General features: G+C 38.2%; 3 protein-coding genes across 5 annotated transcripts; 1 reads left to right on the top strand and 2 right to left on the bottom strand.

The window, feature by feature from the left end:
- Positions 1-38,775: 38,775 nt before the first annotated feature.
- LOC145626693 (protein ECERIFERUM 2-like) lies at positions 38,776-42,274 on the top strand. The gene is made up of 2 exons (XM_081679155.1): positions 38,776-39,282; positions 41,203-42,274. The coding sequence occupies exons 1-2, from the start codon at positions 38,857-38,859 to the stop codon at positions 42,172-42,174; spliced, it is 1,398 nt and encodes a 465-aa protein (XP_081535281.1). The 5' UTR covers positions 38,776-38,856; the 3' UTR covers positions 42,175-42,274.
- Positions 42,275-42,361: 87 nt separating this feature from the next.
- Positions 42,362-44,647, bottom strand: LOC145626694 (putative aldo-keto reductase 1). The gene is made up of 7 exons (XM_081679156.1): positions 44,391-44,647; positions 43,941-44,108; positions 43,437-43,640; positions 43,176-43,348; positions 42,967-43,063; positions 42,722-42,875; positions 42,362-42,585 (listed from the first exon to the last, which is right to left on the bottom strand). Exons 1-7 carry the CDS (start codon positions 44,451-44,453, stop codon positions 42,395-42,397), a joined length of 1,050 nt encoding a protein of 349 aa, XP_081535282.1. The 5' UTR covers positions 44,454-44,647; the 3' UTR covers positions 42,362-42,394.
- A 412-nt stretch (positions 44,648-45,059) lies between these two features.
- Positions 45,060-54,583, bottom strand: LOC145628917 (putative aldo-keto reductase 1). 3 transcript variants are annotated; one of them, XM_081681349.1, is made up of 9 exons: positions 54,451-54,571; positions 51,917-53,001; positions 51,474-51,596; positions 48,108-48,275; positions 47,285-47,497; positions 46,946-47,118; positions 46,524-46,620; positions 46,246-46,399; positions 45,061-45,534 (listed from the first exon to the last, which is right to left on the bottom strand). In XM_081681349.1, exons 4-9 carry the CDS (start codon positions 48,249-48,251, stop codon positions 45,344-45,346), a joined length of 972 nt encoding a protein of 323 aa, XP_081537475.1. In that variant the 5' UTR covers positions 48,252-48,275; positions 51,474-51,596; positions 51,917-53,001; positions 54,451-54,571; the 3' UTR covers positions 45,061-45,343. The 3 variants fall into 3 exon arrangements, with proteins under 3 accessions (XP_081537473.1, XP_081537475.1, XP_081537474.1); XM_081681348.1 differs by having other exon boundaries at positions 51,474-53,001; XM_081681347.1 differs by lacking the exons at positions 51,474-51,596; positions 51,917-53,001 and having other exon boundaries at positions 45,060-45,534; positions 54,451-54,583.
- Between the last annotated feature and the right edge of the window lie 17,506 nt (positions 54,584-72,089).

Below are 72,089 nucleotides of genomic sequence, written 5' to 3'. Positions count from 1 at the left end.
CAACCCTGTATTCTGTAGATCTCTAGTAAGTTTCCTCCAATTGATGCCCCACATCTTCTTATTTTCCAAGCACCAGTTCTGAAGTTTTGTCCTTACCAATTGTAACTTTCTAGAGAGTTGAAACATATGAGATCCACGAACCTCTTCCTTCCATACTCCTTCCACCATTATTTTAACTTCCGGAAAATTGAGACACCAATTTTCGATTTGATACGGCCTGTTAGACTTCGGAGAATTGGCCATAGAGCTATAGGTAATAGCTGCATGGTCTGAGCACACAATCGGTTCATGAGTAACTCTGCCATCTGGCGAATGAATGAACCATTACTTTGTAATGTAAGCATGATCAAGCCTTTCCATAATAAGGCCATTTCCATCTCTTTTGTTGCTTCAAGTAAACCTTGGTCCTGAGAAAGGTACCTCTGTAATATTACTACTAAACCTCCAATTTAGGAAGGCATTGATTCCCCTGATTTGAGCCGAGCCTCCTAGTTTATCCGTGCCACTCTCAACTTGATTGAAATCCCCTATGACTAGCACATTTTTGAATTCATTCAAGAACCATTGTAGTTGTTCCCATACTAATCTTCTATTTTCTACTTGAGGTTCGCCATAAAGAAAGAGCACATACTTAAAACATCCATTAGATTCATAAATCTTACAAAGGATAAAGTTTTTTGAAGAATACAAACATTCTACTACATCACTACACCATCCTAACACAAGGAGACCTCCACTACTTCTGTTTCGGGGGTTTTTGTCCCTCGGGAGAGTTACAACACTGAAACTGGATTCAACTGAGGATGCCTGTACCTGCAAAGCAAACGGACCGCCGGATGGTCGGTGGTCCGCCTCCGAAGATTAAGTCAGTAAATATTCGGAGATAAAACGTGCGGAAGTAAAGTTATCTGCTTGGATTCCAAGCTCAGGTAAAGTGCTGTGTGTTCCTTGAAAACGACAGCTCTGTGGTAAGTGACGTATTGTCTCGTATTGTGTGTCAAAAATTCTCTCTTTTTTCGTGTGTCTTCATAAATGACGTAATGTCCCTATTTATAGGGAAAAATGTGCCCTCCTAGGATCTGGTGACCTAGGAGTTAGGTCACGCCGTTTTTGCGGCGCCTCGGGATTTGGGCCTTAGAAGGCCGCCATCCCAGGGCCAATACCTGAGTGACACGTGTCACTGTGCCCAAAAGGATTCTGAAGCACCTTTTGGGTGACACGTGTCGCCGACTGAATGGTCCCTGCTGGACCTTCAGTCCACGTAGGACGGAGAAGAATCCACCCTCCACGTGTCATCACTCCATAGGTCCAAATGGCACCTATATGGAGGACACGTGGCGCTTTCTGGTTGGGCCACCTGGCCGGGTATAAAAATACCCAAATCATTTGCCCCTCACAGGGGACACGTGCATTGCACGCGACTCCTGTGACAGGTGTCAGTATCTGAGTGGTCAGATTCAAAAATTACTGGAGGGAAAAATTAGGGTTTTTACCCCCCTATAAATAGTAAGGTTTGACCCCCCTCTTGGATTCACACCTTGGCGAATCTCTGGAGAATCTTGGACTTTTTGACTTAAAGAATCTCAAAATTCCCTAAGCGTTTTTCAAGCATCCGACACTCGGCTACCAGTTCGACTGTTCTTTAGTCAACCAGGCGTCTTTCTCCCTTCTTCTAAAGGTAACGCCTGTATTTTCTTTTTACTCTTCATTTTTTCTTTGTTTTCGAAAAAATGGTTCCCCAATTGCATGCGGCACGGCGTAGGATAGTGATCAGCCGGTCACCGGGGACGGCTGAGTCTAGAACTAGCAGTGCCGAATGCTTGGCCAAAGACCCTGCTTTGCGAACTTCTCCGAATCCGACCGTTTCCGTGTCTGTGCAGGACACTATGGCCAGAATCAAAAGAACAGCAAGGCAGTGTAGCTCCGATGGAGTTTTCTACCATTCGGATGGGTCGAAGTGAGCTGTCGGAACACCCTGACAGCCCTTCCTATCTTCCTCCTACCCCCACTTATTACCATTCGCCCACATCTAGTGGAACTCCCAGTGATGGAATCCTGGGGGAGGCGGATGAAGAATATCAACCCGGTCCTTCTGGACAGGCGCCGGAAGAGAGTCTAGGGGAGGACCCCGCTGGCACCAGTCGGCGGTCCCCTAGCTCTGATGAGAGCTCTGATGACGAGTCGGCCTCGTCATCTTCTTCAGAGAATGCCTCCGTAGCTTCAGAGGAGGCTAGATCAAACATAGATTCTGCCAGAGAGTCCCTGGCAGTGGATAGAGGGGAAAGCTGGGCCGAGCCGAGTGCTTCCAGGCGCTTGGAGAGAGCCCCCTACTATCAGCATGTTCCGCCAGGCAGGCGGAGTGCCATGGCATCCGGCCTTGCCAATTTTAGGCGCAAGGTCGTCCTAGGCTATGGCTACACTTTGTCGGTCCCTAACGAGGGCGACACCATAACCTGGCCGAGCCTGGCCAGCTATCAAGACAAAGCATTCGGCTGCTATGAAGCGGCCTTCCAGGCTGGCCTCCGCTTCCCTCTCCATCCGGCCGTGGAGAGGATCTTGGACGGATACCAACTGGGTATCTGGCAACTTGTACCCAACTCCTGGATCAATATTCTGGGGTACGTTGCCGCCTGTGAGATGCTGCAGGTGGAGGCGAGCTTTGAAGCGTTCGCCCATATGCACTATCTGAGCAGGGCGCCTGCTAGGGGCGGTGAAGGCTGGTACACCTTGACCACTTGCAAGGGGTACATGATGGCTGTTGGCAAAGAGAACAAGTGGAAAGACTGGAGGACTAAGTTTTATATAGTCAAGTCTACCGACAGCCGCCTGAACCAAAAGTATAATAGGTGGAACAAGGATCCACCTCTCCTAGCAGGCAGGAGCGCATTGCCGCCTATTCCCAGGCGGGCAAAGGAGGAGATCATGGACGCGGGGTTGTTTACCGTGTGCGTGTGGACGAACGATGAGGGGGACAAGGAGGTCACCCCTCAATGCTATCTCCCTTTGTACAAGTGGTTTGAAGAAGGGACATTCTTAGCCGCCTGTGGGCTAAGTTCTGAGATGCCGAGAGGTAGTCGGCCGTCTGTTTTATATGTAATTTACTTCTGCTTTTCAGTACTTGATTAAGGAAGCTAATCACTTGTTCATTTTTGCGTTTATCTTGTGTTGATGTAGGGTGCGCCTTCCAAATCACCTTCAAAACCATCCGACCCTAAAATCCAAAAGACTAGGGCGGGTGATGTGAGCGCATCCGGCAAGGGCGGCCGGAAGCACGTTGCTCATAAGCCCAAGAAGGGCCCAGACGCCTCTTCTCTCGAAGATGAAAAGGAGATCAGCAAACCGGATGCCCAAAGGGCATCGAAGGGTGGCTTTAAGCAACCCACCACTGTTGTCGGCTCAGCAGGAGAGAAGAGAAGCCTGGGGAGAGAGGAGGAATAGAAGGACGACGGTAAAATTCATTCGCCCCTCTTGTTCTTCCATTTAGATGTACCTTAGTTATTTTCTCTAACTTTCTCTCCTTCTCAGTTCCGGTGCAGAGGCCGACTGTAGTCCAGATGGCCAAGTCCATGCTGAGGGCGGTCGATCCTGACGACAAGGCGTCTGTCAGAGGAGTCGGCACCCTTGACTTGGATGGCATCTTGGGGAACCTCTGCGAGGTATGAGTTAGCTCAAGCAACTCCCTTTTTTTTTTTTTTTTAAACACTATTTCTTTTTCCGCTTGGTTTTAACCATTCGGATCTTTTGCAGGCCATGCTGCGCGTCCAAGGGCTCAGGCAACCCCTCAAGGAGAAATCCAAAGAGGTAACAGTCGCTAAAGCTCAGGCCGAGTCCGCCTTGGATCGAGCTCAATTTGATATTGCTCAGAATGAGTATCTGACGCTTGATATGATGTATTCGCAGGCGGAAGCCAATATGCAGGTGAAGAAGGACCTGGACTCGGCCCGCCTGCGCATCACTTCCCTTAAGAAAGAGATTACAACTCTTAAGGAGAAGCTCGAGCCTCTTCAAGATGCCAAAGAAGAGGCCGAGAGAGCCAAGCAGAAGGTGGGCCGCCTGGAGCAGCGCCTCAGCAACCAGGAGCATCAGCTGAAGTCCAAGTTTGAGTCCGTGGCTGATCAAGAAAGAGAGGCTCTTGTTAAGCAAATGATGAGCGATTATGAAGCCATCATGCGGGACACTTGGGCGGCTGTTCAGCCGGACTCGGACTATCAGATTTGGAAATCCAAATTTGACGAAACCAGCAAAGCATTCGACGCTCGCCTTATTGAAGAGGCTGAGAATGCTGAGGCCGAGGAAAGTTCTGGGTCCGACTCTTCTGGGGAGTCGTCCTCTGGTGGCGAGGAGGAGGATCAGGCGGAGGAGCCAGAGAAAAAGGAGGAAGAGCAGCCGAAGGACGACAAGCCGGCTGCCACTGAAGAGGCTCTCCCCTGATCACTTAAGCTTTTATGCTTTTCTGCGGCCGAATGGCCATGTACTTTTCTTTTCCGGCCTGTGTGCCAAGTATTTGTATCTTTACCGACCGAGGGGTCGGGTAATTTGACAATCTTTCTGGCTTTGCCAGATAACAATCTTAACCAATCGTCTGGTGACGATTGGTCTTTAATTTAAATCCTTCGGCTATTTGGCTGAAGTTATCCATATTGTTGTTGTCCTTTGCATTTTGAATTTTTCATTGCATGTTTTTGGCTAAGTATTATAACCTGTATACCATGCGAATGTTCTTGCCCCTGGACGGATGTCGGGTGGTTTCGGTTTATTGGATTGATTGACTTAGAAATTTTTGATACTTAGAAGAGTATGCATGGTTTCTAAGTCAATCAATCACTATGGTGATTGCCCCAAACCACGCGGCAGACGTCCATCCAGAATTGGCAAACATAAGTGTTCATTCGGCCATTGGCTCGAACTAACTCAAATTTCCAACTTAGCTAATTTGCTAAGGGTAAACCTCCGCTTGTTCTGCCCCATAAGCAAAAAACAAGCGCCTCCGGCCATAAGCCTCTTTGAGATAAAATGCTAAGTTTGTAACTTAACCAATTTTCTTTTAAAAATAATTGTCCGCCTGTCTTGCCCCATAGGCAAGGATCAGACGTCATCCGGCCAATAGCCTCAATAATTGCTAAGTAGTTAACTTAACTTGTATAAAATATTCCGCCTGTTTTGCCCCTGAGCAATAACAGGCGCATCCGGCTTTATGCCTCAATTAGCCTCTACTCATGAAACAGTGACGACTGCGTTAAATAGAAAATTCAGGTCTTTTAGATTTCACTTTCGATTAAAACAAACGACTGCGAATGCTGCCTTAGCATTCGGTAGGGCCGCTTGATATATTCGTAGAGCAATGTGCCACCCAAATGGGAGATGCTTCTCCTCGACGAATTCGCCCAAATGGACGTCGCCGGTTATCTGACTCATGTTGGAGCAGACGGTCATGCTCATGTTGGAGCAGACTGTGACCATTCGGTCTCTTTTTGTTTATTAACATCCGGCCATGGGCCTCATCATGATTTTATCTGGCCTTAGGCCTCTTAAATGATCAAGTAAATATTCATCAAGTGTTGGTGTAAACTTGATGAATTTTGTAGGGACGACTGTTCTAAAACAATCGGCTCCTTCAGAGGGATTGGGGCGTCTGCTGTTGGGACAGACGCTTTCCAAACATATTGGCCGTCTGTATTTGGTACAGGCGGCACTTAAAAAACTTAAATAAAAAGATAAGTTGGGAAATGAAGGCATATTCTCATTAACTATACGTGAGATTTACAAAATTGAGGTCTTTACATTCGTACTTAGAAGTAGTACTTTTTCAAGTTGTCTACATTCCAAGTTCTGGGCAGCTGCCTGCCGTCTGGTTCTTCCAGGCGGTAGGTGCCGTCTCTTATCTCCTCATAAATTTTGTAGGGGCCTTCCCAATTTGGGGTTAGCTTTCCCTGTTCATTCGTCCTACCGACTGCCTCCATTTTCCGTAGCACAAAGTCCCCCACTTTGAGAGGACGCTTGTGTACTCTTTTGTTATAAGCCCGAGTCATTCTCAGACGGTATATCTCATGACGCAAGGCAGCATTGCCCCTGCGTTCTGGAAGTGAGTCCAATGCTAGGCGCATGGCCTCCCAATTTGCCTCTTCATCATACAACATGATTCGAAGGGTAGGCTCATAGTGCTCGATGGGCAGAACAGCTTCTGCACCATACACCATTAGGAACGGGATTTCTCCCGTTGCCCCTTTAGCAGTCGTTCTGATGGACCAAAGGACGTGTGGTAATTCATCCGCCCAAAGGCCACCAGCCCGCTCAATCTTCTTTTTAATTCCGTCTGAGATTAACTTGTTGAAGGCTTCGACCTGGCCGTTTGCTTGTGGCCGGCCGACTGATGCGAAGAAGCTTGAGACCCCCTGGTCTCCCAGCCAAGTCTTGAGTTGAGGCGTTTCAAATTGAGGACCATTGTCAAAAACCATAGACATGGGCACCTCGAAACGAGTGATTATGTTCCTCCAGATAAAGGAAATGACGTCTTTAGTCTTGATGTTTTTGACTGCCTCAGCCTCTACCCACTTAGTAAAGTAATCCACAGCCACCAATATATAGCGCTTGCCGCCTGGTGCAGTTGTATATGGCCCCAGAATGTCCATGCCCCATTTGGCAAAGGGTATTGGGCTGTGGATGGCCGTCAGGTCTGTAGCCGGACGATGGATGAGCTTGCCAAACTTTTGGCACTTGTCACATTTTTTCACCATTTCCATGGCATCCGACTCCAGAGTCGGCCAAAAGTAAAGCCGCCTGGCCTTGGCCGCGAGGGATCTGCCGCCTATATGGGAGGCGCAGAATCCCGAATGCAACTCTTCGAGAACTTCCTTCCCCTTTTCAGGGGTAACACACTTCAACAGGGGTTTCAAAAAGCCAGCCCTGAAGAGCTCTCCTTGCCGTAACTCGAAGTTAGCTGCTCGTTTTTTCAGAACAGCCGCCTCCCGTGGTGAGTCAGGGAGTGTGCCGTCTGCAAGATAGGTCCGGATGCTGTCCATCCAGGTTGAGCTTCGGTCAAGAATTCCAATGGGGTCTTCCTCTAATATACTTCTTTTTTCCATGACCTCCCAGAAGACTGACCGAGGCGTTTCACAGGAGGCGGATGATGCCAACTTGGACAGAGCATCCGCCTGATTGTTTGAAGACCTAGGCACCTGAGTTAGATGAAATTCTTCAAGTGACCCAACTTCACTCTTGACCGCCTGCAAATACTTTATCATGGCCGGATGAGTGGCCTCGTACGTTCCATTAACCTGGAGTACGACCAGTTGAGAATCAGAGCAGGCGGATACCTTCTTCGCCCCTGCCGCCTTGCAATACCGGATGCCGGCCAGCAGGGCCTCATACTCGGCCTCATTATTAGAGACCTGAAACTTGAACCGTAGTGCGTATTCGTACTTATCTCCTTCAGGAGATTGACAGATAATCCCCGCACCACAGCCGTTCACAGTGGAGCTCCCATCCACATATACTTTCCAGACCTGGTCCGTATTGTCCGGAACAACCGGCCTTGTCATTTCGACAATAAAGTCAGCGAATGCTTGTCCCTTTATTGCCTTCCTTGATTCATAAGTGATTTCTAATCCTTGTATTTCGATTGCCCATTTGAGCATTCGTCCAGAAGACTCCAAGGTGGTGAGTGGCCGTTTGATCGGTTGGTCAGTATAGACCTCTACCGGATGCGCCAAGAAGTAAGGTTTAAGCTTCTTGATGGCCATGTAAAGGGCAAGGCCGAATTTCTCAACCATGGGGTACCGAAGCTCCGCATTTCTCAAAACATGGCTTATGAAATACACCGGGAGCTGGATGCCGTCTCTTTCAGCTAAGAGGACAACACTGAGGGCATGATCAGAGACGACTAAGTACATGAAGAGCTTCTCTTTAGGAAAAGGGCTGACAAGCCTCGGCAAAGAGTGTAGATGAGTTTTTAGCCTTTGAAAGGCCGCTTCTGCATCATCCCCCCATTCAAAATTTGTCTTCTTTTTGATTGCCTGGAAAAAGTAGAGACACTTGTCGCCTGAACGGCTGAGGAATCTCCCCAGGGCCGCCAGACAACCTGTTAGTTTTTCCACTTCCTTCACAGTACGGGGCGACTGCATGTCGATTACCGCCTGTATTTTCTCAGGGTTGGCCTCTATTCCTCTTTGGTCAATCAAAAATCCGAGAAACTTCCCAGACTCAACACCAAAGACACACTTTTTTGGGTTAAGCATGACCTTGTGCCGCCTGAGTGTGGCGAATGTTTCTCGGAGATCAGCAAGGTGATCCGCCTGCTGTTTGGATTTGACTATCATATCATCAATGTACGCCTCTACATTCCTTCCGATTTGATTAATGAAGACCGTATTAATCATTCGTTGGAAGGTAGCAGGCGCATTCTTCAAACCAAACGACATCACAGTATAACAGAACAACCCCTGATCAGTGACGAATGCCGTCTTTTCTTGATCTTTTTTCCACAGGGGGATCTGATGGAAACCTGAATAGGCGTCCATGAAACTCATCAGGGCATGTCCGGCTGTTGAGTCGACCAGACTGTCGATCTTAGGCAGTGGATAACTATCCTTTGGACATGCCTTGTTGAGGTCTGTGTAATCAACACACATCCGCCAAGTTCCATTCGGCTTTTTTACTAACACAACGTTAGCCACCCACTCAGGGAAGTTGCACGGCCGAATGAACTTCGCATCTAACAGCTTTTTTACTTCGGCAGCTGCCGCCTGACTTCTTTCTTCGCCGTGGTTTCTTTTCTTTTGCCGGATGGGCTTCTTTATAGGATCCACGGCGAGTTTGTGGACGGCGAGATCCGGGCTGATGCCTGGCATTTCTTCCACTTCAAAGGCAAAGATGTCTTTGAATTCCTTGAGCAGCTGGTGAAGGTTTTCACCCAACTTTGCAAAGGCAATCGTCCCCACCTTAACAGTCCGCTCTGGACGGCTATCATCCAGAGGGATATCAATGTGCTCTCCAGTAGGCTGGGGACGAAGATCATCCGACCTTTCCCCGGTCAGTGATTGCTATTGCTTTTCTTTTTTGACCACCACCAGCTGATCAGTCTTTCTTTTCTTTCCGGATGGTGGGGCCGATTGTTCTTCCTCGACATCGTCGAGGTCAATCATTTGCTTGCCCCGGCCGGATGCTGCGGCCGCAGGCTTGACGTCCGAGAGATAACACTCTCGAGCCGTCTTTTGGTCCCCATTAAGGGAACCAACTGTTCCATCATCCTTCTCATACTTGAGTGGCATGAGAGCAGGGATGATGACGGCCTTACACTCATTAAGAGTGGGTCGGCCAAAGATGAGGTTGTAAGCCGTGAGCTCTTCAACCACTAGGAGACGGATGGTCATGTTTCGACCGTCTCCCCTGCTTCCCAGGCGGACAGGTAGGTCGATTCGTCCGACTGGGTGCACAAGTCCTCCTCCAAACCCAACTAAGGTGTGGGTGACCTCCATCATGCTATCCGGTTTGTACTTGAGATTGGACAAGCATTTGAGGCTGATGAGGTCAGAGGAACTTCCTGTGTCAATCAGAATTCGGCCAACCAGCTGGTTGGCGACTTTACATTCAATGACAACAGGGTCATCATGCGGCCGACGGACTTTGCCTCTGTCCTGTTCGGTGATGACAACTTTAGGGAAGGTGGATGTGCTAGATGTATCCCCCTCCTCAACAGAATTGACCATCTTTCTTAGATGGTCCTTGGTACCCCGAATGGTCGGGCCACCACCGGCAAATCCGCCTGCTATGGTGTACACCGGTTCTTCATCAGTTTCGGCACTCACAGCAGGCTGGGGAGTCTTTTTCTTGGACTGCCCCGGATTTGCTTTTGAAGTCACTTTGGACTTCACATAGGACTTCAGCTGTCCTTTGTCGACCAGACGGTCGAGCTCCCGCTTGAGACTAAAGCAGTCGTTCGTGTCATGGCCAACATCCTCATGGAAATGGCAATGCTTGTTTTTGTTCCTATTTTCAGCGGAACCTTTCATAGCAGTCGGCTTTTCAAGAGTTAGCCGATCCTTAATTTCCAAAAGGATGGAGCAGCAGTCCTTGTGGAATTCGTACCTTGGGACGTACGGTTTCCACTCTTTTTTCTTCTTCTAGGCCGGTTGATCAGAGTTATCAATGGCCCAGACTTGCTTTTTCTTTTTGCTCTCTTCTGGCTTAGGAGCCGGTTGAGCAGACCGAGTCTCTTTCTGCCGGTCGGACTTCTTATGGTCCGACTGCTTATTGGAGGAGCAGAGTTCGGTTGCCTATATGTAGGCTTCCGCCTCTCGCAAGGCTCCTTGCAGAGTAAAGATTTGTTTGCGGACGAGTTCGTACTTAAAAGTAGACCCGTCCTTCAGACCCTTAAAGAAGTCTGTGAAGGCGACCTCATCAGACAGCCCATGAATCTGGATTCGGACCAGATTGAACCGCCTGACGTAGGATCGCAAACCTTCTCTATCTCCCTGTTGTACATTGCCCAAGTCAAGACTTGTCTTTTTGGCAGGGATGTTCATAGAGAAGTTTGATGCAAACAAGAACGCAAGCGTCTTGAAGCTATTTATGCAGCCAGCCGGCAGATTGCCAAACCACTGCTGGGCTATGCCCTTCAGGGTGGCTGGAAAGCAACGACACCATGCGGCATCATCCAACCCCTGTAAATACATGAGGTGGGTGTATGCTAGCAGGTGGTCTTCTGGGTTGGAGGTCCCGTCATAGGCTCCAACCAGAACGTTTTTAACTTTGGCCGGCTGTACGGCTTCAGTTATTTCCCTAGAGAAAGCAGTGGGTTGATCTCCAAGGTGTTGCAGCCTAAGCTGCCAGTCCATCGGCTGATAGCCGTATGCCGCCTGTCCTCCATAGAGGGTAGGTTGCATGTAAGGTACAACTGGCGCCTGGTACAATGGCTGTGCCATGTATTGAGCGGACTGAATCACATGTGGCCCAGACTGAACCCTTTGGCTGCTTGCTGGGGTCTCATGTACAGACTGGGAACACCTCACAGAGGTATTCCGAAAGCTATCATGATAAGTCGACGTTGAAGCCGACTCTGATTGCTGAGTTCTCCTCTCCTCAATGTATTGCCGAGCGTCAGAGAACGTTTTCTTGCTACCATCCGGCTGTATGTGCCGGATGGGTTTTCTTGCGCCCATTTCTGGGAAACGGAGCCGATTAAGGTCAAACTGGGACCTGGCCTTCTCCTTAGGAGCAGGATGAGGAGTCGGCTGACGGTCCCTGACCGACTTCTGTTTGCCAGCTTGGGCTGGCTTCTTGGCCGACTGCTCCTTTCTAGGAGTAGGCGACTTCTTTGAGGCGAGCTGCTTGATTTCACCCCTGAGGCTGCTCAGGAGTGACATTAGCTCATCCCGAGTGACGGGAGCTGATCCTGCCGCCTGGGAAGGATCAACCGGCCGCCCCGAGGGCTTCTTTGGCTGACCAGCAGTTTTGCTTGGTCCTGCCTGAACATGGGGACGCTCTCGCCGTTCCTTACTGCGGATGCGTTTAGAGATGAGGGATCCATTTGGATCCACATAGGTTTCGACATCAGCGTCGTCACCTGAGTCATGGTCCGTTTGGACCAGTACATCATTTGGAGGCCGAATGGTCTCCGGATTTGGTACAAGCTCTTGTGAAGCCATTTCAGAGGTACTCTCCCCACAGACGGCGCCAAATGTTTCGGGGGTTTTTGTCCCTCGGGAGAGTTACAACACTGAAACTGGATTCAACTGAGGATGCCTGTACCTGCAAAGCAAACGGACCGCCGGATGGTCGGTGGTCCGCCTCCGAAGATTAAGTCAGTAAATATTCGGAGACAAAACGTGCGGAAGTAAAGTTATCTGCTTGGATTCCAAGCTCAGGTAAAGTGCTGTGTGTTCCTTGAAAACGACAGCTCTGTGGTAAGTGACGTATTGTCTCGTATTGTGTGTCAAAAATTCTCTCTTTTTTCGTGTGTCTTCATAAATGACGTAATGTCCCTATTTATAGGGAAAAGTGTGCCCTCCTAGGATCTGGTGACCTAGGAGTTAGGTCACGCCGTTTTTGCGGCGCCTCGGGATTTGGGCCTTAGAAGGCCGCCATCCCAGGGCCAATACCTGAGTGACACGTGTCACTGTGCCCAAAAGGATTCTGAAGCACCTTTTGGGTGACACGTGTCGCCGACTGAATGGTCCCTGCTGGACCTTTAGTCCACGTAGGACGGAGAAGAATCCACCCTCCACGTGTCATCACTCCATAGGTCCAAATGGCACCTATATGGAGGACACGTGGCGCTTTCTGGTTGGGCCACCTGGCCGGGTATAAAAATACCCAAATCAACTTCCATCCGCATCCCAACCAAAAGCGGAAGTAGGAGCCAAAATACCCAACTTAGAAGCCGCACTAGAAAAGTTCATCTTAGTTTCTGAAATAAACATAAACAAAGGAAGCTTAGAACGATAGAGCCACACTAAGTAGGGAATTGCAAGAGAGTGTGGATCATTTAGACCCCTGCAATTCCACGCCACAACCTTCATAAGGCTTTCGGGGGCTGATCAGGTTCAGCCACCTTACCCCTCGAAGAGATCCTTACCGACTCCAGAATAGATACTTGCATATCAATGTCCATGTCATCCCTGATTTCCCGAAGGGCCGAGGTCACCTCCTCACTTTTTTGCCTTTTGTAAGACCCAGAAGAAGAAGACGATGACTTTTGGTGCCTTTTGTTCTTCCCCTTCTTGCGAATATCCTCATCAATTTCAACACCTAATTCCCGAGCCATGTCCGGATCAGAAACTGCTTTCGAAGCCAACCTACCAACCCCCTTTCTATCCTTGAGCCAAATGTTGAACCCGCCCTTTTCGGACCACCTATGGAGCCTCTTAAGGCGTTTGCGCTCCACCCATTCAACCTCTGTCTCACTGTATCGAATCGAATCTCCATCACATGAATGAGGCAAGTGACCAACCGCCTCCCTAATCCTTTTCCTGTTGTTGGCACTATCATCATAGTTAAATAAATCAGTGAAATTGAAGGAGCTAAAATGTGATACCGGAGAGTTAGGCGGATCGGACTCCGAAAGAGGCACGTTTGGCAATCCCGCCAAGTCTTCCGAAGAGAGCCTCAAGAAAGGAGAAGTAGTTCCCCTTGCAATTTGATGAAGCTCACGGATTTCACTCCTTCTCGTATCACGAATACCCAAGGCTAAAATTGTACTAGCTTCCATCACTCGGGCATACTCCTCATCCGTAAGCCTCTCCTCATCCAACCTCCTAGTCGCCATAATTGAAGGACTATCAAACCCTTGAGGAGGGATTGAAGTTAACTGGCCCACAATAGAGTTATTTTGCCTAACCCCATCTCCCATCAAGGCTTGGATGCCTTCCTCAAAGCCGGCCTGCGAGGTGGCCCAGGTTGTAATCCCCAAAGTATGAAAGATTGTTCCCGGACCCCCCCTTTGTCGATCCCCATGCTGAGCATTAGAGGATTTACCTCTTTCATAAGTAGAGTCCTTGAAGAAAGCTCGAGGTGGAGGAGGTATTTCACTCGGCATCGGAGGAGATGCGGCCTGCACATATATGGGCCTGCTTGAGCCCGGGCCCGAGTGTCGGGTGGTGTGTGCGCCAAGATCAGCAGCCATATTTTGATTTCCTTAAGAGAGAGAGGGATTATACTGATTAGGGCTCGCCTTTCCTCTCTGAATAAATTCAGCATACGGATCACCTAGCAATCCCAACCTTCTCCCTGGCGAAAGAGAAAGATCCAGACGCACCCTCTGTGCCTCCGATTCAACTAGCTCAGATTCATCATTCGAGATATCCTCTTCCCCTGAGAAGAAGAGATTACTATCATCACTTTCAGAAGAAGGAAATGGGTCATCATAAAGACCTTCATCAAACCGCGCCACTTCCATTGGAACCCTTCTGTTCAGAGGGGAAGCATTTGGGGCTTCGCGACGCCTCAGATCTGCGGCCGTGTTTCGAAACTTGTACCAATCAGGTAGGCCTCGAATGTAATTAGAATAGTAGGGGTATTCTGCTGGCCCATACAAGATCCTCACCCCGTCAGCATGCACCTCATCTAATCTTCGCCTCACCCTTCTTCGAGCAGCAATAACATGGAGAGGGCAGCGAGAAGTAGAATGCCCCACACAGCCGCAAGACTTACAGAATTTAAAAACCCCCTCATATCGTAAATAAACCCAGATTACTCTATCCCTTTCCAAGGGAATAAAGCATCCAGGAATGAGTGGCATAGACAAATCCACCAGCATTCTTGCCCTAAGTTCAGCATTTGGAGGCAAATTGTCCCCCTCATGTTCCACTTCTTCGATGTATCCTACATGTCGTAGGATCTGTCTAGCCCAACCTGCAGTCAAATAAGCCAAAGGAAGCCCATAGACTCTCACCCAAAGCCTGGTAAGAGTAAAGCTCATCTGTTGAGGTACAAGATCTCGCTGATACATTATGAGATTAATAATTCTACCATCAATTATGGTAGTGCTTACACGAACTAGCCCTGCTAGATCATCCCTGCTTCTACATTCGAACAGGAAGTAGGGGCCTGACCTGTGGACCCTTATTTCACCCCTCCTCAACCATCGAGAGTTAACAGTTAGTTGCACAAAATGTTCAGAAGGAGGGTGAGGACCAATAAAGAAACCGATTACACAAGAGTTAAAATCAATGTTGTTGTTATCTAAATCAAAATCTGGTGGAGGGGGTATAAGAGGGCCCCCTCGCAAATCCAGATCATGCTGCTCATCATGAGCATTGGGGAGATTACTATCATTACTCATGACAGATCAGAAGAAGACATAAGAGATAAAGAAAACGAATTTAAGAAACAGACATATTGAAAGAGAAAGAAAAGGACACAAGAAGAGAATAAGGAATGATATAAATTCAACTGAGCTTTGCTATTGCTTTTATAGCCAGGAATGAGTTCTAGAGAATCGGAACAAATCAAGCATGGGGAGAAAGAACAGAAGAAATAAATGCTATAAATTAAGTAGCCGACTCTAGCTATTAAATCCCTGTGCCAATGGATGAATGGAACATTAACTGCTCAACAAGTATTGGGTACGGAAAACGAAGGAGGCGCTCAGAATATTGGAAGACGAGAATAACTGGTGAAAGGTATAAACCTTTTATGGGAGTCGAGGAGTTTTATCCAAACGAAGATAAACTCCTTGAAAGACAAAAAAGAACAAGGAAAACCCACAGATAAGGCTAACTATTGGAATTCTCCAACCTAGAAGGAGCTATAAACCAATCCTATTCAAACAGAAAAATACGGATAAGCAAGGAATCTGGAAGGAAAGAAGGAAGAATAAACTTCAGAAAATAAGAACCCTAGAACACTAGGAAAGACTCACTTCTAGTGAGAGAAGCTCCCAATTTTAAGAGAGGATATTTGTTAAATTGGTTGATTTGCCTTAATCAATCAATAATCAATAATCAATAATATATACTAAAAGATATACCAGCAATGTCACGTGTCATCTCCTGGTGTGTCCTTAGTTATTATTTTTTTATATAAAAAATTCTATTAATTAAGAAAATAAATCAATTTAAAAAATAATATTATTTGTTGTACACATTTCATATTAATGTAGTATATTTAAAATAAAAAGATTTCACAAATCTTTCTAAAACAAAAAATTGGACAATTATAAACCAAAAATTATATTCTTAAAAATATTTTTTGATCTGTTTTACAAAAAAAAAAAAAAAAAAAAAAATACTGCTTTGATCTTTTGCCTACTTTTATTTTAATTGTGTGTTAGAAGCTACATTTAAAATTTAACATATCACATACTTTTATTATTCCTCGACTAATTTCTGATTATAATATTAATCTGTCAATAATCTATAACAATCAGCGTGCATGGCACGGGATCTAACCTAGTTAATCAAATTATTGACATAGAAACAATTTACAAAAATAAATTAGTAACTTTTTTTTTTAAAAATAAATTAATAAAAAATATCTATCTTGAGATTTACTTATGCAATAATCCAGCTCATAAACTTTTACTTAGAAATTTCCATAGAGAAAATGTCCGAAAATATCAAAATTTATCTTTCATTTATCAGCGCGTTTCTGGTGCGCACCATGCGGTAGGGTGCCAAATCAGCAAATGATAAAGTAACCCCAGACAAAGTAACCCCTGACTGACTTAGTAACCCTTGACCAAGTAACCCCTGACTGACCAAGTAACCCTTGACCTAGTAACCCCTAACCGACCTAGTAACCCCCGATCTAGTAGCCCCAAGTAACCCCTAACCGACCTAGTAACCTCCGACCTAGTAATTAACCCCCGACGTAGTAACCCCAAGTAACCCCTAACCGACCTAGCAACCCCTGACCTAGTAACCCCCGACCTAGTAACCCTTGACCGACCAAGTAACCCCGACCTAGTAACCCCTGACCGACAAAGTAACCCCCGACCAACCGACACCACCTGTTGCACATTCACTCCCGTACCCACTGCCCCACGCCGCCAACAACCACGCCACCACCTGACCACCAATTTCTGTACCAACTGTGGTACCCACTGCCCCACGCCACTACCAGCAACCCCACCAAACCACGCCCACCAACCCCCACCAACCCCCACCAAACCACGCCCACCAACCTACACCAACTCTGATCCCAAAACCCACCCTAACCACCAGCAACTCCGATCCCAAAACCACCCACACCAACCACACCCAACAACCCACACCTAGCCCAACAACCCACACCACCCTCGAAACCACCAAAAACCAACACCATCGACGACGAATGAACCACCCACGAAGACGACGAAGACGCAGATCGGCGATTATCTCCAACAATGATGCCTTCAATTGAAAATGTAATTAAAACTTTGATTATCTCCAACAATGATGATTGGAATTTGTTTGATTATCGTCAACGACCAAGTAACGATTGTTTTTTTTTTTTTTTTTTTTTTGAGGAAATTGGAATTTGCTGCACATTTTTTCTCGAGAAAATGAGGAGGAGAGAGAAAGTAGAGAGGAGAGAGAAATTTTTTATATTATGGCTGATCGCACGGTGTGGCCAGCCACATATGAAACTTTGTGTTGTTCATTTACTATGGAGTAGTACTTTATAGAGTAATTCCCATTGTACAGTTCATATATCAACATGTATATTTAATTTAATTTTTTCATTGCTAATTGATCAACGGTTTTTCCAAGGTAGTGGCTGATTGAATTGTTTTATGTTGTTAAAAAGACTTTTTTTTTTGAGACGGTAGATTGAAAATTTATATTTTCATATATAAACATTTTATACGAAAACCACCTACCATTATTACTTATACTACGTACGAGTATCTATTTGGGCCGAGTAAAACATGAACGATCTACGACAGACTACCCAAAATTGGAAAATTTATACATAAAAAATGGGTATGATTAAGGAATTGAATTTTCATATCTCTACATTTTATATGGAAATCGCCCACCATTACTTTTACTACGTACGAGTATCTATTTGGGTAAAACATGAACGACAACAGACGACCTATTTTAGACCCAATTTGAACAACCGAGTATAGATACTTCGATCCTTATGTCACCTTCTCACAGTCACAAGACTCACAACACCAAGCTTCTCAATATCTACTCATGAACACTCTTTACTTCTATAGTCTTTACAGTTAAGATTCTTAAGAACTAGGGATAAATATGTACTCCCTCCGTCCCTTAATACAATGCCTATTTCTCTTTAATAGGGAGTCCCCCAATTGCTCTTCTTGAGAAACAAAGAGTGTTTCTCTAGTGGCACTTTTGTAATATTATGCTTTGGGAACTGTAAAGAAATATTATTTGTTGCTGACTGTAATACGCACTCAAGTTTGATGATGTGGGGCTTAGGAAGACGGAGTTAACTCCTAACAAAAATTTCCGTCAGTAGAAGTTTAACAGCATCCATCCAAGTTAACTTTCTGTAAAGGTATCCAAAGTTACTTCGCAGTAAATCGTAAAGAACAAGAGTGAAAAATGTTCTTCTCCATTGTAAAGTGATCTTCAAAGTGTTGTTCGTCAATGTTAGGGTTAGAGGAAAAAACCCAAAATTAATTTACAGATCCATTATTCCCAAAAAACACAAATTGAAAAACGAGTATCAATTTGATATCGAATTATGGGGGATGAAGAGTAGCTAATTTCCTGCATTGAGGATCTGAGAAAAAGAGGATTCGTAGATCGCAGAAAAGTTGGTCACATGGAAGGTAAGTGGTTGAGATTTGATAAATTCGTAAAAGGGCTTAATTTCGATTATATGTTGGGTGTTTTGTCAGATGATTTTATTTATTTCGTTATTATTTGTTGTATTTAGTGCTTTTTATTGATAAAGATTTTGTGGAATTAGTGAATTAATTTGTTTGTTTAGTAATGATTTGGGTTAATTATTTTGTTTAGTTAAGGAGATTTTGTGGAATTTGTTGAGGTTAATCAGTAATTAGTAAGTATTTGGGTTGGTGTCTTACCGAAAATTAGTAATTAGGTGGATTAATTAGGGTAATTATAAATATATTTGGTGCTTATGTATTGCTTATGTTATCGTATTCAGAAAACAACAGTGGTGGTGTAATGGAAATTGAAAATCCTTCAGGCATTTGCAAAGGCAGTGATCTGTGCCTTGTTAATGGTTGCGTAGGCGTAGGTGGCCTAGATGAGATTGTTATTGCGGATAGTTTATCAGGAGGTGTAAGTGGTGATGTTTTGGGGGCAGAAATTGAGGACAATGTGAATGTTTATGATGATATAGTTGATAGTCCAGTGCGTAATCCATATTTAACTCCCATGAAGACAGTTGAGACCACACATACTGTTGTTGCTAGCAATCAAGTCACTGTTGTAACTGTTGTGGAGCCTCCTAGGGAGGGTATGGTATTCAAATCTTGGGAAGCTGTTGAAGCATATTACAAGGACTATGCTGAGCAACAGGGCTTTGGAGTGACAAGGGTGCAAGGAGTAAATTCCAAGACTGATAAGAAGAAGAGAATTGCCACAACATGGAGGTGCGAGTGTTGGGGGAGACCCGACATGAGGGCAGCAAGGGAGGCGAAGAAGAGGGCAAAAGCCATGGAAATTTCTGGACCAACAGCATCTGCTGGTGGGGAAGTATGTGATGATGAATCGCGTAAAGGGAAGAGGACTTCGAAGAAGTGTCTTTGCAAAGCCAAAGTATATGCTAGTCTTAATGGAGATGGTGATTGGGAATTGAAGACAGTAGAGCTAGAGCATTCTGGTCATGATCCTACTCCACGCAAGGCAAAGCTTGTTAAGGAATATCGTATGAAGGAACTGACTTCTAATGTGAAGAGGAAGTTGTTTAGTTACTATGAGGAAGGTGTACCTATCTCTCAGATTCATGGGTGTATGGATGCGGAGCGAAATGGAAAATTGAACCTAACAGTGAAAGACTTAGAACATGAGGTGTATAAAGCGAGGCGGTTGAAAATGGTTGGTGGGGATGCGGTGTCTATGATGAATTATTTTCAAAAAATGCAAGCTGGGAATTCTAATTTTTTCTATGTGCAAAGGTTGGATAAATTAGGCCGGTTGAAGGATGTTTTGTGGGTGGATGCACGGAGTAGGGTTGCCTATGAGGACTTTGGTGACGTAGTTTGTTTTGATGCAACATATTTGACAAACGAATACGAGCTCCCATTTGTGAATTTTGTGGGGGTAAACCATCATGGCCAGTCCTTGTTGCTTGGATGTGCATTAGTGTCGCATGAAGACTGCGATACATATTCATGGATATTCCGGCAGTGGTTACATTGTATGAACAATCGAGCTCCGGAGGCAATTCTGACAGACCAAGCCGCTGCCATGAGGAGGCCTCTAGCCGAAATTATGCCACATACTAGGCATCGATGGTGCATATGGCACATTTTGAGCAAGATACCCGATAAACTAGGCAAGCACACACGGTGAGAGTTCCTACTACTGTGTCTATTCCCCCCCTCCTTTTTATGCGTTTTTTTTAGTTATTTTTGTATGCTACTACTTGTTTTCCCCCTTTTTTTTTATGCCAGTGTGTCTGTCTTTCCCTTTATATGCTTAATTGTTAGTTTTGTCTTTCCCTTTTTATTTTTAATTGTTCTTTTTGCTTAAGTATCTGTTATTTTGTCTTCTCCTTGTTTTAATTGTCCAAGTATTTGTTATTTTTGTCCTTTTTATATTCAGTTAATTTGCCCTATGTAGCTGTATATTAATACCCTATATCTGTATAATAATTTGCCTGTATATGTGGATGATATTAATACTCTTATCTTTATTTGTAATTTGCATGCCAATGTTTCAGCTACCATGAATTTAAAAATGTTATTAAGAAGGTTGTTTACGAGAGTTTTACTCCGGAGGAGTTCCACTCTCGTTGGGCTGAAATGCTATCTGAGTATGAGCTTGAAGATGATGATTGGCTGCTTAGTTTACACAAAGAGAGTCACATGTGGGTTCCGGCGTACATGAAGGAGTTTTTCTGGGGTGGAATGAAAACAACCCAGAGGGTTGAAAGCATCAACCGATTTTTTGATGGGTTTGTAAACAGGCATACGAAGTTGCATGAGTTCCCTGTGAAATACTCAAGGGCGTTGAAGAAGCGGGTGCGGGATGAGGTGAATGCTGATGCTAGATGTGCTAAGTATTTGAGAAGGTTGGTAAGTGGCTTCAAAGTTGAGAAGTTGTTCCAGAAGATATACATAGACAATAAATTCCAAGTACTTCAGACCGAATGTGCAAGGATGGGGTATTGTTATGTACTAGAGAGCACGAAAATTTCTGATACGTTGACGGAGTATGTTCTTGAGGATAGGGTGTGGGTTGTACCGGAAGGATCAAGTAAAGAAGTTATTACTGATTACCGAAGATTATATTGTGTGAAGTTTTATACTGATGTGAAGGAGGTAACCTGTGATTGCCGTAAATTTGAAACACACGGCATATTATGCAAGCATTGCATTTGCATACTAGATCAGAATAAAGTTTTTGACATCCTAGAAAAATATATATTAAGTCGGTGGCGTAAGGATATTCCCCGCAAACACACACGAGTGAAGGTGCCTTATTATGATCCATGTGATGATGCGGGAGTACAAAGGTTTAACAAGATGATGAACATGTTTGAGCCAATTTGTGATGCGGCTGCAATGGTTAATAATGACACAGTTGATTTGGTCATAAGTACCCTATCAAATCTCAGCTCAGAATTTAATGAGCGGTGTAGGAAGAAGCGTGAAGAACCTTTGCCCTTGTACGATGGAAATGTGATTGCAGCATGTACACCATCATCAGTGAATATGGATGCGCTTGAAGATGGACAAATGCCAGAAGTTGAAGACAATCCAGAGGACATTCCAGAAGTACCGGAGACTGCAGAACCCGTTAAGGATCCCCCCATTAGGAAGAAGGCTCGGGGCAGGCCAAAAGGCTCAAGGCATAAGACGTTGGCGGAAATGGGCTATAAACTTCCGAAATCAAAGAAGGTACATGTGTATGAAACAAAACACATAACATATCTCCTTGACATTTACATGCTATTATTATTTCATGCTCGTGTTTGTTTGAAATGGGTTTTTGCTCAGGCTTCTCTGGTGCCTCATCCTGATGATGTCTATGTTGAAGACCTATGCAAGTCAAAGGGAGCAAAGGTATTGGTCACATAATTGTTTTTGGGGTATAGTTTTGGGGTTGGTTTGTTTAATCTTGAATAACTTTTGGGTTTGTTTGTTTAAGGGTTCCAAGAGGAAAAACACGAAGGCGAAGAACAGTGTGGCCAAGAACACCGCGGCATCGCAGAAGAGCACTGTGAAAACAAAGAAACCAAAGAAGACACATGTGACACCAAAGACCCCGGTGAACAACAGCATCAATCCATCAAAGAAGAAGACACCTGTGACACCAAAGACCCCGGTGAACAACAGCATCAATCCATCAAAGAAGAACAGAAGTAGCAAAGTACGGTAGTGTCTTGAAATTCAGGACAAAAGTTTTTTTCTTTGATACACTCGCCTGCGTATTTGTGAGATTGATGTACTGTCTTTTTAAGGTGCAGGTAATCCAACAATGCTGCGTTGGTGTTAAGAATACTCGTTCCACACGGAGACTTCCTGTAAGTTCATACTTTTGTTTTCGATATTTCCTCTTTAACACGAACTATTCAATTTATGAGTCATGGCATCTGTATGTATCTTGTATGTATCTCAGGTGAAAAGGAAACTTGCAGATCTTGAAGGGTCTTGCTCTGATGTGTCTATTGAATTCTAGGATTTTGGGACAGTATTTTGGGACCTTTTGTTGAATGTATTTTGGACAGTATTTTGGGACATTATTATGTATATTAGTTGGGCTGCTATATTGTTATGGGCCGTTATGGGCTGTTGGGACGAAAAAGAGATGGCTTGCTTTTGTGTTGAAGTTTTTAGGGCCCCTGTTGGTCTTTGGTTGGACAAATACAATCTCAAGTTATTTGAAAGTGTTATTAATCTCTTTTTTTTTTTTAACTTGTTAAACCATTTTAAATTATTTGAAAGTGTTACTTTTAACATAATTTCTATTTATTTTTTCATTTTAATTCTTTGAACTTGTTATCCTATTCAATTATTTTTTCATTTTATGTGTGATTTCCTCCTCAAATCTTTTTTCATTTTAATTCATTTTAACTCGTTACAATTTCCTACTCCTCAAATCTTTTTTCATTTTAATTCATTTTAACTCGTTACAATTTCCTACTCCTCAAATCTTTTTTCATTTTAATTCATTTTAACTCGTTACAATTTCCTACTCCTCAAATCTTTTTTCATTTTATTTTAATTCATTTTAAAAACATTTGTGTGTTATCTTACTCAAATCTTTTTTCATTTTAATTCATTTTATAAACATTTGTGTGTTATCTTACTCAAATCTTTTTTCATTTTAATTCATTTTATAAACATGTGTGTGTCATCTTACTCAAATCTTTTTTTCATTTTAATTCATTTTATAAACATGTGTGTGTCATCTTACTCAAATCTTTTTTCATTTTAATTTATTTTAACTCATGTGGTATTTTTTTTTTATTTAAACTTCATTTGAACGTGTGTGTTTTGTTACTCAAATCTTTTTCATTTTAATTCATTTTAACTTGTTTTGTTACTCAAATCTTTTCATTTTAATTCATTTTAACTTGTTTTACAATTACTTTTTTTATTTAAACTTCATAATATGTTTTATGATTTTGCTATTTAATTCAAACTTGTATGCAGTAAGTACTTTAAATTCATAGCAAAGATCAATAAGAGGTTAATTTTCACAGCACAAAAGACCACCTTTGTCATTCATTCATAAAATATCTTACATAGTTACTTGCTGAACATTAACAACAACAATTACATATAGCATTCAAGTACTTAATTGCTGAACATTACTACAACTATCTTACATAACTTACTCCCTGACATTCATAAAGTTGCATAAACACTACGAACAAAAGACGATAATTTTTAGCCTTGATACACACCAACTTTGCAAAAGATACACTTGTCACCGAATTTGATGCTCCCCTTAACAACCACTAACTTAGGGCATAACTATGACAAGGACAAAACACATACAGCCACAGCTCTAACGGTTGGTGAAACAAAAGACCTCCTCATCATTCTTCAATCCAACACCACGGAGAGTGTGGTACGGAGACAGCAGCCTGTCTTCATGCATCAGCACAATGTCCCTAGGATCCATATCTACTTCCTCAGCCCATTTCTGAAACACATTTCTGAATGACCCATCAACGCGGACTTTGAACATCATCTTCATTGGGCGAGTGCGAACTTCACGGACACAAAACTGCTTCACCCTTGCATCCATGTTAAAGTCAGCATTCTACATGAAAAGGAAAAACTTGTATTAGTGAGTTACAAAAGATTATTAAATTTGTAAAGATTATAAAATCAACAGAAATTATTGATTCTAACACAAATTAAACCACCTCGGCATGAACAAACAATACATCCCCATCACGAACACGAGCACGGATAGGGGTATCATTATCAGAGATCACTCCATCGACATTCCGGATGGTAAAATTGTCAGTCAGACGATCAACCATTTCAGCATAGTTGTAGTAAACCCTCTTGAAAGGTTGGTTGACCCTGAGCCTATACTCCACCCCAGGATCATTTACGGTTAGGCTTTTCACCGTAAATGTAATTGATGGGACTGGACCAGGAGCAGGCAGGCCCACAATAGCTACCACATCAGGATCGTGGTTCCCATTTTCTTCACCCACATCCAAATTGGCTGGGTTAGGGATAATTGGTCCAGTTGGTTGTCCTCCTTCATTAGCAATGCCCCCTCCACTGGCATGGCTAACAACGACGACATCTAGGACCTCATCATCCACTGTCTCTCCCACCTGTTCAGCGACCATTTCGTCAGAAGGTCCACCATTAACCCCATCAGAAGTAGGCTTATGTTCAACCTCCTCAACAGGAGGTTGAAGCCCTTGAACACCACTGCCCTGCCCTTCGCTGGTGTTGTTTGCTGACGGACTGGAAGGACCATCACCCACGCAACCTCGAGTGACACGGGACAAGGTGTTGCCAGCTAGGGCCATAGCAAGTAACGAAGAACGACCCTTTAGTTTCTTAGTACGGTGCCTAGGAAACGGTCCATCACGTCGTCTACGTGGTGGCTGGGGGAAATTTGGTTGGTCTGGGTTTGGGGCTGAATTCATTTTCGTGTGTTTTCTTGATATTTAGGGTTTTGCGTGGTAAAGATGTATGTGAGATTGTTCAATTATATAGATCCCACCGTGGGTATAATTGGCATTGTGGGTTGTAACATATGGGTTGTGTGTGTTATTTATTTACTTTTTATTTGTATGAGCTATGTGGTACACTACCTTTAATACTTTTAATATAAAAGGGTAATACTTTTAATATAAAAGGGTAAAAAACACAAATTTAATACCAATTGTTTATTGTTTATTATGCTATTATGTGTATAATTTTAATTATACGGATAAGATATTGATATTGATAGATAGTGGATAAATATTTATTTATACGGAAAGAGGACAAAACATAATTTTAGGCATAACTGTATGAAGATTTAATTATAAAATTGAATATGTTACGATTATAATTTTAATTATTAAATTAAATTAAATGTATGTACCTTAATTATAAATTTAATACTATATAAGCATTTTTGAGAGGTGTGTTGGCCCTAATATTGTTGTTAATAGATTGCCCTTTTATAATATTGCAAAAGTCTCCAAAGTTACTAGAAATAGTGATTATTTGTCTTTTTTTAAAAAACCTCAAATAATTACAAAAGGTAATATTTATTCGGCATTGTTATTTACCTTCATTTGTAATAATTATCAGAGATAGTTCGAGTAGGATCAATTATAATTTTTTGTTAGGATCAATAAATACTTCGAGTAGTTAGTCATTACTAAAGTTATATACATACATGATGACTTTATTTATTTATTTTTAAGATTCTAGTATAATCGGTCATGAATTCTTGATCATTTAATTAAACAACTATAATGTAATTGTTTATTAACAAACTCAAATTTATATTTTTGCAAAGAAGATAATGAATGGAGTCTTCTTTTTACTTTTGACCTCAATTTATATTTTTGCAAAGAAGAAAAAGGAATTTTATTATATTCCAAATTTTATTATATTCCAAATTTTATTGAATTAAACAAAATAATTCATTCTGGGTGGGACTATAATTTGAAACCCCGCCTAATAGTAATTATACTACTTCAACTTTTTACCCTTTAAATAGTAATTGTACTACTTCAACTTTAAATAATAGATGGGATATGTCTGACCACCCTTATCCAATTTCATCAGTACATGAAATCCCCTACTTCAACTTTTTATAAAGTTGATTGTGACATGTCACTGCACAACAATTTTTATGCACTTCTCCTATTCGGGTACAAAATCTTTTCCTCTTTGCTAACTGACACACGCCACCCTAAATCATCTACTTTTTGCTTTGGAAAATTGAATTACGGTAGTAACTCAATTTACCCTTGTACTACATTACAGCCGAATTTAATGCTTTGCACTGTTTATTACACTACGTTATCACATGTGTGTCTTGGTATATGCAATACTCAGCTCATTATATAGCAATGTGTCGACATCTAGTACACACTACACAAATCTTTATGCAATACACTCCTCATGATATAGCATTATGTGGACACAAAGTACCACTCTATAAGCCTGTTTATGCACTACACTCATAATCAAATAGCATTATGTCGACATGTATTATAATAGCTATAGCTATGGAGTCTTCTTTTTACTTTTGACCTCAATTTGTTCTATTATATCAAATTTTTTAAATGAATATATTATTGGGTGCAAGATAGTACGGACTATCAATTACTTATTATGTATATTTCTAATGATCCAAAAAAATATATAAGTTTATGGGTAATTTAACATAAGTTTTTAGGGGGTAATCTTAAATATAATATAATTATCATACCATTAAATTATTATTTAATGGCTAAAAATGATATAATTATATAATTATCATAAACCATCATTCAATCAATTTCTGATGATGGCTACTACCTCAAAAAATTAATGCGCTTGTATTTAATGACTTTACTCAAAAAAATTAATGCGCTTGTATTTTATGTTTTGATACGTTGCTGTTTAGATTTCATATTTTATAGTTATTAAGCATAGATAGACAATAACCCCACAACCGGTTTAAAATTACAATAACTAAACATATCTATCAAGTCGATCAAATATTACTATTGCTGCAACTAGCATATTACAAAATAATAGTCACAAACTGCTAATTCTTGAAGTTCATATTACAAAAAATTTAGTCATAACATGCTAATCCTTCAAGTACCATGTTTACATAATATTAGTGCGATTGGAACGTCAAACCCCGAGCAGTACTTCAAAAAAGCTTTCGTCTCGCTCGTAGATGGCCCTGTAAGAAAAAATTTATTTATTAATTTTTTTTGTTTAAATAATTAAGTGTTTGTTTTGCTTTAAAAAAATAAGAGAAGGTGTCCTTAAATAGATGTGCTAGGTGCATTTACATGTACAAATATACGGAGTCCAATATATGTGTAAATACGAAAGTTCAAGACAAATGCCAAAACACGAAAGTTCATACCTTTATTGTGTAAGTGCCAATACACCTGAATTGTAGAACCATTCCCTGAAAGCGCCGTACATGTCTTCATCAGTGTCAGAATCCTCAGGACTGTATCTTGGAGCAGGTACTGATATTTTTCCACCGTCCAATGCCTGCCATTGGATTGATGAAATCCCGTGGGAAACAAGGAAAACAAGGAAAATCTTTGAGTGATTTTTTTCAACCAAATTCAAAGTCAGAATTAAGTCGGAATATTATTACAAAAAATTTTATAAAACAACTTTATTCTTTATTAACAAGGAAAATCTTTGAGTGATTTTTTTCAACCAAATTCAAAGTCAGAATTAAATATTAATAAATTAAATAAGAAAACTTTACTCTTTATTATTATTAAACACAATAAATTTAATAACATACAACTTTATTCTTTATTTACAATTAATTTAATTACATAACTATAATGCGAAAACATTAACACAATAATTATGCGATTATTTATATAAAAACTTGTATTTAACTTTAAAATCAGCAAATATCTTTTAATGGTTTTCAAGAAAGAAAATATAATTATGCGTAAAACAATAATTACCCATATTTATTAAACAACAACAACAATAAATTTATTATTATTACAGAAAATTAAATTAAACAACTTTATTATTGGGAAAATTTAAGTAAACAATTTAGTTAATACTGATTGTTATTGTTATTGTTTAATATGCATAGTTATTGTTTACTTACATATACGTTAATATGCATAGATAGTAATTTATTTATAGGCTTAATATGCATAGATTAACCCAAATTATGCTGATTTAACGAACTTGTAATATACGTTAAAGAAATTGAAATAACATAGATTAATGAATGATTTATCGATGGTAAATTACCTTAATATGCATAGAAAGTACATGGTTGTATAATGTGTCTTGTCTTCTAGTGAAGTAGGGTTCGACACGCCTGTCCCAAGCTACGAGGACACCGCCGAGTCCGGTACTCGACCCTACAGCTTCCACCCTGTATTGGCCAACCATTTGACTACGAACATAAGGCAACATAGGTTTACTACACCTAGCTTCTGTCACCAGTACAAGCATGGGGTTGTATCTGTTGTGAATTAGTTCAAATTGCTCACGAAATGATGGCCTATGGGCGTTCCGTGCATTCCAAACAACGACGACGTTTTCCCTTTTGAATGTAACATGATTAGAAAATACATCGGAAGCTTCCGAGCTAACTCCGACACTAAAATACCTTGTGCTGCTGAACCAAGTCACAGAAGCTTGGACTGTGAAATAAATGGATGACAGTGAGTCCTTCACCTCCATCACATGAACGTCGATCTTGTTTGCCCCAAACACCAGTTCCCGAAAAGACACGGGGAACGGCATACGTTGGGAGTTGGTCCAAATCGACTATCACCTTCAAGTCGAAAATGGAATCAATTTCTGAAGGAATATATAGTGGGGTAACAGGGCATCTCGGATACAAAACCACTTAAAAAACACCGGAACACCCTTATGGCTGTAGGCTTCGGCGTCAGCAATGAGGGGCATATAAGCAGGGCGAACACTCTCTTCGTCGTTTATCCGCATCACACGAAACGGCGTGCCGTAGCTGGAACCATACTCCGGCGCAGAACACAACTCCTCATGCAACTGAGCTACCGACAGCCGATTAAAGTCACTCAAGTCTTGGTCATTATAGTAATACTCTGTGTCATTGAATTTCATTTCTGGCCCTTCAGTGGTAGGGATGGGCATGAAGTACATGGTTGGTAATCGTGGATGGAAATTTATCAATTTTGCGTAACCACTGAGTTGCAAACTAGCTAGCTGTGAAACAATAGATCTTTGCCTCCTCATAGCTAAATGAAAGTAATAAAAATATACCTTAGACTATGAAGGGAGTGGTTGCTGGTGGTGGCGTTTGGGTGGTGAAATTTGGGAAATTTGTTCGGCGCATGAAGTTAATAGGACTGTAATTAAAATTATAAATAAAGTGTATGTAACAAGTTTACTCCAATAATATTTACTTCTATAATTTAAGTGATTTAACAAGGTTAATACTAAGTTTTTATGGACTAACCAATTAAATCAAATAAAAGATATTAAATTTATACAAACCGATCCAAAAGTAAAACGAACGAAAACCCGATTGGCACCCACATTTAAATAAGTAATGTTAATGTGACACCCATTTCACTAATTGGAGCTATACTGAATTGAACTAATTGGAGTTATACTGAACTGAACTAATTGGAGCTAGGCGTGTCGAGGTTTATACCTAACAAAAATAAACCTAACTAACTAGACCACTACTATGTAGACGGGCAACACATAGTTTAATTAATTAAAGAGGAAAAGTAATCCATGAACAATACCAATGGTTTCTCCCGAGATATCAATGGCTTCTCCGTGGATTCATGTAAATTAAAGACCTTAAGAACATGTAGTTGAGCCTACTTCCGTGATGAACTTCAAACCCTTAATTGATTTATTCAAATCCATCAAAACCCAACTTCGTTGCGATTAAAACAAAGGATTACTAATCTAGTATTGGCATAAGCATAATCGATTAAGCATAATCTAGTATTGGGCATAAGCATAATCGATTAAAATTCTCGGGATTCCACCGATTCTAACCGATTCTATGAGAGATTTTACAACATAACGATTCTACCAGCGATTTACATCGTTTAGCTGCATTAGGATCGTACGATTCTACGATCTGAATCGCGATTTTAATAACATTGAGCTGAACTGATAGGAGCTGAACTGAACTGATTGGGAGCTGAACTGAACTGACCAAAGTTATTAAAATCGGGATTCTACTTTGAATCGAATCGTAAAATCGAATCGTAAAATCGTAAGATTCTACCGACATGCATAATCAAGTCAGCCGTCAAATATAAATTTAATTAAATATATTGAAATTATGAGTTTGAAACCTGCATAATCAAGTCAGTCGTCAAATATAAATTTAATTAAATATATTGAAATTATGAGTTTGAAACCTAATTATTATTGATAGAGAATAGTTATTTACCCATAAACATGTTTGTTACTCGTAAGGATTTCTCTAGTTCATAAAAATATCTAAAATCTAAAATCGGGTAGACTCGTAAATCGAATCATATGATATACAAGAATCGTAAAATCGTAAGTGATAGGCGTGTCGCGTACCTAACAAAAATAACCGAACTAACTCTACTATGTAGTTGAGCAAGTAGGGGTCGAATCCCAAGAGACTAAGGACTACTAATTAAACAGACTCAAATCAATGCTAAGCAAGTAACCAGTCAATATCGAGAAATCTATTCTAGAACAATTACGAACTATCAACCAAAGAAAATTATAATAATGAATTAATCAAGAACTAAAGACATCTAAGATTAAGTATCACCACTAATATGAATTAATGCAATAGAACAATCCCTTTCCCTCAATTAAATCAATAGATATTCCACAGGACAGATGCTCTCTAAAACATTACTAAGAGTTTCTTTCGATCAACTAATAGCTTCCCTAACATGCAATCATACCTATTTTCATGGAATCATGCATATTAAAGACATTGAGAACGACATCCTATAAGTCCTAGCAAATGCAATCATACCTATTAAAGACATTGAACTGGTTGGAGCTGACTGAACTGAATTGAACTGATTGGAGCTGAACTGAACTGATTTTATGAAGGGTGCAAAGATTATTTGTTAACACATAAATGCAATTCTTCTTGAGTCTTTTGAAAAATTAACGAGGGTTATAATTTAAAATTTTCATTAGTTAGTGACATCGACATCATATCAATGTGTAGCGTTTGATATTTTAGGGTTTAAATTAGGGTTTTAGAAGCGACCACCACATGTCATTGGATTATTTAATTTTGCGTGGGGTCCTCCGACGCATCCCTTTTATAAAGTGTGCAAATTCAGTCATCTATCTTCCCCCACAACACTTTCATCCTTCTTTCCCCCCTTCCTTCTGCACAACTACATTTCGAGAAAATGGCCGACGACATCCCCTACCCACCTGGTTTTTATGGTGAAACACCAACAGGGACCTTACTTTTTTTCCAACACACCAAAAATTCCGTCCCTGAGATGAATTTTAACGATTATGTATACTTTATCAGTGAAACAGGTCAGCTTACAAACAAAATTGTCCACTACGATATCCTGCGGGCAATAGTGGCGAAGCCTTTGGACAGGCAACACCTGCTCACCAAAATGATGATGATGAACGCGGGTGGCGTAATTTCTCCCGCCCACTTGCCATCAATTTCAGATGTGGTCGGACTTGGCGAGGTTCAGGAGGCAATTCGCCAACTGGAGGCCGAGGAACCCCAATTTGAAGGCACTACCCCCATTATCCCAAAAAAGCTTGTTTGTTTGATTGATCCAAAGCCTGTTCTTCGTCGCAGTGGCCCCATTTACACCATTGGGAAAAACTTTCACTGTGAATTTGGCTCTTACAGTGATGACATAGTATATGCACAGGTTTGAGAGCACACACAGCTTTCAGCTATAATTTTGTTTTCTTTAACTGTACTAGCAAAATATTAAATATTAAATGTTAAACTTGCACTGTTTATTTTCAGGTCCGATCTCGAATTACAAACCTCTCTTTCACTTTATTCCGGGGCCAGTTCATTGCAGAGGATCTATCCAGCCGTTACTGTGGCATCAGAATCCTTAGTGAAGCGGAGGCTGGAAAGCCCAATTTGCCGCTTGGCTCAAGTGTGGTCCTGTGGAATGGTCGAAGAATCACCAGGCCATCTTTCGGACCACATTTCCGTGAAGTCATCGCTACCCATAACCCTATACTGATGATTGTCACTGAGGTTGGTCCACAGGCCAAAAATATTACAAGGATTATGCAGTCTATGGGAACATCATTGACTTGGAAATTTGATGAGGGTAAGGGCATCTTTGGAGGGAGTCTTATTTTGTGGGATCCAGCAAGGGTCGGAGCTAGAGTGTATGTGGCCGACTGCGAATCATCCCCCCTCCGTGTCGTAGGTTCCGTACATGGGCCAACTCTGGGTTGATGTCGACACCCTTTGGTAAATAAATCAAATTACTTTATTTTATAAATTTCAAATCTATTTAGTTTATCTAACATATATTCTGTGAATTATATTTTTATTTTTATTTAGGTTATCTATGTAGTTTATCATCTATGTAGTTTATCTGTTTGAATTTCATTATTCTGTATTGTATTTTTGTCCTAATTTATCTGTTTGAATTTAATCTTATAATTTACAATTTATAAATATGTAGTTTATCTGTTTGAATTTCATTATTTTGTATTGTATTTTTGTCCTAATTTATTTGTTTGAAATTAGTCTTATAATTTTCAATTTAGAAATTAATCTAATGTACTTTAATACATTAATATTTGGATGGAACAGATATAAGGGCCACGTGGGGGGATGGCCAAGGATCAAGCTTGAGAGATGTTGATTATGTTAATTTTAATGTTTTAAACTACCGTATTATCAAACGTTTTAAATATTAATAAATAATGTGTTAAATTATAAGGTTGTTTTTGTCGTGTAGTAGCTGCAACTATTATCAGGGACTGTGTTATCAGATTATGATGTGTCATTGTATTGGCACTTTAAAAATTTGTACTGCAATGTATTAAATAATATATAAATTATGTGGTTTGGCATGTTTGTGTTAGTGTGTTTCATTATACAATGTATTAATAAATATATTATACAATGTATTAATAAATATATTTTGATAATGTACTTCAATTAGGATAATATAAGTAAAATTAATTATAAATTTTATAAATTTGAAGATATCATAAATGTACTGAAATTAAGCTCATTACAAACCAAAATACAATACATCGAGCATAAGATAAAGGAAATACATCATGCCCTTACCCAACCAGCCTACTAAAATACTCCATTGTTAGTGATGCAGAATGCACAACGACGGCCTTGTAGGATGGAGTTTGTGCTCTTCACAACCATCCATTGACGATACCAAGACTCATTTTTTTCACATGGACCAAACTAAGTGGATTTTCACCTGTTACCTTATTTTTCAATAATTCTGAACTTACTTGGCTGAGTCTTTTAGCTGCAAACACCGGACAAGCTTGTATGTATATTGATGACCCAAACAAACCTCCGTCAGCACGTAAGAAGAAGTTGCAAACAAATTTGGGTCTTACCAACCCCGCTTTCTCCATAAATTTCAGTCACTTCTCCAATACGTATGCCACCATCCAACATAGAATCGATTGACTTGCAAATGGTGATACATTTTTGGTTCATTCTTAATATTAATTATGATTTTCTGTTTTTAAATTTGGCAAATGTTACTTTTTGCCTGTTTGACTAATATATATATTTAAGCATATATAAGCAAAGAATGGATAAGAATGGCTAATATGTACATGCCCATATATGTAAGACGCCTTCTACTTCCCATGCAATTTGGCGGCAAATTTATGGCGGGAATTTGTAAATAATGATGATGATGATGGCGCCAATCCATTCACCAATTTTATTATATATTGGGATATTATATATTGGGTGAGACACCTTCTACATTCATTCATTCATTGACCCATCTTTGTTTTATTATAACTTTTTTTTTTTAATTGAACCCATGGATTTAGACGAAATCCCTATCCCAGTGAGAAGTATTAAGAGTGTTGATCCTAAAACACCAATAACCATATACGGAAATAACAAATTATTTGTATGCAACACAAAAAACCCCCTCCCATTGTTGATTAAAAACACTGTAAACCTAGATATTGAGAGAAGGTTTCCACAGCCAATTGGTGGAGACAGCTTCAATGGAAAAGGTTTGTTGGGGGAGATCAAGTCCGTAGTTATTGGGGACGGTGAAACAGTGCCTACCCAGCTACTACGAGCTCGAGACGTGGCAACTAAAATAGCACGTGGTGGTCAGCTCACCGGTGACCTAATTGTGATACGCAAGGGTGGAAGGGTTTCGCCTGCGCATGTCCCTGATTTGTCAGACCTATCTACGCTTCCAATGGCCCTCAAGATCGTAGTAAGAAGGGTCCTGCTCAAAGAAGGTGGAGCTACGGGAGAAGGATACGAGCATGTCATCCCAAAATCAATTCAACAGCTCATAGATCCTTGCTCTATCTTACCTCGCATAAGGGAAAGCTGTGTCCTTAGGGATGGAGAGCATATTATGCATACAAACAGTGACTCGAATGACATCAAATTAATAACTGTGGGTGGTGTTTTCATGTGGAAAAGGTTATCAATTGTGTCAAAATGGACAACTAAGAACCCTTTAGATGGAAGGAAATTAAGTACAATATTTAAAGTGTGTGTAGCACCAACACCAACAACACCAACTACAACGTGTAGAGTTGTTACTTGGAATTGCAGGGACATGGCAAGGAAATCATTTACAGGAAACTTAAGGCATATAATATCAGTCCACTTACCCGACATTCTGATTCTTACAGAGACTAGGGTTTCTATTAACATGGCAAGAGTTATTTGTCAGCCAGTCCATGGTCGGGTAATCAAGGGTAGATCTAGGTGTGGAGTCATAGGTGGCTATGTTGTAATCATCTTTACTAAGAATATCGGATTTCATGTTCACCACCAAGATGAGATGGGTTCTTCATGGGATATAAAGCAAGATTAGTCCTATTGTACTCCAAGATGAGATGGGTTCTTCATGGTTAAACTTTTGGTTATTTTGTTTCAGCCCTCTGTACTCCAAAGTCTGTTATTTTGGTTTCAGCCTAAAATGTTGATTTTTACCCTTTTTTGTGGGCCTTATATTGTATGTGTCGTGGCATTTTGCTTTGCTTTTGAGCCATATTCCAAAAACAACTAATATAACAAAGTTGTTTTGTGGGCCTTAAATTGTATGTGTTGTGGCATTTTGCTTTTGGGCCATATTTTGTTCGGCCCAAAATTACCAACTAATATAACAAAGTTGTTTTGTGCCTTTAATTGTATGTGTCGTGCCAAATTTACCAACTAATATAACAAAGTCCATTTTCCTTTTTCAAAACTTTCATAAAATCTATAAACTGTGAACGGAAACAAAATACAAACATAATTCAAAGGGCAAATAAAGTGTACTAATGTTACAACTCAATCAATACATTATACAGGATACTCCAGTCATTGATAAAAATGGGACAAGTCCTTTTGGGAAACACACACTAAGAGTCATAACACACAGTAACAGGAAAATTTGTTAAACACACTAACAACAGGAAAATTTGCCTTATTAGATTTAACAAAGAATGTTAAACACAATAACACACAAGATTTGCGTTTTCACTTCATACGCTTACAGTCATAACGGATTGCAGTACGACCCCTCCTTTTCTTCAAGTTAAACCCAACAACACCCGCTTGAGGTACATCCTGATTAACAACAACTGTTACTATACATGATATTGTAACAATGAAAAGTAGCATATGAATGACCAATAAACACTCACGTTGACTAAATGGTCAGAAGGGACTTCCGTATCTCTAGCTTCCCTAGGGTGTCTTTCACCATAAGCAACATCCAACGACTACAATGACAGACAAAATGCATATCAGATCAATAATTATATAAGAAGTACAAAAATCAACATGAACTTAACATGAATAGTTACCCCTAGTTTGCCATAGTCCCCAGACAATAACTTGTCCGACTTTGATGCTAGGCCAATCTGCTGCATATTCCATACCTTAATTCGGGGAAATGCATCCCACTCTATTGGATCTCTATCCAACCGGTCCAAATAAAATATCTGCATCCATAAAATCAGAACTTATGGTTGGGCCACAACAACAACATTCAACAAAACACAACTAATCGGACTTAAACACCTACAACAGCAAAAATTGCACAACCGCCACATCCTCCTGCAAATCCATTCGCATAGAACCTTCGTGCAAAACTGCTAACACTATCGATGAATTTGGACAGAACCAAAGCACACCAGTCATATTCAACAGCATCCATTGCACAACTTAAGGAAGGTAAAAGATCTGCCGCAAGCCTTGGTGATTGTGTTGGACACAACACCATCTCCAACGCCACAATCAAGAACAGAATTTTAAACTCCTCCTCCTCCGATTCCTCAAAGTACCCTTCCAAACGATCCATCATTTCAGTTGTGACAGGTATCCCTACAGAAGTGTACACCGTACCACAGGGTTTGCTGGACTGGACTTCGACTCCCACGATCTCCCATAATACATTAGTATTTTCTGAACCTTCAACCTGCCCTCTTCGGTCATGGTTTTAGTAGACGGAACAGATTTAGCACCATTTGGGATCCCTAAAACCCACCTAACTTGGTTCTTAGACAACTTAAACTCAACACCACTCGGAGTGATAAATTTGCCACTTAACGGGTCAATGCGGGTCATTACCCAGTACGCAAGTTGTCTTGGTAAATACATTCCAAATGACATGTGTAAAAGACCACCAAACCCCATCTCATTAACCCACCGTTTTCTTCTATCATCTAACTTTTGACATATTCGTCCAAATGACTCTATTCGACAATTCATGTTTGGGGGCTGCATTAAAGGAGTTTATAAAGTCAGAATACAAAAAACACTAACACTTGCTTAAACACTAACACTTGAACAATAAACAACACAAATCTACGAGATACTTACTCGTCTACAACTCTTTCTATGCAACGCATTCACCTCTGCTCTACCTTTTACATCTCCACCAACACTTGAACTATTGTCCTTAAACAATTCAGGGTACAAATTAATTGTCTTAGGCATAGACACGTCAACAATCTGCATATTAGGAAAAATCACTGTTAATAAACCATTAAACTGGAACAATACATGGGAGGACATCAAAAAAAATTACTACCTTCTTCACACCATATCCCTCACAATTAACCCAATACTCAGAAAACCCACATATTTGTTTAATTACTGCTAACTAACTTACACACAAAGGGGACCTTCACTAACCTCGGAATCAACGGACACAGTGCGTTTCCCATTACCTTTGGACATTTTACAACACTGCATATAAATCAAATGATTATTAACAAATTACTTTTTATGTTTGATTTTCCTTTAATTGATAAGTAATTTTTATAACATTATTAATTAATTAACAAGTCAACCACTCGTTTAAAACATTATTAATTAACAGATACAATGAAATAATTTTACTCAACATTTTCACCTAATTAATTCAATTCAATTGAAATAGTTGCAATCCAAATCAATAACTAAATCAACTCGGACACCTAATTCAATTAAATTGAAATAGTTGCAGATTCAAACGAATTCAATGCTGCACTTCCCGGCCCAAACGTAATCATAACAGTTCGAAAATCAATACCACCAGCACACTTTTCCAATCAAAACAAATCAGTAAATCAATAGAACAAGTGGATAATAACTACTCAGTAAATCAATAGAACACACCTAATTTGTTACAAATACAAGTCGACAGTACACAGGTAACCTAGTGAGTAACCTACCTCAATGCTTACGCGCCGATCCGGTAACCTACCTCACTGACCAACCCGCTCCACCGCCGTTGTCCCGTTGTTGCGACGATCCGGTAACCTACCTCAGTGCTGACCAACCCGCCGTTGTCTCTTCCGCCGTTGTCGCGTGTTTCAACTCAATTACTAATGAATTCACAAGCATAAATGGGTTCAAAACGATTTTCACAGAAGGGTAAACTAGACAGCTAACAACGGTAACATAACGTCAGGTCCCTCCGTCAAAATCGTCATCCAAATTATACAGCTAACGTCCGTTAACCCATAGTTAACGCTTTGATGATTGTAATATGCAAAAACTCGGTCATACCCTTCTTGTTCAATGTTTATTTCCAAAAATACCCTCTTGAGAAACACTCTTTGTTTCTCAAGAAGAGCAACTTGGGTTTTCCCCTCTTTAATATATGAGGAATAAATGCCCAAAAAAAAATTGTATCCTGTTGTACATACAAACATCTATCTATAAATCTGTAAATATACCTAAAGTAGCAACCGCTGACATCATATAGTCCACATGTCAGCTTTACAAGAAAAATTTTCCCGCCTAAATGAAATATGATGTCATTATATTTAAAATTTAAATTTCACCTCCTCTCAATTTATCAACACTCTTTAATTTATTTAATTTTCTTTTTCACCAACTATTTGTATCCAATGCATACTCTATGTTTCTTATACTACATCTGTTAACTATTATCTGCAATAAAGGGGTATTATTTGTGAGATATAAAATATTCCTTTGTTATAAATAATAGTTAACGGAAGTAGTATGAGTAATTAATTAATATGAGTACATACAATATATACTCCATGCAATGTTTCAAAGAAATTTTTAATATCGTGCATCGCAGGAGACTAATCTAGCCAATAAATAGTTGTTTCACCGCTTTACACCACTTACACCACATTCATTAAAACGTTGCTCTAATTTTGCATCAAAATAATTCACACCACCATTATTTTTTAATAATATGAATACACTGACTAAACTACTAAAGTACACAAAACCCATCCATAAAATTAAATGCAACCACAAAGCGTATTAAATTTCCCACTTCATAATTCCACTATTAACACAACCAATTCCTTCCCTCTTTAACTCCCATCCTCCAATCACCCTTTATAAATACCCCACCAAATAATACATCAAAATCATCATATTTCTCACTAAAATTTACTCCTCCTTTGAAAAAAAAAAAATGGGAAAAATAATAAACTCAAAAGAAGTAGTGAAGGTGCAATCAGTGTTAACAGTGGTGTCAAGCACACCAGTAAACCCTCCTAGCAGGACCTGCACACTATCACCACTAGACCGGGCAATGGAGCACCACACACTACACGTAATATTTTATTTCAAATCCGGTTCGATCCAATTCAACCGGGTTAGACCCTTTTTGAATGAGGTGCTAACCATGTATCCGAATGTGGTTGGACGGTTAGCTAAGGACGATGACGGTGGTTGGGTAGTGAAGTGTACTGATGCTGGATTGCGGGTGCACCGTGCAACGGTTGGGGTTAGTGTTGATGATTGGTTTAGATCCGCCTCTGCTGATGATGAGATGAAACTTATTGTTGGTCAGGAGGTTCCTGATGATACTCAGTATTGGGCTCCTTTTTGTATGCAGGTTATTCATTATTCTCTCTTTTTCGTTTTACTACTACGTAGAATTTATCGTGTTACTACAGGAGAAATATTCTTGTGATGAAAAACAATAAAAGTAAAATAATTAGTGGAGTTACTAGAATATGTAGTTAAAAAAGATATAGCTTGTAGAAGTTGATGGTTTAGAACTTGGAGAATTGTGGTTCAAAGTTGAAAAATATATACTCCCTCCAATTTTAAATACTTGCTCCATTTCTATTTTTTACACTATTCATTTGTCCTACTTTGACTAATGTTTGTGATTTATACATAAGAAAAAATATAGTCTTGTGGATACTTGTTGAAATCATTTCGAGGAATAGATTATTAATTTTCAATTGTTAGAATTTATACTTATTGACAATTAAAGATATTAGTGATCAAAGATTAGCATCGACATGCGTGTTCAAGAGAAATGGAGCAAATATTTAAAAACGGAGGAAGTATACAATAATTTTTTTTATAATTTATTACTACTGTACTTTGTTTCAATTCAATAATGTAGTAGACTAGTAGTGCACTTTTTAGATGTGTATAGAAAATAGTACTCGGTAACTAAAATTCACCCTATTATTAATGTTAGAGTATGTTCTTTTCAATTCATTTCAGCTTCAATCATATCAGTTCAGCTTAATTTAATTTAGCTCAATTTAGTGAATTAAAACAGGCCCTAACTCAAGTATTCGTTCTTCTTGCTTTAACCTTTTATTTTAAATAAAAATCATTTAGAACTAAGATTTTGAAATCATCTTGTTTAAAAAAAGTTATTTACATATGGAGTATTTTTTTTTCCCTTTGTCGTGGAAACTTTGAAATCTTCTTGTGTCAAAATAATTAACATTGAAATCATGAAATGTATGATTATAGATAGCATCTAATAAGATTTTTTTCCATTTATGCATAAAAAAATATTCCATTATTAATATTATAGATAGCTAGTTTAAATATAAGCACTTCATATCAATCAATATGCATATTAGATGCATATTGCATAAGCATTATCTACAAATTTAGTATAGTAATACTCCGTAATAAACAAATTTTGTTTATCAAATAATATTTTCGTAAATAAATCAATCATTTATTTATAATATTTTATGTTTGACATGCGTGTACAAGTCTTACAACTATGAGTCTATGACAGACTCCTTTCACTTTCATCACAATAAATTGTCACCCTTTTAATAGTAGAATTCCTTCGTCACTAATCTATTTCGTACTTTTTTTTTAAGTTGAGGAGTTCAAGTTGTTGCTATATTTAGGAAAGCATGAGTAAGCAGGTTAGTGAAAATGGTGATGATTAATAAGGTATGTGGGCCTAAATAAAAGGGAAAGAGAATATTTTAGGAATTGAAATAGAACAAGGTTTGACATAATTACACATTTACACTCAATAACATTAATTAATAATTATATACTTTTTGGAGAATAACATTAATTATATGCAGTAACATGAAATTATAACCAAGAAAATTGATATGGACCTGGTTATTAAAGAAATCGAGTAGTGGAGCCCATGAATTGGAGTTTATTTTTTATGGATGCAATAGTCAATGAAAGGTATGAATACTGGAGAAACCATTAATTACATTGTCTAAAATAGTATATTACTCTGTACTTTATTTGACCTTAAATATGATGTTCAATCCTGACAATATTTACAATTTAAGAGAATATTTAAAATTAGTTTCCTTAATAATCGTGTACAAAAATTAAATGTAACAACGTTGTGGAGCGGAGGGAGTACTGTATACTAATAATCACGCTATTTATGCTAGTACACACTACACAGCAATGGTTCTAACATGTTCACAATTTCCATTGTTGGTATTGACTATATTGCATATCATTAAGGTGCATCTAACGAATTTCAAATGTATCTGGGCACGCGCTATGGATGCAGGTAACTGATTTTGAAGGTGGTGGAACAGCCATTTCATTGAGCTGCCCTCATATGCTTGCTGATCCTATCAGTGTGACCCTACTAATCAAGTCATGGACCGAAGCCTGCAACAACAATGTCATTGTCCACCCTCCGTTCCTCAACACTCATGTTATCAATACCCCGCCCACCTTCATCACTCCGAGTACTACAACTACTTCACCCTCTTACTATGCTTCCAAGTCCAAAGCATTGAATCCGAATCCCAAATTAAAAATGGTCTCAGCAACCTTCAGCTTCTCTGATTCAACAATCAAGCAATCTCTTGCCAAATTTGAGTCCACTGTCCCTGATGTGACCCCATTTGACCTGTTAACAGCCCTTTTTTGGACGCGTATTGCAGAACTCAAGGCTCAGACCCGTGATGACCTCCAACAGTCCATTTCAATCTGCATGGACATGAGGAAGAATTTGCGTGCCCCTTTGCCATATGGATACTTTGGCAATGCCTTACACTTCTCTAAGTTGACAGTAAACACTGACAAAATGTGCAGTGGAGATCTAGGCCAGGTGACAGAGCTCGTGCACCAACATGTGACAGGGTTCAAGGATGAGGAGTTTTGGTCAGCTGTGGATTGGCTGAAGTCTAGGAAGGATGATCAGGGCAAGGACCTCCCTCCATTTCAGATGTACGGTCCTGAGCTGACGTGTGTTAACATGGAGAGCATGATTGCTCCCATTAGTATCCGGGTGAAAGAGTCTCAGCCATTGATGTATGGGATGGAATTTGTTAAGGATCAAAAACCTGCACATGTGTCGTATCATATGGAGAATGTGCAAGGTGAAGGGTTGATTATGGTGATGCCTTCCCCTGATGAAGGCTTAGCTAGGAGAGTGACTGTTACACTTCCTGAGGAAGAACTGGAAAAGCTGTTGCAGGATAAGGTCATTCTAAGCCTAGAACCAACTATGCTGCTTAGTGGCAAATGCTAAAATCATATGCTGACTTATTCTTAATTTTTAATCCTTATGTATGTATGTATGAAGTACGAACTACCAAAACATTAACAAAATTCAAGAGGAGATTCAGTCAGTGGATTTCATGTTTTTAGTCATGTTTAAGGAAATATGTTTCGAATTTGTCAAAAAAAAGGATTGCATGAATTGCATGATACATTCAGGTTCAACTTTTCGTCTGACCTTCTAGAAAAAATCAGTTTTGAGGGTGATCCAATGGAGGTGTATTTGCGAACTTCCATGTCTTTGCAATCATGCCTTCATATGTTCTGTCACCAGCAACCTCACAGAGTGGCACAGCATCAGACACTTCTTTGGATTCTTCTTCAGTGAGCTTGACCTTCAAGGATCCAATGTTGGTATCCAAGTTCTTGATTTTGGTTGTTCCTATAAAAATGAAATATACTCAAATGCTTAGAAGATAACCTACATTCATTAGAAACGGACTAAAAACTCCATTAAATTAAGTTATTTCTGAAGTTTGTTAAGAGCTAGAAATAGTATAGATTTTGTTTATCGTTACCAGGAATGGGAACTACATCATTCCCTTGGCGCATAATCCATGAAAGAGCTAGTTGAGCTGGTGTGCATCCATGTTTCTTGGAGATTTTCTCCAGCCTATCATATATCATCTTGTTTTTGTCCAAACTCTCTGAACGATGTCGAGGGTGATTGGCCTATCCAGAACAAGAGAACATAGTTTAGAATCATTAAAATCTACTGTCTGCCTCATAAATCATACATGGACATGCAACAAATTTATTTTACCAAGAAACTATTTTGAGGCAGAGCCTCCACAATTCCTTTTCCAGCAAAAAATCCTCGGCCAAGAGGGCTGTACACAACAATACCAATCCCAAGTTCTCTGCCAAAAACATTCACATACCCTATTTCAAAATTTAATCACATTATAGCATTGTTGATTCAATTCCCAACTAATAGCTAAAAGAACACAATAAATAACAGAAGAAGATTACCTGCAAAGGAGAACAATCTCTTCCTCGATGTCCCGAGTCCACAGAGACCACTCCATCTGCACAGTAGAGATAGGATGAACAGCATGGGCCCTTCTGATGGTGTCAGGACTTGCCTCTGACAATCCTATATACCGAATTTTCCCTTCTTCCACTAGCTTCTTAAGCTCCCCCATCTAATAATGATGTATAACAATCACAAACTTAAATTTACCATGGAATCTGAACATGTTAATCTGTTTTTTACGAGGTTTAAGACCTAACCGTTTCCTCTATGGGTACTGAAGTATCAACACGGTGCTGGTAATATAGATCAATGTAATCTACATTAAGGCGCAGCAAGCTAGCTTCGCAGCATGAACGTACATATTCCCGTGTTCCCTTCACTATCATTTGAGGAGGGCCTAGGCTCACAATGCCAAACTTGCTAGCTATCTGAACTTTTTCCCTGGGAATATATTTCAGTGCCTGAAATGATACATGATGTGTTACAACAAGGGAAAAACAAATAGTTCAGTTCTCATAAAGAAACTGCAGTGTTCACAACAATGATGAACAAAATTTGTCAACCCCAGTACCCCACGATACCAAAAACACCCCCATGAATCATGATGAGCAGGATAAAGACATAAAGTTAACCATAGTATTAAACCAAGCAAAGTTCAATCACAGAAGGCACTGATTCAAGCGGTTTTTGCTAGATAATTGATTTGTTGATCACGCAAGTCTGCTGGATTATATAGATGAATATAAATCTTTATTCTTTACCTTTCCAACAATCACTTCATTCGTATATCCCCCATAGAAATCTGCTGTATCAAAGAAAGTGACTCCTTTGTGAAATGCATCATAAATAATAGCAATCCCGGTCTCTTCAGCTGCAGGAATATCAAAGAGGCCAGTTAAGCCCTGGCATCCAAACCCCAACCTTGATACCTGCAAAAACAAGTTTAACTTGCTTAGGCACATCAACATTAGCATCAGTAACCATCAATCAGGAACACTAAGATGCTAGAATCAGCGACAAAGTTTGAGGTTCTTTGTTGTCTCGTCCAAAAACTTTATTTCTATTAGTTTCTCTACAAAATCATTCTAAACGAGTTTATAAAAAAAAATGTGCTATATTCTACTCCAGAAATAGATCAAGATCCCATGCCTAGAAGGATCAACACACAGATTATGCAACTTATGATGATAAAAGTTTTTCGGGTGGTTAACCTCAAGTCCTTGGCTTCCAAGTTTGACCCTTGGAACTTCAAGTTCCAGCTCTTCTCTTTCCATCACAACCTTGCACTTCTTTCTTCCTTTCCTAAACTTGACTAGAGAAGATCAGTTCTACTCCTACCTTACCGCGTTAGCCATTATAAACCAGAAAAAATTCTGACAATAATATTCTTATAGAAAAGCATTATTAAATATTAGTAGTTGATTCCATGAGTCTAATCGAATATAATTATAGACTAAGCACATTTATAGTCAACTAAAAACACTTATGAATAAAGAAGAAATAAAAAAAATGCGTGCATTATGTGATAGATCTCATAGCATGTGGAGACTCTTGAGATTAGGACAGTTGATTCCTATTAATATATAATTGATCAGGATAAAACTATAGGTCATAGAATATGATACTTCATCTTATAGGCCGGGATTATAATATGATTGGATTTGTCACCCAGAAAGCAATATTTCTGTATTTTATTCAACAATGGTCTATTTTAATCTGCAGCATGGATTTTTTACTTTTTATTTTTTACTTTTTAAATTGCAGTTTACTGAAGATATATAAGCAACTAAGCAATACTTCAATCTGTTCCCTCTGTTTTTGCACACAATTTTATTGAAAGTTTAGCAAAGTTACATGACATTTCTTTCACAAGTTAATTTAAATGCTCAAGTATTCTCACAGATAATAGCATAAAAGAGCCAGGCTGCTTCAAATGCAGAACATTTCCAAATCCTCACATACATTATTTAAGTAGATCACGGGGAACAATAATTTATATCCAGCGTATTTCATGCTTAGATGCTTACATTATTTCTAGGATGGATTAAGAAAGAAATGTTGTATTGAGACTATCGACTAATAGATGGAGTAAATAACAGCTCAATGCCCTTGTAAAAGCCCCGGTCATAGATGTTTCCAGTGAAGTGGTTGGCGTCCACACTTATTAAGTTGTCCTGCTATCTTTCAAGGGTGTATTTGCAAACCTCCATGTCATGGAGCTCATGCCTGCGTATGTCCTGTCACCTGCAATCTCAGTGATAGGTACAGCATCAGAAATTTCTTTCAGGTCTTTTTCAGTAAGCTTCACTTTCATGGCACCAAGATTGGCATCCAAGTTCTTGATTTTGGTTGTCCCTGCAGAAAAAATTAATTTCCACATTTCAGTGCTAATCAGTTACAGACCTTGTTGAGACAACAACAGACTTTCAAGTGCAATTTCAGAGAAGAAACTAGTCAATGTTCATTGAAGAGGCAAATCAATCATTTTCTTTATGTTCGGATAAAGTGAGAACACAATATTTGTAAGAGTCAGGCCTTGTTTCCATTATCTTATAAGTTTATCGATTAAATGATAGTTTTGATCAGTAAAAATCAGCTTTAATCAATAAAACTAATTTTAATCAGCTACAATTTTGAACGGTAAAATTCCATCAGCAAATCTTGTCGAGAGAGAAGCTCCTCCTATGGTGTCCGTGGTGCACGACAAAGGAAATTAATAACGTGCACCTCTGGCTCCAATAGAGAAGAAAAAAAAAAAAAAAAAAAAAAAAAAGAAGAATAATGGTACATGCAGGTAATTGCATCGACCACTGCCTGGCTATCTGCAGTACCGCCTCATCCAAGAGCAGGGGTAATATCACCTGAAGCTCAGCAAACCTCAATTACGTTTCATGGAGCGTTAGCTCCAGGTCTTTTTCCAGGCAATGGAACAGTGTCTTCATCTCACAAGATCTAAGTTTTTAATGATCACATTTCACAAACAAGGGATCATTATCATCACACCAATCCGGTAGGTGAATAATTTTCACATAGCATCTAAAGATCAAAGTGAATAAAGTCACTCACCAGGTATAGGTACAACATCATCCCCTTGATGCAGAATCCATGACAACGCCAGCTGAACTGGAGTGCAACCGTGTTTCATTGACAGATTCTCTAGCCGAGAATATATTATCTTGTTTTTGTCCAAATTTTCCCCTTGAAACCGAGGATGTGAACTCTAAAAAAAGGAAACAATTACCACTTTAGTCCTTCAACAACCCTTGTTCAGGGCCAGGAGGAGAGGAAAGATGGAAGGGAAAGGAAGTGTGAAAATCCAAATTGGTCATGAGCTTTTGACATACCAGAAGACTGTTCTCTGGTAATGTCTCTACAACAGCTTTGCCCCCAAAAAATCCACGACCGAGAGGGCTGTAAGGAACAATACCAATGCCCAGCTCTCTATTAAAAGAAAATAGCAGGTAATTCTCATTAGTTATATACTTTGTACACAGTATCACATACATACAAGAAATCCTGACACCCTTCAAGCAATTATATGTTATATGTATGTATACATGTATCAATTCCCAAACAACCCAAGAAAATAGAAACAGAAGCTGCAAATTTCAGCAGGTAATAACATGTAATTAAATTAGAGCTAATAGAGATAGCTGAAGAAAGAGTAACAACGCTGAAAGATTGTAAATTCATTAAGTACTAACAAACAAAGTTTAGTACTCTGAAATCTGTGGATTGTTATTAGCAATAGATCTGAATCACTTACCTACAGATAGAAACTATCTCTTCTTCGATGTCACGTGTCCAAAGAGACCATTCCATTTGAACAGCAGTTACTGGATGAATTGCATGTGCTCTTCTTATTGTGTCTGCACTGGCCTCTGATAACCCAATGTATCTAATTTTTCCTTCTTCAACTAATTTCTTGAGTTCGCCCATCTAGAAGCACATTCAAATAACATGAATGGCAGTTATTCTGAAAATTATTCCACAAGGTCCACAATACTTTTGGATAAAAACGCTTCAGATATAAATCAGATTGACAACTTCTTCTTACAACTTACAGAGCCAATATAAACAAAGGTAAACTGGATAGATTGCTTACTGTTTCCTCTATTGGTACCGAAGTGTCAATACGGTGTTGGTAATACAGATCAATATAGTCTACACCAAGACGATTCAAGCTAGCTTCACAGCATGAACGTACATATTCTGGAGTACCCTTCACTTCCATAACTCCAGGTCCAAGTCGTCCAATGCTTACAATGCCAAACTTCGTGGCTAACTGAACCTTTTCTCTTGGCAACTGTTTGAGCGCCTGCACAGTGTACACATTTAGGTGCATTTCATACAAGTCAGTAGTCGAGTTAGAACTGCAAGAACACAAAGGCAAACAAGCAACTCAAAACCTTGGATCATGACTCCCTCAATCCTTAAATGATACGCTATAGTTTACTGGGGTCACTTTTTCATTGTTTTCAGGAATTTTGAATCTAGCTCCATCAGAGCAAAGTAGTCTTTCTTTGAAATTCTTTGTTAAGGGTGCCATGTAAATGTTTTATTATAATAAATTAGATTTAGTTAGCGGCCAAGTAATTGGGATGGCCTATACTTCGTATAAAATATGTGGCACTATGATCTTAAGGATTGAGAAGTGAAAGCACGACAACCACTAATTGCACTAATTAACTGCTGTCTTAACTTGGAAATTATTCCATTCTGCAGCTCTAGAAATACACTTTTCCTGTGACATAACTAAAGATGAATGTACTTTACGATGGTGCTAGTTCATATGGAAGAAGGATGGAATGATCGTTACACTACATTTTTGTCAGCTACTAATGCAATACATTCCTATCAGAGATATATGAGAAAGAGTGCAGCATGAGAAAATCGACAAGCACGAATTTATGCAGAGCATTGCATACCTTACCAACAAGGACTTCATTTGTAGAAGCTCCATATACATCTGCTGTATCAAAGAATGTTATTCCTTTATTAAATGCATCCTTAATTATAGAAATTCCATCGGTTTCAGAAACAGGAGCATTGTAGACTCCAGATAAGCCCATGCATCCAAACCCCAACTTTGAGACCTACAAAAAACAAAGTAAAAAATTTAAATTGAATAAACAGGTATATTGAAGAAATCCGAGCTATTTGCTCAAGTTTCTGGTTAATTTAAGATTTGATTGAGTATTTTCTTTCACTTTCAAGCATATGCTTTGGAGAATATTTTTCTCTATATTTCTGTGAAAGCGGCGCTCAATCCTCTTGGGGATTAGCAAACCTAGTATTGTACAATATATACACAGAGGCTGACCACTAGAAAGCTAACACCTAGGCAAGTAAAACACAAAAGAAATAGCTGATGACAGACTGTACACTCTGTACATACAGCAAAGAAAAGAAAGAAAACAGAGGAAGAGAATACATATTGTACATGAACAACAATTAGGAGAATAAGTATATGATTAGGCATGTAATTTCTTCATCCCCTCCTCAAGTTGGACTTGGTTATGAGAAACAAGTCCCAACTTGGCAGATAAGAACTTGTGTTGTTGTTCAGAGAGAGACTTTGTCATTATATCTGCGAGTTGCAAAGAAGATCGAACAAAGACAGTACAGAGGAACCCTCTTTCTAGTCTTTCACGCACATAGTGACAATCTTTAGAGAGGTGTTTAGTACGCTCATGAAAAACAGGGTTGTCAGCTATGTGCATTGCAGATTTGTTGTCACAATACAAGGGAATCGGTTTTGGGATACTCATACCAAGGTCTTCAAAAATTCCATCCACCCATTCCATTTCACTCGTGGTTTGTGACATGCTTCTGTATTCTGATTCACAAGAAGACTTGGATACAGTTTTTTGTTTCTTAGTCTTCCATGAAACAAGGCTTCCTCCCAGAAAAACACAATATCCTGTAAAGATCTTCCAGAGAAAACACAGGATCCATTATCTGCATCGCTATAAGCAACAATTCTCATTTCTGAATTGTTGGGATAGAATAACCCCAGATCCGGAGTACCTTTCAGATATTTCACAACATGTAATGCTGCTTGCCAATGCGGTTCTCGAGGGCAGCTCATAAATTGGCTCAGCTGCTACACAGAGAAAGAAATATCGGGTCTGCTCAAATTGAGATAGAGAAGCTTTCCTATCAGGCTTCTATATCTCTCAGGATCAACTAGAATTTCTCCTTCCTGAGTAGATAGCTTCACATGCTTTGGAAAAGGAGCTGTCACAGGCTTGCAGTCACTCAACCCTGTAAATTCCAACACATCCAGCACAAATTTTCTCTGATTTAGGAGAGTTCCTTTAGAGAAATTAGAAACTTCTAAACCCAAGAAGTATCTCATTTCACCCAAGTCCTTTATGGTGAAGTGAGCATCCAATTCTCCCTTTAAAACTTCAATATACTCCTCATCATCTCCTGTGATGAGAAGATCATCCACATATACTAACACAATTGTTTGTTTCCCTGATTTTATCCTCGAAAACATACTGTAATCTCTAGTGCATTGGCAGAAACCTTGTGGCTTGTTTTAGCCCATACAAACTTTTCTTTAATTTGCATACCTTTCCATTAGGAGCATTTTTATATCCTTGAGGGGGCTTCAAGTAAATTTCTTCATCAATAAACCCATGTAGGAAGGCATTATTGATGTCAAGTTGGTGTAATTTCCAATTTGAAAGGGTGGCAAGAGCAATCAGAATTCTCACAGTTGTAACTGGGGAGAATGTATGTTTGTAATCTTTACCCTTCAGCTGTTTATCTCCCCGAGCCACTAACCTTGCCTTCAACCTCACTATCTTACCATTCCTGTCAAATTTCACCTTATAAACCCACTTTGAATCCAGAGCCCTTTTATCAGATGGCAAGTCTGCAAATTCCCAAGTGTTATTACACTCTAGAGCTGCCAACTCTTCCTCCATTTCTATTCTCCATTCTTTTCTCTCTGTGCATAACTGCTTGGCTCAATGACTTGCATTACATTATTGAGGGATGTTATGTATCCAGCATCATAAAATTCCTTTTCAGAAAGCTTGTGAGCACTGAAAGATGGAGATTGGTCATCATGACCAACTGTGGTGTTGCTTGGAGGAATATCTACTTCAAAATTTCTGAATTTGCTTGGCATTCTTCTGTCTCTGCAAGATTTTCTAGGAACAGGAGTAATTTCCTCATCTTCTTGAACACCCTCTTCCTGTTCACCTTCATCTGCTGTTCCTTCCATTGTTGCTGGAATTTCAGCAGTGTTTTCTTCTGTATTTTCTATTTTTCTATTTCTCCTGCTTCATTGTCTTCAAGTTCTACTTGAATCTCTTGCTCAACCAAAGGTATGCTGTTATACATCCTTTTATCCTGTTTTTCTTCCCTTTTAAGACTGAGAAAAGGGAAAATTTCTTCCTTAAACTTTACATGTATACTTGTAAAGCTCTTTCTTTTTTCAAGATCATAAAGCTTGTATCCTTTCTGCCCCAGGGGATATCCTATGAGAATGCATCTGATTCCCCTCTCAGCAAATTTATCAGTGTTTTTCTTTGCTTCACTTGCATAACACAGACACCCTATGGTTCTCAAGTGTCCATATTTAGGTGGTTTTTTCATCAACCTTTCAAAAGGAGTTTTCCATCCAATTACTGCACTTGGCAGTAAGTTAATCAAATGAGTGGCAGCAAGAATACACTCCCCCCAAAATCTCTTAGGGAGTCCAGCATGGATTGTAAGTGCTCTTGCTGTTTCAACTAGAAATCTGTGCTTTCTTTCCACTCTCCCATTCTGTCACGGACTCCAGCTATACTTGTTTGGTGAGCTATCCCTTTCTTTGCAAACATATTGCTGCATCCTGACTGCACTATTTCAGTGCCATTGTCTGATCTCACAGTCTTCACTCTTGAACCAAAATGGTTCTCAGTATAGGCAAGGAAATTTTCTATTACATCCTTCACCATTTCTTTACTTTTCAGCAAATGAACCCAAGTAGCTCTGCTGAAATCATCTACTATGGTTAAGAAGTAGGTGCAACCATCTATATTTGGGGTTCTATAAGGCCCCCATAGATCAATGTGCAACAAGTCAAAGATTTTTGAAGCTATGCTGTTACTAGTAGGTAATGGAAGTCTATGATGCTTTGACACAGAACAAGTATCACAATTAAAACTCTTAACAGATTTGCAATTACAAAATTCTAAGTGTTTCATCTTAGACAAAGATCCATGTCCAAGTCTAGCATGCATAACATCTAGATAAACTACATTATTACAACTTAAAGCATTAGAATTATTTACCAAGCTTGCTGTTAAGACAGTCTTGCTGGTGCCACTTTCTTCTTTCTGCTCTTTCTTCAAACAAAACTTGTAGAGGTCATTTGCTATTCTTCCAAAAGCCAAATTTTCCCCACTAGTAAGGTCCTAAAACACACACCCAGTCTTATCAAATATGATTTTGATGTTGCCTGATTTTATCATCTTACACAAAGATAACAAATTGTTTTTGAATTCTGGAAGATACAACACATCATACAGAACAATTTTTGGTCCCAGCTTCACTGTCCCAATTTCAACAACCTTTTTTATTGTTCCATCTCGTAGAACAACTTTAACAGGCCTTGTTAGGTTTCCCAAACCACTGAACAAACTCTTATTGACAGCCATGTGGTCTGAAGCCCCAGAGTCGGTGTTGGAGTCAAAATTTTCATGAAAGCTAGCAACATTTGAAAAAGAGATTATACCTGCAAAATTGCTCATTGCACTCCCTTTTCCTTGACTGCTTCCAGTCCCTTGCTTCTCCTGAAAAGCTCTCATAACCTCCTTCACCACAGCTGAAATCATTTGAGGGTCTGGCCTAGCACTAGAGCTATTCCCTGCCTCATATTCTTCCTCATCTAAGGGAGAATCCATTTCATCTTCAAGCTTTCCCACATTTGCGGCTGTTTTCTTGTTTCCTTTATACTAGTCTGGATATCCATATATCTCAAAACAACCAGATTTGTCATGCCCTTTCTTCTTGCAATGATCACAAACAACATCTAATTTTGCCTTCTTTCCTTCCCTCCTTTGGTATCCACTTTCATTCCTTTTTCCGGTTGCAAATCCCTTGACTTCCTTCTGGACCTGAAAAGCAAAGCAGATGATTCTGCTAATTCCTGCATCTCTCCACTTACTCTCTTCTGCTTCTCAGTCTGCTGGACCCCATATGGAAAGCCTTGTTCACACTAGGTAAAGGATCCATCCCAAGAATATTCTCTCTAATGTTCTGGTATCCCCTATTCAGTCCCACTAAGAACTGAATCACCGTGTTGGTTTCAATCATTCCCAGCATTTTCTTGTACATACTACATGTACACTTTGCAACTATTCCACAGGTACACTCTGGTATAGCTTCTATGTTATATATCTCATCCCAAAATTTCTTCAGTTTACAATAATACTCTCCCACACTCATCTCTCCTTGTTCAAGCTTTCCCAAGTCTTTCTTGAGTTGATACAAGAGAGGTATGTTGCTCTCAGAGTACCTTTCAACAAGTTCATCCCACAGTTGCTTAGAAGTCTGCACCAGGCTTAATCCTCCGGCAACTTGATCTGTCATGGATCTAAAGATCCAACATCTCACCATGTAATCGTTCCTCTCCCATCTACTGTAGTCCTTGTGACCAACTGCAGGCTTAGGAATTTTTCCCTCAATGAAGCCCTTTTTGTTCTTAGCTCCTAGAGCAAGTTTCACATTTCTGCTCCATATCATGAAATTGCTTCCATCAAACAACATAGGTGTTAAAGAAGCAGCATGATTTTCAGAGTGAGATAAGAACAAAGGGTCCTGATAATTCATTTGAGCATCAGAAACTTCATTTTCCGGCATTTTGAATAGAAAGGAGAAATAAAGAACTCACAAAAACAGGCTAAAGATGAAAACTTTAAGATTTGATACCATGAAGAAATCCGAGCTATTTGCTCAAGTTTCTGGTTAATTTAAGATTTGATTGAGTATTTTCTTTCACTTTCAAGCATATGCTTTGGAGAATATTTTTCTCTATATTTCTGTGAAAGCGGCGCTCAATCCTCTTGGGGATTAGCAAACCTAGTATTGTACAATATATACACAGAGGCTGACCACTAGAAAGCTAACACCTAGGCAAGTAAAATACAAAAGAAATAGCTGATGACAGACTGTACACTCTGTACATACAGCAAAGAAAAGAAAGAAAACAGAGGAAGAGAATACATATTGTACATGAACAACAATTAGGAGAATAAGTATATGATTAGGCATGTAATTTCTTCATATATTAAGCAAAAGGTAAATATAATTTATTACTCCCTTATCAACCAAAGACGAATATCTACTCAGTATGTACACTAGAAGCATGAGCTTATTGAATTTACATATACGCAGGTATATTTGCAGGGTTCTGACGTTTCATCTTTGAGCAAACAAAGACTTCAGGTCTAATCCACTAGTTTACAGAAGCTCAAATGAGTCGTAGTAGTTATAATAATTGATACGATTCCCTAGTACAGAAATTCAAATCAGTCTTTACATAAGAGGACTGAGGACAAGTAATAACCTATTAACAAAAATAGTCCTAGATGATCTCTTTGTAGTTGAAATTTGAAATTGACAGTATAAGTTGTTTTTTTTTTTTTTCTCATCACATTGCAACTTTGCCATGATATCCTTTGTGTACATGTGCAATAGACCAAATGCTTTGGAGTTTAGGCAAAAATAGTACTTCGTATGTCGTTGGCTCCTACCGATTAATACTTCGAAGAATTATGTTCTTGGCATATTGGTAAACAAACAGTCTTTGATAAGCAACAATTACGTACTCCTTTCTTCCCTTATGATTGTTTAATTCAATGATTAATACTTCATTTTATTAAGAATTGTACTCGATATTATTATTTAAATAAATAAAACAACGTAGTTCAGATTTGCACTTCAATAACGGCTCTTGGACACTATAATTTCTTTAAGCAATTCATTTGATCACTCACTTTATGACTAATGATGACCCTTCCATTACATTTATAAACATTTTAGCCCCAAATCGTTTAGGGGTCGTTCAACTAAACAAATTAGAATGAAAACCCATAAAAGAGACATCAAAAGAAATGACCAAAACCCAATCATCCATAAAAAGAGTAATTCAAATACAAATAAATTGTAACAAGGAATCATGATCATGTAAATCATATAATTAAATATTATTAAATTCAAAAAAGCAATTAGTAGAAATTGAAAAGAGAGAAAATGGGTTTTCATTACCTCCAACCCTTGGGTACCCAGTTTCACTCTTTGCACTTCTACTTCCTGCTTTGCTGCCATTTTCCCTCTTTCTCTCTCCTCTTTCTCTGAGAAATTGATGAATCTTGAATATTCTCCTGGACATTGATCAGTTGAGGGGATATTTCATATTCACTGTCAATACAAAATAGTGAAAATACCCATTTTGCCCCAACGTACACAATTCTCCATCCGTATTTAAGTACTGTATTTGCTCCATTTTCCATGCAAAGAATTTTACGAGAAATTGTAAAAAACAAAAGTAGTTGAGAGAATTGGGAAAGTGAATATAAAATTAATAAAATATTCGTATGATTTATGTTGGGTCCACTAGATGAGAAAAATGAATTAAATATTGTAAAAGATTTCTAAATAAGGAAATGGAGCTAGTATTTAAAAACGGACAGAGTATAATTTAAGAGTTGTTTTTGTAACTTTTCAACAAATTCCTCCAAAACTTCAATCTTGCAATATTGTCCACTCCTCTTTTTCTTTTTTTATTTTTGTCAACAACCCCCCAATAACTTCCTTTCCCCAAAAATAAAAAAGTAAAATAAAATAAATAAATAAATAAATTTCTATAACTTTTACTTTACTATTTTTTCCTTTCTAACTATATACATCTCGTACATCAGTATAGTGAATGGGAACAAGTTGGTCAAATATTAAGGATTCTCTAGAAATCAAATCTCGTACTCCCTCCGTCTCTTATTTACATTCCTGTTTTTCATTTTGGGTGTTTTACAATTACATTCTTACTTTTCCTTTAGTAAATAAATTTTTGCCAAATATCCCCAATTATCCCTATATAGTTGTGATGTAGCATTAGCAATTAATGGCACGGAAACCAAAATTTTGGCTCTCTCCCTTTTAAACACTCTGAATCCATGTGCAGCACTGCACTATATTGAATAATTGAAATATGATTCATCTTTTTATTTTTCAACAAAAAAATGTAATTGGTCTTTTTTTTAAAAAAAAAGGATTGATTACATGTGTTTCATTTAATATCGTTTTATAATTGTTTTATTCAAAGACAACAATAAATGTTTTCCAATCATGGGTTGTAAGGTTACAGTTCCTTAATTCCCGTATAATTTTAGAAATAGGAATGTAAATAAAGGAGTAATGTTTTTTGTGAATTTCGTTACACCCAATAAAAATATACTTCCTCCATTCTTTATTACTTGACCCGCTTTGACTTTTACACTATTCATCACCCTTACTTTGACCGTCTTTTGTGAATAATATGTAAGGAAAAATATATTCATGTGTGATCTGTTTAGATTCGTCTCAATAATTACTATCATAATATATAACTTTTATAATTTTTACTTATGGAGAATTTAAGTTATTGATTGTTAAAGCTTTGCATTGGCAAGCGTGATAAAAGAAACAAGTCAGGTAAAAAAGAACAGAGGAAGTATGTTTTAGCAACTGTTATTGTTTTATTTACAAAACTATGCAGCACGGTAATACTAAGTTATTTTTTTACTTAATTCAAAATCTATCATAACTAAAATTTTAATGAAAGCATTTTTCAAAAAATAAAAATAAATAAATAAATAAATAAATGAATAAAAAATTAATGAAAGCAATTTACACATAAGTATATGTTGCATTTTTGAATTCATACTAACATCAATTTTATAATAAATTATTATGTATAAAAAGTTTATTTTTTAAATTATATTTATGGATTTTTTTTTCTGATTTTAGATTTTTATTAATATAAAAAAAGTAAATTTATTGTTATTAATAGGGTTTCTTTTGAGTGATTTCCATGGATATGGTTCAAAGAATTCAAAATTCCTCGATTACTCTAGTTTTTATCAAAATTTCCTACATACCGTTGTGGTACCCATTTTTTGACTAATTAAAATTAGAAGTCAAAATCCCACGTAAGTCGATAATTTGACTAAAAAAAATATAAATTAGAGTCGCCACTCTATTTTTGCCCGAATAGAGACGGTCTTTTTGTTTATGATTGTTTTCAAATAGAAAACGACATTGACTCCATTAGATGAGGCATTATATAAGTATGGTCTTAGGAAAATCAAAAATCTAGGTACGGGGTATAAGTTAGGAAGATCGAACGTTTGGAACTCGTCTCTTCCTCTGTTCTAACGAACAGGCTCTTACTAATACGTTGTTAATTGGTTATGATTATTCACATACTTTTCCTTAAACTAATGCATAAAAACATGAAAATTTTCACATTGTCAATCACACTCAAATGTAAAATAAAAGTGAATTAAACCTTACGATATATGGTGGGTTTGAGCATTAAAGTTGCACTACGTACCGTTCATTGTGGGATTTGAATCCACTCCCGGATCAAAACCCTACGTAGTTCTTACGAACGTCCATTTATACATGGTCGAAATTTCATACGAGGTTTCAAGAAAGTTTATATTATTTTTTTTAGGAGAGGTGTTCGATCCATATAGGGTCATTTGAATGAGGTTGAGCAATCTTGCTTTCAAGGTGGAGGTCAATTTATCAAGGTTGAGGAAGTCACTAGAATCAGCGACACCATAGGAGTTTCTTTGAGGAGAATGATTTTGTTTGTAAAATGCGTTTCAATTAACGACTTTATTTAGGGTTGACCAACTTCCAAAAAGATATTGTGTGGGCTTATTTGAGTGTGCTAAAAAGGAATTTTATTTGGTATGAATTTGAGAAGAATATGAAGGAAATGTGTTTAGATTGTATGAAATTGATTTACGCAGAATGGACATTCTATATGGCTTAAATCTAAATGATAGGTAGTATATGTGAAAACCTTAATCATGTTAGATTAAGTAAGCGATCTATCAGAGATAATAAAACTTTAAAAGCATAATTCTCTGCGGCAAATAGATCATCTTATAACCTATCATGATTGAATATTCAACTTTACCCTCTTATTTAAATATAAGTCATAAACCATAACTCGAAAGATTTATTTTATTAATGAAATGATACAAGCATGCAAGGTCATATTTTGCTTAATTAAAAGTTAGTTGTCTCTTTATTAAGAAATGCATAAGGAAATTTTGCTCTTCCAAACGATGATGGAATTAAAACTTAAACAAGATTTATTTAAAAATTATAAGACATTCTATTCCAAACTAAATGAATTATTTATAATGCTCCTTTCATATAGCCATAGAATGAAGAAGACTTTTTTTTTTTCTTTAAATAAAAAAAAGTGTTAGTCTTAAAGTGATACAAATGTGTCTCTTTTTTGGATTAATATTAAGTTGAGGCATGAGTAATTTATAAATCCTCAAATGACTAAAAAAAAAACCAGAGGTATACATGATAGGGTGACACAAATTATATAATAATGTTCATTCCATTTTTCCTTAAAAAGCTTAAGGGTTTAAAGTGTCTCTAATATTTCGGACACCATAACTCATGTTCTAACAGTAGGATTTGAGCATATGATAGGTCTTTGGAAATGTCTATAAGTCTTATATAACATATCAAAAATTAAGATTCATCTAGCTGTTGAAATGAAAGATAATGAATTTTCTTTAAAAAAAAACACTCCGGTTTGGGACGTTCATGGGGAATTGGGTGATAATGGTAAAAGTACTTCGAAATTGGCATGATCCTTTTAATGGTATGTTAAGGACAAGCATATAAATTCTCTGTAGAAAATTCCCCCTTTTTAGAAGTCATTTGATATGCCAAATAAAAAGAGTATGCTTGGTTGGGGAAAACAGCCTCAAATCAGTTTATCATTTTGATACCTTGTTTTGTAAAAATCATAAAAAATAGAGTATTTATCCTATGGGAACGTGTGACCCCAACTTACAAAGCTTAAGGAATCTTCTTTCTAGATATCAATTCAAATTTTATTATTAAAAAAGGATATTGGTCGAAAATCGGCAAATAGACAGACCTGTAGTAAGAAATTTGTGGTGTTACTATGTCTTCATGTTTGATTTTTTGTGAGTTGGTTAAAATTTATTTTTATAAAATTCCAAGTCTCATACACTCCTAAATACATAATCTTACTGTAAAAAATTTATTTTTTAATTTAATGATGAAAAACGATATTTTACATAATAAAAATAAGTAGTCGAAAATGCTATCTTGCTAGAATTCCATCATTCATTCTTTGGAGCTTCCTTATGCATTTTGTACAATTATCATTGCTTCCATTTCATACTCTACATAAGGATGATACATACAAGAAAAAAATCAAACAAACCATGTATACTCACTCTCAAACTCGCTCGCGGTCGGTCAAATTCTACTTGGTTTCCAAATTAGGAAACCGACACGTATAGTGCCCTAAGAGGTTATGGAACACACAAAAGTAGAAAAGTTAGTAAATGTATGTAAAAAATAATATGAAATTACAAATAAAAAGAAAGAAGATATTACCTTTGGCTTTGAGTAGCTATCTTGAGGAATTAGTCAAGGTAGTGTCAAAATGATCGATTTAATTTTTTTAGGCCAAGTCCTTCTACAATTTTTTTTATATTCTTTTTTTTTTTTACTGAAAATAAAAATTTTGATTACCTTTTTTTTTTATCTAATTATAGTGCTTAAATAATTTAGACTTCTTTTATGAGTTTTTTTTTTAGCTCCTTTCTTAACTATTCTCTTCGATCTCTTTTTTTCTGCTCCTTTCGTGAAGAGTGGGGTGGTATATATATGGGAGAAAATGGGAGCTAAAATACAAAATACAGAGAATATACTGTTATACGAAATAAATACGTACGAATACAAGAGTTAGGTAGAAATTATAACCAAAAATCGTCTTAATGAGGTAGAGGACAAATAGAATAGTCTACTACTTTATGTAAAACTTAATTACTATTGACTGAACAAAATACAATATTATTAATGACTAAAAATAATTAAAAGTACTAATATAATTTAAATACAATGGTTAATTAGTACTACTTTCTTTTGAAGAGTGTACTTACTCTTCGTATATTAAACTCACCATAGCAAAATACGACTATTACACCACCTACTTATCAGAAAATAACAAGAAAAAAAAGTTGTTTGCCATTGATTGTGGATAGTCATATCACCTTACCGTTTGGGAAGAAACACAACTCAGTGATACAACGTATTGTCGTATCACACCATTTTCTAATTCTCGTTAATAAATTACAACCATGGCTTACCATTTTCTTTTTCTGTAGAGATTGACATATCAAATGAGTGGTAATGGCAGAGGTATCTTTGCTTGGAGCCACTCTTTTACTGTCAAATATTGTCGTCATTGCAATAACCCAGAAGAGAAATAGCATGCATACTTACACTTGTTATTTCTGAGTGTGTGAAACAGAGAAAAGATGACTCATGAAGGTAAGTGGTAATGGTGTTTTGGTGGGAAGTTGAATAGGAAGGAAGAAGATGAAATATAAGGTAGTATCATTACGTTATTAACAAAGTGAAATCTAACAAAAATGCATTTTATGAGTGAAAAATAAAAAATTAAAGTACACAATAAAAAAAAATAAAAATGATAAGTTGGGGAGGGGGGAAAACCGTGACTTTGTTAGCATTGGTAATAGCTTAGTGTAATGCATGCATGCTTTGCATTCTTTTACATAATCAAAATATGCTAATTTGTCCTTTATGATTTGTATTTTTCCTTTTTTTTTTAAAAAAAAAAAGAAAATAATAAAATTATAAAGGAACAAAAGCCATGAATATGTTAATGGGTTAGGCATATCGTCAAACAAAATCCAACAACAATGTAACAATTATTTACATAACATATGATGAACCCACTTATAATATAAAAATAGTAGAATAATTATAATAACAATAGGATAAAAAAGAATCAGTAGTACTAAAAATTTATTAGGGGTTAGAAAGTGATACTTTAGAAATGGTCACGGTTTTAAAAATGTACAAATTAAAGGGTCAAAATTTGATACTATTGACCAGGATATGTCAAACGACATGATTATTACGTATGTCACTGGTAACAACATTGTTTTTATTTTATGTTATTTTTAAAAGATACACTTACTACTATTATTAGACTAAACGATTATAAGAGTTTTGTATACTCCAAAATTATAAATAAACACTACTTGAATTTGTCTCTTATGTCTAATTATTGCGGTTGTCGTTAGCAAAATCAGATCTTATTATTATAATTATGAAATAACACAAAATTTATTAGTGAATTGAAAGTAAAAAAGAAAATGGAAAATAGGGGATCAAAATTTGGTGTCTACAGAATGCCCCTCATTGATCGAGTTTGGAACAAACGATGATCAATGATTAGAAAAAGATAGTAAATATTGATCCTTAAATATAACTTATAAAGAGACTAGAGTAAAATAAAACAAAATGCTAATAATCATCAAGCATATGCTGAAATGTGGCATAAGAATATTTGCGGTCAAATACAACGTATTGACTGTGGTTAAAACTTAATCGCCAATTATTTGCAGTTGAAAAAAAAAATGGCTTAAATAAAATTGAATAATTGATTGATGATCAGTTGTTGTTAAAAAACCAGCTTTGATAAATCTCGATTGCGGTTGAAAAACCGGCTTAAAAAGTCTTGGTCAATTAACCAATGTTCAATTGTGGTTGAAAAACCAGCTTTGGGAATTTTGGTTGCGGTTGAAAAACCGGCTTGAAAATTTTGATTTATTGATCAGTTGTGGCTGATAAACCAGCTTTGGAAAATCTCGATAGCGGTTGAAAAACCGGCTTAAAGAGTCTTGGTCAATTAACCAATGATCAATTGTGGTTGAAAAACCAGCTTTGGGAATTTTGGTTGCGGTTGAAAAACCAGCTCGAAAATTTTGATTTATTGATCAGTTGTGGTTGAAAAACCAGCTTTGGAAATTTCGATAAAGAACTTAATCGTTCATTACTCATGGTTGAAAAATCGGCTTGAAAGACTCTATATAGCTAGGACGGAGATAATAATAAACAGCTTGAGGCATATCAAAGTGTAACCGTAAAATTGGCTAAAAAGACATTCTAAGGATTAATTTGATTCTGTTTGACTATACTATTCATGTACAAAAAAAAGCAAGTTTCACGGGTACTTTAACCATGAGAATATGGAGTAAAAAAAAAACAATTGATTGTTATCATAACACATGCATGTAAATAAAGTTTACATGAAGAAAAATGGCATGTTGTGGTGGGACTAAATGCATGAAAGCTTATAGGTGTTTCAATGTAAGGTGGGATTTTTGCATGTTGTGGTGGGTCTAGATGCATGAAAGCTTATATGTGGGATTTTTGCATGTTGTGGTGGGACTAAATGCATGAAATCTTATAGGTGTTTCAATGTAAGGTGGGGTTTTTTCTTTGTCTATATAAGACATGAGTTTGGGTGATCATAATCATTCACTTCTATTCTCCTTTGAAACAAGAATACTTAGTTTTCTTGTTTCCCTTTCCTCCTTTTCCTCAAATTTTCTTTCAAAATTATGGATTTGAAAGGAAAAGAACCCAGCTACTTGAATGAAATCAATGAAGTAGACTACAAAAACACTTTATTTTCCATGGGGTAGAGGTTGCTTTAGGAGAGAAAAGTTATGCAAAAATCTTCTTTGATTCCCTTCTTCCTCTTCTCAAACTTCCACTTTGCTATAACCTTATTTATGCTTCTACAAAATATTGGGATGAGTAAAAGCATGTTTTTAGGTTTAAAGGTGGGGAGATGGTGCCAATGGTAGAAGAAATTGAAGGCCTCTTGGGTTTTTCTATGAGTGGACCATTGGTTACCACAAAAAAGTGTACTTCTACTAGTGGTTATTTACATGAGGCTTTAGGCATATCTTATCATGATGGTATGACTTTCCATCATGAATATTCCATCCTTATCAATTGTGTCCTCGAACCTTTTAAAGCAAAAGGTACCAGTCTTAAACTTGATATTTCATATGGCTCCGCACGAAGTCGAGCATGCTTGATTGCCCTCATGGGTCTTTTGTTGTTCAAGGAAGATCTTGGGTTGTGTCATAACAATGTAGCTAGCTATGCACTACAAATGGTTTATGGGGGCCGATTAGGGCCATTGATCTTGGGAGAATTGGTCCTTAGTCTTGATCATCAAAAGGAACATCCATACACCTTCATGAAGGGGATCCCACTGGTGCTTCACTTGTGGCTGATGGAGAAGTTTAAGTTGGTGAAACCTTTGAACGAAATCAAGTACCATCCTAAGATTATCCTTAGTAGGGGTTGTTCACCCTTATATCATAAGGTAAAGAAAAGTAATGCTTGGATCTTTACCCTTGAAGGTGAAATCCAATGGGTAACCTCTCATTTGGGGATCAAAGAAGTCATATATAGTACTGCTAACAAAAGGGGTGTAGTGCTTCCAAGTATCAACAAGATCATTTTTTATTATCCGTGGAGGTGTCTTCGGCAGCTTGGGCAGCGACAAACCTTTCTAAAGGATCTTCCCACTGATGAATGTACCACTCATTGGATAGATACCAACATGTTGAGGGATCTGTTCAAAGTTTGGGAACGGGTTAAGAAAATTCCATTTCTCCCTGTCTTAAGAGATCCGACTATTGATGTTTATTATGAAGGGTGGCTTCTCAAATATGTGGGTTCTTTTAAAAGGCCAAAGATAGAGGATGAACCCTCGATCAACAATTCGAAGAGGATTAAGGAAGAGAAATGATAAAGTCAAGAACGGAAAGATTCAAATGCCCCTTTTTTTTTTGTTTTTTTTTTTTTGCACTTGAACCTTTCACGTAATAAGTCTAGGGTTTCCTTAGCACTATAGGCATTTGAAGCATCGAATTAGGATCAAATGTTATCTTATGTAACATTGTGTTTTTAAGGTTGGAATTTCTCATTGGAATGAAGTTTTTCTTTAAAAGTCAACTCATTGTTGCTCTAAACTTTGACATTTGTTACTTGAAATTTAAATTTTATGATCACGAGATCATGATTTAGAATATTCCATTTTATGAGCCCAATCATGTATTTTAACCGTATTGGAGGTCCAAAGTTTAGACAATGACATCAAAGCCTAAATATACAATCGATAAATCTAAAGGAGACGAGATTATAAAAACTATAATTCGTATGCAACCTTAGAGTTGATTGAATGTCATACATTGACAAGAAATTTCCCGTTTTATTGACCAAAGTACGTGCGAAGATCTTTTTTTTTTTTTTTTTTTTTTTTTTTACCCGTATTGACTTGGGTATGGATACTAAGTGTAATACTTTTTGAGCTGATCAAGATTGGTGAAGTGGAGGAAAGTATCACCATTCATATCGACTAACTATACTGCCCCGGCAGGAGTGATATGTTTGACCTAGAATGGTCCTGACCAATTTGGTTTAAATTTGCCCCAAGGATCATGAAGAGGAGCGCGATTTTCTTTTAGCACCAAATCACCCTCCTGGATGTCTCTATCTCGAACTTTTTTGTTGAAGGCTCGAGCAATGCGTCGTTGGTAAAGTTGGGTATTGTGAAGAGCCTGTAACCTTCATTCATTTGCTAAGGCAAGTTCATCATTCCAAAGTTTGAGCCATTGATCTTCAGAGATTTCACTTTCATTCATGACCCGTAAGGATTGAATTTCGATTTCTATGGGAAGGACGGGCTCCATCCCATACACCAAGGAGTAAGGAGTAGTTCCTGTTGGGGTTCGAATAGAGATTCTATACCCCCAAAGAGCATACGACAACTTGTCAGGCCATTCCCTTGTCTTTTCAGTCATTTTTGCGATTATTGTTTGAATGGTCTTATTGGCTGCTTCAACTGCTCCATTGGTTTGAGGGCGATAAGGAGAAGATTGATGATGTCTAACTTTATACTTTTCAAGAGTTTCTTTCAATTCCCCCTCGAATTGCGACCCATTGTCCGAAATCATTTCAAAAGGTACTCCATAGCGACAAATAATGTTATTTATCACGAATTTCGAGACTTGTTTTGCACCTAACTTGGAAAATGATGCTGCTTCAATCCATTTTGAAAAATAATCAATCGCTACTAAAATGTATTGATGCCCATTTGAAGCTTTCGGATGAATTTGTCCAATGATGTCGATGCCCCAACTTGAGAATGGCTACGGTTAAGTGAGATTATGTAGTGAGACGGGTGGCATATGGTTGAGATTTGCAAAGATTTGACACTTTTTACATGTCCTTACAAAGTGTATGCAATATGTCTCCAAGGTGGTCCAATAATACCCGGCTCGCAAAATCTTACGAGCCAACATTCGTCCGTTCATATGTGGTCCGCATTCTCCTCCATGGATTTCTCCCATGACCTTTCGGACTTGTTCACCATGAATACATAGTTGCAAGGTTCCATCAAAACCTTTATGATACAATTGATCTTTTAATATCACAAAATGAGCGGCTAGCCTTCGAATTGCAAGTTGATCTTTTTTATGACTCCCTTCAGGATATTCTCGAGTGGCCAAGAAATTTTTTATGTCGCTATACCAAGCGTCCTCTTCGTCTTGTATAGTTAATGATGCGATCATTTCTTCATCCATGATCACTGGGGAACTTTTTTCTTCTATAGCTACAGACCGAACTTTAACGTTATCTTCCCAGGTTAAATTTACTGCCAAAATTGCTAGCGCATCAGTGAAACTATTTTGTTCTCGAGGGAGATGTTTGAAATTGATTTCCTCAAAGCAGGGGATAAGTTGTTGGAGATGGTTAGTATACATTTGCAACCTTTCATCTCGAACCCTCCACACTCCAATTGTCTGAGATATAATGAGGTTTGAATCACCATACACTATAAGATTTCTTTCCCCTGCTGCTAAGGCTACCTTTATACCGTAGATGCAAGCTTCATATTCAGCGGTGTTATTGGTTGTTGGAAAACTAAGTTTTATTGAAAAGGGAATATGAACTCCATGTGGATCAATAAGTAACACACCTGCACCATTCCCCCTTCTATTAGATGCTCCATCAAAGTACATCTTCCATTGTGATGTATTGATATTGAATAAATGTTCATCCGGAAAGTCGTTATCGAATTCATCTCCTGATATAGGCCCATCAGCTAACGCTTCAGATATGGCTCTCCCTTTAACAGATTTTTTATTAACACATTGAATATCGAATTATGAGAGAATAGCATGCCATCTCGCAAATCTTTCACTCAGAATAGGTTTCTCAAAGATATATTTGATAGGGTCTAATCTTGAGATAAGGAATGTTGTATGAGCTTGTAGATAATGTCGGAGCTTTTTTGTCGCGTAGATTAGAGCGATGCATGCCCTTTCTAAGGGAGTATATCTAGTCTCATATTCTAAGAACTTTTTGCTTAGATAATAAATAGCAATTTCTTTCTTGGTACCTTCTTGATATTGCGCCAACAATCCACCCATGGCAGTTTCTGTCACTGTAAGGTACAAGAGCAAAGGCTCCCCAGGCTTGGGTGGCATCAAAACTGGAGGATTAGAAAGATAATTTTTCATTGAATCAAATGAAGCTTGACACTCATCATTCCACTTTTTTGGCACATTTTTCCGAAGAAGTTTGAAGATTGGTTCACATCTAGTTGTAAGTTGTGATATGAACCTGCTGATGTACTGAATTCTTCCCAAAAAACCTCTTATTTCTTTTTCATTCTTTGGAGGAGGCAATTCCTTAATGGCTTTAACCTTATCTGAATCAACCTTGATTCCTTCTTGACTTACAATAAATCCTAGAAGTTTTCCGGAAGTCACCCCAAACACACATTTCTGGGGGTTTAATCTTAAGTTGTATTTTCAAATTCTATCGAAGAAAGACTTCAATGCCGATATGTGTTCCATACGGTCATGGCTTTTAACAATCATATCATCCACATACACTTCAACAGTGTCATGAATGAGGTCATGTAGGATGGTTGTTGCAGCACGTTGATAAGTAGCCCCAACATTTTTTAGTCCGAAGGGCATCGCTGGGTAGCAAAATGTCCCCCATGGGGTAATAAACGATGTTTTTGGTGTATCGTCCATCGCCATCAGTATTTGATTATAGCCTGAAAAACCATCCATGAATGAGAACATTGCATGTCCCGCAGTACTATCCACCAAGACATCTATGTGGGGCAGTGGGAAATAACCCTTTGGCGATGCTGCATTTAAATATCTTAAGTCTATGCATACTCGAACCTTTCCTTCCTTTTTGGGAACTATCACCACATTAGCTAACCATTCAGGGTGTTTAATTGGTCGAATGAATTTTGCATCAAGCTGCTTCTGGATCTCCTCTTTGACCTTAAGACTGACTTCTGGCTTCATTCTTCGCAACTTTTGTTGTTTTGGCTTGCTGTCTGGATAGAGAGGAATACGATGTTCAGCTATGTTACTGTAGGGAATAGTTTCAAGCCTTTAAAATTCCACTAGGTTGAACCCCACTGTGATCATACACTAAAGTACGGTGGCGTCCAAAAGGGAAGAAGATAGAGCAAAAGAGTCGCCAACAAGTTTTTTAGGAACTTGTAAACCATTCACGAGGTGAAGGTTACACCCCTTAACGATCCAAGAGATCGTCAACTCCATAAGGTCATGAACCAAATAAGGGTTCGGGGATGATGGTACAAATCCAACCTAAAAGAGATTGAACCTGCCCTAATAATAGGCCTCTACTTTATTCTGCTCGTATTCATGTGCGCTTTCTGATTAACATACAATCAATAGGATTAACCCTAAACCTGTTTATCTATGTTGGTTGAATATTAATGCACAAATAAACTATTATTGGCGATCACTTGAATTATAATCACAATTAACCCTAACATGATTATTAATTATCTTATTAAGCGTGATTACAAGTACCAATTCCCTTTAAGCATGCAATAAAGGTGATCAAGCAATAAAGAATAAATATAATATGTATCAAGCAACATAATAAATAATCAACATCATTAATAATAATAATAATAATCATCATCATAATAAAATAATCATGTTAAAGCATAGCAAGATCCTAGGCATGATACTAACAAGATTAATAACAACCCTAGCATGTCAATAAGCAATAAAAATCAAATCTTTAGCCCTAACATGATACTAACAATCATAAATATTAGGAAGAATATAGGAAGCATCGTACTTTTAATCATACTTGATATTAAAATTACCCTAAACATGATACTAGGAATCATAATAACAATCTAAGCATGATATCTACATCATAATATCAATTAATCAATTAAAGCACTTACTTGGATGCCTCGTACCTCTTTCTAATAACAAAATACACGCGTTAGTAACTTCAAAGAAAATAATAATCAAAACAATTAAACTAAATAATTGAAAAAGAGATTTGAGACCAAACCCTCAGAAATTAAAACCTTTCACGTCTAGGGCGAAGGCAACTTCGAATATGGCTAGGTGTATCTAGATCTAATGAATGCGGAATTTTGTATTTGAGAAAAGGCTAGTTTAGAAAAAGAGAGAGAGAGAGAATAATCAAGAAAATCTTGATGAGAGTTGGTTAATTAAAATAAGAATTGATGAAATCTGGCTATCGAAAACGGAGTTTTAATACGTTATTTATAGAGAAAATCAGCCAAAAAGATAAAATTAACAAAACAGAGACTGGCGCACGCAAAACGAGGTTGGCGCCAGGCATTGGCCATTGGCGCTAGGCGCCAATGGCTAGCACCAGGCGCCAATGGCTGGCGCCAGGCCTGATTCCAGGCGCCAATGCCTGGAGTCAGGCGCCAAGCCTGTTTTTAACGCGTTTTTGTTATTATCATATCTTTTGATCCGGAAGTCCAAATAAGGCATATAATATGTCGTTGGAAATCTCTTAAAGTCTACTTTTCAACCCAATTAAAATCAGATTAAAATATTTTGTAGATAAAAAGATATGGCCAAAATAGTGGAAGGGTGTCAGTTTTGGATAAAGTTTCATGTCTCATTCATATCTTTTTCGTTATAACTCGGATTTAACATTATAATATATTATTGGAAAGATAATTTAAAGATCTATCCAACCATATAAAATTTGGATAAATATTATGAGGCATGAAAATAAAATCTGACTGTCTTTGAACATGTTTAAATCCGAATAGAATTAGGACTTTAAAAAAAGGAAAGTTTAATAAAAAAGGAAAGTTTATAATTAAATCAAATTCCTTAATCTTATCTTTTCAAAAAAGGATAATTAAGATATTTTAGAAACTTATAGAAGATTCTAATCAATCCTAATTAGTTTAGGAATAGGATTAAACCTTTGGACCCTCCTCATGATCATTGGGTCGTAGGTAAAATCCGGTTTGGGCCCAGTTTAGTATTTTGGCCATAACTTCCTCATTATCCATCGGAATTGGGCTTATAATATATCGTTGGAAAGGTCTTTGTAAGCCCCATCCAACTACACCACTATTGGACCCATATCATGGACCAACCAAACTGGATTGGCTGTTTTCTTTAAAATAAAGTTTTCAAAAACAGAGAGAAGAGAAAAGAAATAAAACTTCCCGCAACACTAGACCTTTCCACACTTTCGTTTCATTCGATTATGATTCGACGTGAAAGGTATTCGTCACTGGGTTTGGTTTTGGGGAGACACAAATGGGTGTCTACAGTTACGGTCCACACCCGGCATATCAGCGTATGACCATGCAAACACGTCTACATAGTCTTTAAGTAATGAAATGAATGCAACTTGTTCTTCAGGGGAGAGGGAAGATCCTAATTTAACCTCTCTTATGTCACCTTCTATTCCTATATTTATGACTATGGACTCTTCTATAGGTGGCATGCAAGATTTAGGCTCATTGAAAGATTCATTGTCAGATAACTCATGATAATCAACATTAATTTCTTGCATACAAACATGTTTAGATTCTACAAGAGCTTCAAAGTCTTCATGATCAGAAAAGTCAGATTGTGTGTGGAGGGAAAGCTGGCTGGATGAAGAACTATCCGTTTCATAACCATCTGAGTGGGAGAAATGAATCTCATTCGTTTTTGAAAAAAGTTTAAGGGAAGGGTCCTTTAGGTAGGGTTGGTTTTGAGTCTTTTCGGTTTTCATTTGGAGTTGAACATCACCCTCAACTGGTACTATGAGTGATAATGGATCTATGTCGTCAATATCTCCAAATTTTGTAGAAAATAAATTTCTCAGAACACCATACTTCAAGTACGCTATCCAATCAATGTATTCCTTTTGTTCAGGCTTCTCGTAAAACCACTTTTCTACCACATCCTCGTCTCTAACCTCAGCGAAGAAGATTTCCAGTCCAGGGAGTATTTTTCGTGAGGCAAAGTCATACCACGGCTCAGGGAATTCATGGTATGGCTCGGTATCATTTTGTAAAACGAACTGTCCATTGAGTGTTAAAGATGATCTTTTGTGAGTGTGAAAGTCGTGGCTAGGATCATATCCTAAACCATGGCGATTCTTCTTGTCAATGATGGGGATAGGGTCCCTCCTTCCTTCATTGTTTCGACCTAAACCTTGACCAGGCATATAACCCATTTTCATCATTAATTGTAGACCCTTAGTAAGTGGCTGGGGCATCAAACCTTGGTTTTTTAGGATGGGATTTTCTAGTCGGCCTGAAAGGCTGGTTTGTTGAGAGGGATTGGTCATATTTGTAAAGAGAAGGCTTCCAAATCAGACGTCTGTTTATCCTGGGTGGTTACCTATACAAGGGGTATTAAAGTCAACCAAAGTTGGAAAGAAAAGATATGTATGAATCATGCAAATTCATATGCCAAATAAGAAAACTTTTTTTTTTATATATATAAAAAAGGAAACTTAAGAAATGCATATATATGAATTTTTTGTTTGGAAAAAAAGTAAATGACGTTTTGATAAAGGAAAGAAAAGGTCAGTAAGGGCCGTTGATTAAGGTGTTAGATTAGATTTTTCAAGGTACCCAAGATGTTAGAACTCGCTCATTGTTTGACATTCATCCATGCGACTGAAACCATTTTGGTATGTAAACACGGAGATGTATTATGATTAATCAATAAGGAAAAGTGATCTGAGTTAACAAAAGGGTTTATAGGTGTTCATCTCTCATGTTATACCAACTTTAAAAAAAAAAAGATAAAGGACAAAGATGTAGAACATGGGCCTGTATCCCTTTAATAATTTTCTTCAGCGGATGTCAAGAAACTCAACAATTTTCTTACGCGCTTGCGTATCTCCTTGTACCTTGTACGAGTCCAAATTCTGCATAATCTCTATTTTGTTTGCAATACACATATAAAGTGGAAGGTTGGTTTTGTGTTTAAGCAGCTAAACTCATGCCTGAGTTGCCTACGTACCCCCAATGGCGTGGTGAGAAAAGTAAGTAATGAAGGGTATGGTGATTATAGGAGTTTCAATGTTATAGTGTGCCATGGGGGATCAAGCTGCACGTAGTTCTTAGGGTAGTAAAAGGAGGCATTTTTGTGGATTTTTTTTTATTTTTTGGTTTTTCTTATTGTGGGTTTTTCTTATTTTTTGGTTTTTTGTGGGTTTTTCTATTTTTTTGGTTTTTCTTGTTGTGGGTTTTTTTCTTATTTTTTGGTTTTTTGTGGGTTTTTTTCTATTTTTTGTGGGTTTTTCTATTTTTTGGTTTTTTTTGTGGGTTTTCTATTTTTTGGTTTTTTTTTTGTGGGTTTTTCTAGAAGTTGCGTTTTAAACGAGATTGGCTAAGAATGAACGGAAGTGTGGATCATGATTATTACTTTGTTAATGTCCTGAACCTTTGCTAGGTTCTTCATCATAACCATCCTGCTTCATTTTATACAACCATCTAGCCCATGCTTTACATACTTGAGTACATGCTTTCTTGGTTTCATTGTCGATCCGTCTTAGAAAGATATGTGGCTCCATGATTGATTGAATAGAAGCTACTTTTGTTGCGGATGTATCTTCTCCATCCGCAGTCATGGCAAATTCCTCATCTTTCATTTAAAAGGGTTCTTCATCACTGGATGATCCATCGGATTGTGGTGCTAGAGATAACCGCTCATTCACATTCATCCGTCCCATTTCTTCACTTAAAGGATCATATGTCATGAGATTCGTAGGGTCTTCTTCATCATTAGAAGTTGATAATACGTTAATGGATATTGACCTTTTACGACTCAAATGTGATATCTTGGTGATATGTTTGATGCGCAAGCGAAGAGCGTGACATCCATCGGTGTCGTGACCGTGAAGTTGGTGATAATGACAATATTTGTGGAGGTCTACTCCTATAGGGCTGGCTCCAGGTCGTCGAGGAAGTGGTCTAATAGCGCCTTCATCGAGTAATCCTCGAAAGATTGCAGATTGAGACGACCATTGTTGCGATGAAAAACGTCGCACAAGATTGTGTCCAGTCCTAGGCCTTGTGTGGATTGGGTCGATTATCCTACGATCAATGAGGTCTTGGATAGAGCATCGAAGATCATAACATGAATCAGTCGTATGGCCAAACTGACTGCAATAACTACAGTATCTCTCCATATTTACTTCAGGTGGTGGGATTGCACATACGTATCCCTTTGTTCTTATAAGGCCTTGCCTGTGCAAACGACGATACACCGCACTTAGAGGCTCATTAATTTCTGTAAAAGATCTTATGTTAGATGTTTCGGCACATGGGTTGACCTTTGGCCTATGGTCTAGTAATTTATATGTGTCGATATCGAACCCATGTTGTTCCATATGCCCAAGAATATTGTATCTCATTGTAACCATTTGACGGTAAT

The sequence above is a fragment of the Chenopodium album genome, chromosome 4 (assembly GCF_948465745.1).
Source record: "Chenopodium album chromosome 4, dcCheAlbu1.1, whole genome shotgun sequence".
NCBI lineage: Eukaryota > Viridiplantae > Streptophyta > Magnoliopsida > Caryophyllales > Amaranthaceae > Chenopodium > Chenopodium album.
The sequence above is the reverse complement of the archived record's forward strand: the minus strand, read 5'-3'. Positions and strand labels throughout refer to the sequence as shown.

Bases quoted from the DNA above. Each gene is read 5' to 3' on its own strand.
- LOC145626693 (XM_081679155.1), top strand. From the start codon at position 38,857: ATGGGAAAAATAATAAACTCAAAAGAAGTAGTGAAGGTGCAATCAGTG. The intron at 39,283-41,202 runs GTTATTCATTAT...CTATGGATGCAG, and splicing joins GGGCTCCTTTTTGTATGCAG to GTAACTGATTTTGAAGGTGG.
- LOC145626694 (XM_081679156.1), bottom strand. From the start codon at position 44,453: ATGGAAAGAGAAGAGCTGGAACTTGAAGTTCCAAGGGTCAAACTTGGA. The intron at 43,349-43,436 runs GTTAGGTCTTAA...CATCATTATTAG, and splicing joins CAGTACCCATAGAGGAAACG to ATGGGGGAGCTTAAGAAGCT. The intron at 42,876-42,966 runs GTAAAATAAATT...TGTTCTGGATAG, and splicing joins TGCCTCAAAATAGTTTCTTG to GCCAATCACCCTCGACATCG.
- LOC145628917 (XM_081681347.1), bottom strand. From the start codon at position 54,510: ATGGCAGCAAAGCAGGAAGTAGAAGTGCAAAGAGTGAAACTGGGTACC. The intron at 48,276-54,450 runs GTAATGAAAACC...TGTTTTTTGTAG, and splicing joins TGGGTACCCAAGGGTTGGAG to GTCTCAAAGTTGGGGTTTGG. The intron at 46,400-46,523 runs GTATGTCAAAAG...TCCTTTTTTTAG, and splicing joins TACCAGAGAACAGTCTTCTG to AGTTCACATCCTCGGTTTCA.